The sequence below is a fragment of the Somniosus microcephalus genome, unplaced genomic scaffold (assembly GCF_052327205.1).
Source record: "Somniosus microcephalus isolate GS21.2 unplaced genomic scaffold, FLI_Smic_1.0 unresolved_chr2, whole genome shotgun sequence".
Lineage (NCBI taxonomy): Eukaryota > Metazoa > Chordata > Chondrichthyes > Squaliformes > Somniosidae > Somniosus > Somniosus microcephalus.
This window is the reverse complement of record NW_028225180.1, coordinates 22,540,185-22,612,273: the sequence shown is the minus strand read 5'-3', so window position 1 is coordinate 22,612,273 and position 72,089 is coordinate 22,540,185.

Below are 72,089 nucleotides of genomic sequence, written 5' to 3'. Positions count from 1 at the left end.
TTCGGCAACAGCCAGCTATGACTCGAACCATAGAAGGGAACTCAGACATGTAATCGATCAATCATGCAGAAGCTACTTGGACCTGCCCATCTCGACCTGGACTCGAATTCTCTTACAGCTGCTAAGGTATGGAAACACTGGTATCGTACCTTTAGCAACTACCTTGAGGAGTGTGGTGAGATTTTTCCTAATAAGTTACGAATGCTTGCTAATTATGTATCCCCTCATGTGTTTGATTATATCGAAGACTGTCTAGACTTTAACGCCACTATCCAAGTAATACAGCAGCTATATGAACAAGTCCCCAAACGAAATTTTTGCTTGGCATATACTGGCCATAACTCGCCAGCAACCCGGGGAATCACTTGACGAATTCCTTCGGAAAATTCTCAGGCTCAGCAACGATTGTATCTTAAAGCTGTTACAGCTGAGTACCAGGAGGAGTTAATTCGTGATTCCTTTATTAATGGGATTGCGTCTTGCTTAATACGTCAGCATCAGTGGAGAATAAAATGCTCAAGTTGCAGGCTGCTTATGACCAGGCATGTTCTCTGGACTTAGCAAAGAGGAATGCAGATACCTATCTTTCACCATGTGCACGGGCTGCTGCTATCACTTTTAGTGACTGCTTCAATAGGCCTCGGGTGGAAGCCCTCACGGATGACGACCATACCTAGAAAACTTCACTGATGACGACACCGCCCTAGTGGCATCTTGGCAATCTGGAAGGAAGTGTTTCTTCTGTGGAGGTGCATTCCACTATAAGAAATGTTTCCTGCTCGTAATGCAACCTGCAAACATTGCAGCAAGAAAGGTCACTTTTCTAAGGTATGCCAGTCAAGAGCTGCTGCTAGTAAGAACGGCCACTTTCTAAGGTATACCGGTCGAGCGCTCCAGTTAGTTTTGCAGCTACTATCTATAAAACTGCTGCTCCCCAAAAAGCCACTACTAAAGGTAGAGCCCCTATCTATGAAACTGCTCCTCAACCAACAACCACCAATAAGTTTACAGCTCTCAAGGGTTAAACTGCCCCTCCTCCCATCACAGCTGTTTTTCCCCAAAGTCTGTCCCATGTAGCCACGAAGGTTTCGGTAAATGGACACATTTTGAGTGCACCAATCGTCTCAAGCAGCTCTGACAGCTTCATTAGTGAACAGGCTGTCAGTAAGTTAAAACTGCATAGTTACCGCTCAGACAGGGAAATTGCAATGGCTCTGACGACACTGACCACCAATTCTTCTGGCTTTTGTCTTGCCGACCTTGTTCTCATTGGCCACACTTATTTCTGCACCCAGCTCGGGGTGCTCAAAAATCTATGCAGTGATGTGCTCCTGGGACAGGATTTCCAGAAATAACACAAAAGACTCACTTTCGAGTTTGGAGGGTCAAAGCCAGAGCTTACTATTTCCAATGTAACATTTTGTGCGCTTTCGGTGGCTTCACTCGACGAGCCCTCCTTGTTTGCAAATCCTTCCCCCCGATGTAAGCCGATAGTCACTAAATCACGACGTTTCAGCCAAGATGATCGAACCTTTATCGAGGCAGAAATCTCTCGCCTTCTAGCTGACGGTATAATTGAGCCATGTTCATCTTCCTGGCGGGCTCAAGTCGTCGTTGTTGATAATCCTCTGAAGCAACACAAGAAATGTTTTTGCATCGATTACTCGCAAACTATTAACCAGTATACCGACCTGGATGCCTACCTACTACTACGCAGCGATGACATGGAGAATAACCTTGCCAACTACAAGGTATTTTCAACTTTTGATTTAAAGAGCACATATCATCAAGTACTGTTGAAGGATTCTGACAAAAGGTATACGGCCTTTGAGGCCAATGGTCGGCTTTACCAGTTTCGTCGCCTTCCATTTGGAGTCACTAATGGGGTGGCCATCTTTCAATAGGCAATGGATAGACGAGTCAAACAGGTGAACTTAACGGACACTTTTCCATATCTGGATAATATCACCATTGCTGGTCATGACCAGAAGGAGCATGATGCAAATCTCCAGAAATTTTTTGACGTTCTCCGTCGTCGCAACATAACCTTAAATGAGTCCAAATCTGTGAAATCAGTACCATCAGTCAACGTCCTTGGCTACTGGTTGTCATCAAACCGGTTCCGGAGTGACTTCATCCATTCAGGAGCTCCAGCCCCCTACTAATCTTGGCTCTCTTCGTCGAGCACTCGGCATGTTCGCCTATTATGCAAAATGGATACCCCACTTCCCCGACAAGATCCAACACCAGCTTCACGCAAAGTCATTTCCATTGGAGGCAATGGCTGTTTCAGCTTTCAACCTCCTCAAGCGACAACTGGAAAAAGCCACACTTCATTCCATTGAATATTATCTTCCTTTTGTGATCGAGTGCGATGCATCAGATGTGGCGCTCTCTGCTACCTTGAATCAATGTGTTCGACCTGTTGCATTTCTGTCCAGAACTTTGCTGGGTAGCGAGCTGCATTATCCGCAGCACGGTGGCATAGTGGTTAGCACTGTTGCCTCACAGCGCCAGAGACCCGGGTTCTAATCCGGCCTCGGGCGACTGTCTGTGTGGAGTTTGCACATTCTCCCCGTGTTTGCGTGGGTTTTCTCCGGGTGCTCCGGTTTCCTCCCACAGTTCAAAGATGTGCGGGTTAGGTTGATTGGCTATGATAAATTGACCCTTAGTGTTAGGGGGATTAAATACGTAGGGTTACAGGGATAGGGTGGGATATGTGTTGGTGTAGGGGTTACGGGGATCGGGTGGGATATGTGTCGGTGCAGGCTCGATGGGCCGAAATGGCCTCTATTTGCACTGTGGGGTTTCTGTGATTTCTGTGATCCTCCTGTCCAGAAGGAGGCTATGGCCATCATCGAAGTTGTACTTAAATGGAGTCATTTTCTCACTCGTCGCCATTTCATAGTTGTAAGCGATCACCATTCCATGGACTTTATGCTGGATAACCGGAAACGCACTAAGATCAAGAATAACAAAATACATCTCTGGAGGATGGAATTGGCCGCCTTTGGATACACCATACATTTTCGACCCGGCAAAGAGAATGTGGCCCCAAATACCCTCACACGGGCATTCTGCTCTTCTATGTCAACTTCGACTCTTCCAGATCTTCATACTGACTTATGCCATTCTGGCGTTACCCATATGTTGCAATTTGTGCGATCTAAAATCTCCCATTTTCTACGGAAGATGTGAAAAGAACATGCTCCTCCTGCAGAATTGGTGCGGAACTAAAACCGCAATTCTTCCATCCATCAGATCGCCGCTCATATAAGCTATGTAGCCTAGGCAGCGACTCAGCATTGACTTTAAAGGGCAATTGCCTTCCTCAATGCGAAACATCTACTTACTATGGTGGAAGAATATTCATGCTTTCACTTTGCATTCCCCTGTCCCAATATGCTTACTTCCACAGTGATCAAATCCCTTGATCAAGTCTATTCCCTTTGTGGTACGGCCAAATTCATCCACTCTGATTGGGGTCACTCCTTCATGTCCAACGAACTCAAAATTTATTTCCCAATGGGGAATCAACACAAGTAAAATGACTCTGTAGCATCGCATCGGTAACGGACTGGTTGAGAGATACAACACTATCATTTGGAATGCTGTACATCTTGCACTGAGGTCACCCAACCTACCAGAACAGCCGTGGGAAACTATGCTCCCTGACGTGTTGCATCCCATCAGGTTTCTTCTATCTACGTCCACCAATGTCACACCTCACGAGCGATTCTTCAGCTTCCAGCGTCACTCCACTCATGGGACGTCCCTACTGTCATGGTTGGCAGCTCCCGGCCCCGTGCTGCTCCGAATATTTGTCCGACTTTCAAAAACAATCCCCTCGTCGATGAGGTAGAACTCACAGACCTTAACCACATGTATGTGCACGTATGGTACCCTGATGGCCGGGAGGCCACCGTTTCACTCCGGGACCTGGCTCCCTGTCCAGCTGGTTGCACGGACCCAACTGATAGAGGGACCCACGGTGATGATGCCGACACTCGGCGCTCCCTTGAAGATGACGCCATACCTGGAACATCACGAGATCTGCCAGCTGACCCATCAGATCCACTCGGGGAGCTGAGCGCTCCCCGTGGGATGGCCACCCAATGTCAGGGCACAGGTCAATCCCCGGCTATCAAATAGGATGAAGCCAGCTCTGCGCCTGTATGGACCTGCACCCAGAGTCACGATCTCCCCAGCCTCCCGCGGTTCAATCAGGGCAACATGGGCCCTGTCGATCCACTGGTACGTATCAAGTGGCCCAGGGACCAAGACACAGTCCGCAGAGATGTGCCTTCCAGCCGTAAACAAACATCTAAAAGACTGCGGCTATTCATGGTCCGCCTAAACCTTTAGGAGGAAATCATCCGACTTCCGAATCGTTTAGGCAGGAAGAATGTTATAAATCTCATCATTATAAAGAATCTGCTGATGTAGTAAAACTGGATGGCCAGCTGGTGGCGCAGTCCAAGGAGTATAAATACTCGGGCTTATAGGGACATTTTGTAAGACAGGAACTAGTGAAGTACAACTAGACCTCCATGTTCTGAAACAAGTTGATTGAAGCCTTGCTTTATACTCAAACCAAGTGCGTAGTGAGTTTTATAAAGTCAGTGACCAAGCTCTAACATTAAAAGTGATGACCCAACATTTACATTACTGGCAGTGATCCTACTCTAACACTACTGGTGGTGACGCTACTCTAACATTGCTGGTCGTGACTCTACGCTTACATTACTGGTGTTGACCCTGCTCTAAGATTTCTGGTTGTGATCCTACACTTACATTTCTGGTGGTGACCCTACTCGAACATTACTGGTGTTGATTCTACACTATCATTAATGCTGGTGTCCCTGCTCTAACATTAATGGTGGTGACACTACTCTAACATTAATGCTGGTGACCCTACTCTAACATTATTGGTGGTGACCTTACTCTTACGTTACTGGTGGTGACCATACTCTAATGTTAATGATGGTTAACCTATTCTAACATTACTTGCGGTGACCCTACTCTAACATTAATTGGCGATGAACCTACTCTAGCATTAATAGAAGTGACCCTACTCTGACATGACTGTTACCCTACTCTAACATTAAAGCTGTGACACTATACTAACATTACTGCTGGTGACTCTTCTGTACCATTACAGTTGGTGACCCTACTCAATCATTATTGGTGGTGACCGTACTCTAACATTTCTGGTGGTGACTCTACTCTAACATTGTTGGTGGTGAATCTACTCTAACGTTAGTCGTGGTGACCCGACGCTAATGTTACTGGTGGTGATTCTACTCTAAAATTATTTGTGGTGCCCCTACTCTAACATTACTGGTGGTGACACTATTCTAACATTACTAGTGTTGGCTCTACTCTAACATTATTGGTGTGGGCGTACTCTATCATTACTGGTGGGGACCCTGCTATAACAATAATGCTGGAGACACTACTCTAACATTAATGTTGGTGACTCCACTCTAACATTACTGCTGGTGGTACTACTGTAACATTTCTGTTGGTTTATCTACTCTAACATTACTGGTGGTGACTCTGCTCTATCATTACTGATGGTGACTCTACTCTAACATTACTGGTGGTGAATCTACACTAACATTATTGTTGATGACCCTACTCTAACATTAATAGTGGTGGCTCTTCTCTAACATTACTGGTGGTGAATCTACACTAACATTACTGGTGAGGAACCTACTCTAGAATGAAAGGCGATGCCCCCGCTCTAACATTACTGGTGGTGACATTACTCTAACATCACTGGTGATGACCCTATTCGAACATTACTGGTTGTGACCTTACTCTAACATTACTGTTGTTGACCATACTCTACCATTAGTCATGGTGACACTAATCTAACATTACTGGTGTTGGATCTAATCTAACATTACTGGTGGTGCCCCTACCCTAACATTACTGGTGGTGTCTCTACTCTGACCTTAATGGTGTTGGCTCTATTCCATCATTATTGTTGGAGATCCTGCCCTAACATTAATGGTGGTGACACTATTCTAACCTTACTGTTGGTGACTCTACTGTAACATTACTGGTGTTGACCTACTCTATCATTCCTGGTGGTGATCCTGCTATTACAATAATTGTGGAGACCCTACTGTAACATTACTGGTGGTAGCCCTACTCTAACATTACTGGTGATGAACCTAATCTAACATTACTGGTGATGAACCTAATCTAACATTACTGGCCGTGACAATGCTCTAACATTACTCTTGTGACTCTACTCTATCATTTCTGCTGGTGCCACTTCTGTTACACTTCTGGTGATTATTCTACTCTAACCTCACTGGTGGTGACTCTACTCTAACATTAACATTAATGGTGATGAACCTACTCTAGCATTAATGGAAGTGACCCTACTCTAACATGACTGTTTGTTACCCTACTCTAAATTTAATGCTTTGAAACTACTCTAACATTACTGCTAGTAACTCTTCTGTACCATTACAGTTGGTGACCCTACTCAATCATTATTGGTGGTGACCCTAATCTAACATTTCTGGTGGTGACTCTACTCTAACATTGTTGGTGGTGAATCTACTCTAACATTAGTCGTGGTGACCCTACGCTTACGTTACTGGTGGTGACTCTACTTTAACATTATTTGTGGTGCCCCTACTCTAACATTGCTGGTGGTGACACTATTCTAACATTACTAGTGTTGGCTCTACTCTAACATTATTGGTGAGGGTGTACTCTATCATTACTGGTGGGGACCCTGCTATAACAATAATGCTGGAGATGCTACTCTAACATTAATTGTGGTGACTCTACTCTAACATTACTGGTGGTGAATCTACTCTAGAATGAAAGGCGGTGCCCCCACTCTAACATTACTGGAAGTGACATTACTCTAACATCACTGGGGATGACCCTATTCGAACATTACTGGTTGTGACCCTACTCTAACATCACTGTTGTTGACCGTATTCTACCATTAGTCATGGTGACACTAATCTAACATTACTGGTGCTGGCTCTACTCTGACTTTAATGGTGCTGGCTCTATTCCATCATTATTGTTGGTGACCCTGCCCTAACATTAATGGTGCTGACACTACTCTAACCTTACTGTTGGTGACTCTACTCTAACATTACTGGTGTTGGCCTACTCGATCATTACTGCTGGTGATCCTGCTATTACAATAATTGTGGAGACCCTACTGTAACATTACTGGTGGTAGCCCTACTCTAACATTATTGGTGGTGACTCTACTCTAACATTATTGGAAGTGACACTATTCTAACAATACTGGTGGTGGCCCTACTCTAACATTACTGGCCGTGACCATACACTAACATTACTGTTGGAGACTCCTCTCTAACATTACTGCTGGTGATACTACTGTAACATTTCTGGTGGTTTATCTACTCTAACCTTACTGGTGGTGACTCTGCTCTATCATTACTGATGGTGACTCTACTCTAACATTAATGGTGGTGAATCTACACTAACATTATTGTTGATAACCCTACTCTAACATTACTGGTGGTGGCACTACTCTAACATTACTGGTGATGACCCTAGTCTAACATTACTGGCCGTGACAATGCTCTAACCTTGCTGTTGTGACTCGACTCTGTAACGTTACGGTAGTGTCACCACCAGTAAAGTTAGTGTGGAGTAACCAGCAGTATTGTTAGTGTAGGGTCACCAACGTTAATGTTAGAGTAGAGTCACCTCCATTAATGTTAGAATTGCTTCACCACCAGTAATAATACGGTATGGTCACCACCAGTAATATTAGTGTAGGGTCACCTCCAGTAATGTTAGAGCAGGGTCACCACAAGTAATGTTAGAGTAGGTTCACAACCACTACTTTTCTAGTAGGATCACCACCAGTGATGTTAGAGTATGGTCACCAAGAGTAATTTTAGAGTAGGGGCACCACCAGTAAGGTTAGATTAGGGTCACCACTAGTAATGTTAATGTAGATTCACCAACAATAATGTTAGAGTATAGTCACCACCAGTATGGTTAGTGTAGGGTCACCCCCAATAACGTTAGTGCAGATTCACCACCAGTTATGTTACAGTAATGCCACCAGCAGTCATGACAGAGTGGAGTCACCAACATTAATGTTAGAGTATCTTCACGACGAGTAATGTTAAACTAGGTTGATCACCAGTAATGTTATAGTAATGTCACCACCAGTAATGTTAGAGTACGGTCACCACCAATAATGATAGAACAGAGCCAACACCGCCAATGTCAGAGTACAGTCACCACCAGTAATGTTAGAGCAGGATCACCACTTGTGATGTCAGGTTAGGGTCATAACCAGTAATGTTCGTAAAGGGTCAGCACCAATGATGTTAAATTAAGGTCACCACCAGTAATGTTAGAGCGGGGGCTTCGCCATTCATGCTAGAGTATGTTCGTCACCAGTAATGTTAGTGTAGTGACACCACATGTAATGTTAGCTTAGAATCACCACCAGTAACGTTAGTGTAGGGTCACCATTATCAATGTTAGAGTAGAATCACCACCAATAATGTTAGAGTAGCGTCACCACGAGAAATGTTAGAGTAGGGTCACCACCAGTAATGTTAGAGTAGGGTCACTTCCATTAATGTTAGAGTAGGTTCATCACCATTAATGTTAGAGTAGGTTCACCACCAGTAATGTTAGAGTAGGTTAACCACCATTAGCGTTAGTGTATGGTCACCACCAATATTGTAAGAGTAGGGTTTCCACTTGTACTGTTAGTGTAGGGTCACAAAACGTTATATTCACAGAGGGTCACAAACATTAATTTTGGAGTAGGGACACCGCCATTAATGTTAGAGTAGTTTCACCATCAGTAATGTTAGTGTAAGTTCACAACCATTAATATTAAAGTAGAGTCACCACCAGTTAGGGTGGAGTTGTAAAACCACCAGAAATGTTACAGTAGTGTCACCAGCATTAATGTTAGAGTGGAGTCACCAACAATAATGTTAATGTACGGTCACCACCATTAATGTTAGATTGTGGTCACTAACAGTAATGTTAGAGAAGTGTCACCACTAGTAATGTTAGATTAGGGGCCCCAACACTAATGTTAGATTAGGGTCTCCACCAGTAAGGTTAGAGTGGGGTCACCACCAATAACGTTAGTGCAGATTCACCAGCAGTAATGCTACAGGAGATGTACCACCATTAATGTTAGAGTAGAGTCATCACCAGTAAGGTTAGAGTAGATAAACAACCAGAAATGTAACAATAGTGTCTCCAGCAGTAATGATAGAGTGGAGTCAACAACAATAATGTTAGAGTAGGGTCACGGCCAATAATGTTAGTCTAGGGTCATCACCAGTAATGTTAGAGTAGTGTCACCACCAGTAATGTTAGAGTACGGTCACCAACAGTAATGTTAGATTAGTATCACCACCATTAATGTTAGAGCAAGTTCACCACCAATAATGATAGAATAGCGGCAACACCACTAATATCAGAGTAGACTCACCACTAGTAATGTTAGTGTAGGGGCACCACCATTAATGTTAGCGTAGAGCCAACACCAGTAATGATAGAATAGCGCCAACACCACTAATGTCAGAGTAGGGTCATCAACAATAATGTTAGTGTAGATTCACCACCAGTAATGTTAGAGTAGAGTCACCACCAGTAATGTTATATTAGGGTCACCACCAGTAATGTTAGATTAGTGTCTCCACCATAATTGTTATAGCAGGGTAACCACCAGTAATGATAGAGTAGGCCAACACCAGTAATGTTAGAGTAGGGGCACCACAAGTAATGTTAGAGTAGTGTCACCACCAGTAACGTTAGTGTAGGGTAACCATTATTAATGACAGAGTAGATTCATCAACAATAATGTTAGAGTAGAGTCACCACCGGAAATGTTAGAGTAGGGTCACCGCCATTAATGTTAGAGTAGGTTCACAAACATTCATGTTAGAGTAGGGTCAATTCCATTAATGAAAGAGTACGTTCATCACCAATAATGTTAGAGTACTTAAGGAAGTGGCCCTGGAGATAGTAAATGCATTGCTGGTCATCTTCCAGAACTCGATAGACTCTGGAACAGTACCCATGGATTGGAGGGTAGCTAATGTTACCCTATTATTCAAAAAAGGTGGTAGAGAAAAAGCTGGGAATTATAGACCGGTAAACCTGACATCAGTAGTGGGGCAAATGCAAGTGTCCTTTATAAAAGATGTAATAGCAGAGCACTTGGAAAGCAGTGACAGGATCAGAAAAAGTCAACATGGATTTACAAAAGGTAAATCGTGCTTGTCTAATGAACTGGAATTTTTTGAGAATGTAACTGGTAAAATTGATAAGGGAGAACGAGTGGATGTGGTGTATTTGGACTTTCAGAAGGCTTTCGATATGGTCCCACATAAGAGATGAGCTTTTAAAATTAAGGCACATGGGATTGGGGGCAAGGTATTGACTTGGATAGAGAACTGTTTGGCAGATAGAAAGCAAAGAGTTGGAATAAATGGATCATTTTCCGAGTGGCAGGCTGTGACTAGTGGGGTACCAGAAGGATCGATCCTAGGTCCCCAGCTGTTCACAATATATATTAATGATCTGGGCGAGGGAATTGGATGTAGTATCTCCAAATTTGCAGACAACACAAAGCTGGGTGGGAGGGTATGCTGTAAGGAGGATGTCCTAAAACTCCAGTATGATTTGGACAGGTTGGGTGATTGGGCAAAAACATAGCAAATGTACTATAATGTGGATAAATGTGAGATTATCCACTTTGGTGGCAAAAACAGGAAGGCAGATTATTATTTGAATTTCAATAGATTGGGAGAAGGGGAAGTGCAAAGAGACCTGGGTGTTCTTGTGCACCAGTCGATGAAGGTAAGCATGCAGGTGCAGCAGGCGGTTAAGAAGGCAAATGGTATGTTGGCCTTCTTAGCAAGAGGGTTCAAGTACAGGAACAAGGATGTCTTGCTGCAGTTTTACAGGGCCTTGATGAGACCGCACCTTGAGTATTGTGTGCAGTTTTGTTCGCCTTATCTGAGGAAGGATATTCTTGCCATGGAAGGAGTGCAGCGAAGATTCACCAGGCTGATACCTGGGATGGCAGGAATGACGTACGAGGAGAGTTTGGGTCAATTGGGCTTGTACTCACTGGAGTTTAGAAGATTGAGAGGGGATCTCATCGAAATCTATACAATTCTGTCAGGCCTGGACAGACTAGATGCAGGAAGGATGTTCCCGATGGCCGGGGTGTCCAGAACTAGGGGTCATAGTGTAAGGATAAGGGGTAAGCCATTTAGGACTGAGATGAGGAGGAATTTCTTCACCCAGAGAGTGGTGAACCTGTGGAATGCTCTGCCACGGAGGGCAGTGGAGGCCAATTCATTAAATATATTCAAGAAGGAGTTAGATACATTACTTAAGGCTAAATGGATCAAGGGATATGGGGAGAAGGCAGGGACAGTGTACAGGATTTGGATGATCAGCCATGATCTCATTAAATGGCCTACTCTTGCTGCTATCTTCTATGTTTCTATGTTTCTAGTAGGGTCACCACCAGTAATGTTAGAGTAGGTTAACCATCATTAGCGTTAGAGTATGTTCACCAACAATAATGTAAGAGTAGGGTCTCCACTTGTAATGTTAGAGTAGGGTCACAAAAAGTTATATTCAAAGTGAGTGACAACCAGTAATGTTGGAGTTGGGCCACCACCAGTAATGTTAGTGTAGAGACACCACCAGTAATTTTAGAGTAGGGTCACCACCAATAATGTTAGCTTAAATTCACCACCAATATTGTTAATGTAGAGTCACCACCAGTTAGGGTAGAGTTGAAAAACCACCAGAAATAAATGTTACAGTAGTGTCACCAGCATTAATGCTAGATTGGAGTCACCAAGAGTAATATTAGTGTATGGTCACCACCATTAATGTTGGAGTATGGTCACTACCATTAATGTAAGGGTAATGTCACCACCAGTAATGTTAGTGTAGGGTCGCCACCAGTAACGTTAGAATAGGGTCACTTCTATTAGTGGTAGTGTAGGTTCACCACAAGAATTGTTAGAATAGATAAACTAGCAGAAATGTTACAGGAGTGTAACCACCAGTAATGTTAGTGTGGAGTCACCAACAGAAATGTTAGTGTAGGTTAACCAACAGGAATGTTAGAGTATATTCACCTCCAGTAATGATAGAGTTGCTTCACCTCTAGTAATATTACGGTATGGTCACCACCAGTAATGAGAGTGTAGGGTCACCTCCATTAATGTTAGAGTAGGATCACAACAAATAATGTTTTTCTAGGTTCTCAACCAGTAATGCTCTAGTAGGATCACCACCAGTAATGTTAGAGTAGAGTCACCACCAATAAGGTTAGAGTTGGGTCACCACCAATAACGTTAGTGCAGAATCATCAGCAGTAATGCTACAGTAGATTAACCAGCATTAATGTTAGAGTAGAGTCACCGCCAGTAAGGTTAGAGTAGAAAAATCACCAGAAATGTAACAGTAGTGTCACCAGCAGTAATGATAGAGTCGAGTCACAACAGCAAGGTTAGAGCATTGTCACGGCCAGTAATGTTAGACTAGGGTCATCAACAATAATGTTAGTGTAGATTCACCACCATTAATGCTAGAGTAGAGTCACCATCAGTAATGATAGAGCAGAGTCACCACCAGTAAGGTTAGAGTAGATAAACCACCAGAAATGTTACAGTAGTATCACCAGCAGTAATGTTAGAGAGGAGTCTCCAACAGTAATGTTAGTGTATGGTCACGGCCAGTAATGTTAGAGTAGGGCCACCACCAGTATTGTTAGAGTAGTGTCACCTTCAGTAATGTTAGAGTAGAGCCACCACCAATAATGTTAGAGTAGGGCTACCACCAGTAATGTTACAGTAGGGTCTCCACAATTATTGTAATAGCAGGATCACCAGCAGTAATGATAGAGTAGGCCAACACCAGTAATGTTACAGTAGAGTCACCAACAGTAAGATTAGAGTAGTGTCAGCACCATTAATGTTAGGGCAGGGTCACCAACAATAATGATGGAATAGAGCCAACACCATTAAAGTCAGAGTAGAGTCACCACCAGTAATGTTAGGGTAGGGGCACCACCAGTAATGTTAGAGTAGAGCCAGCACCAGTAATGTTAGATTAGTGTCACCATGACTAATGGTAGAGTACGGTCAACAACAGTGATGTTAGAGTAGGGTCACAGCCAGTAATGTTCGAATAGGATCATCCCCAGTGATGTTAGAGTAATGTCACTTCCAGTAATGTTAGAGTGGGGGCACCGCCTTTCATTCTAGAGTAGATTCATCACCAGTAATGTTAGTGTAGATTCACCACCAGTAATGTTAGAGTAGAGCCACCACCATTAATGTTAGAGTAGTATCTCCAGCATTATTGTTATAGCAGGGTCCCCACCAGTACTGATAGAGAACGCCCACACCAATAATGTTAGAGTAGAGCCAACACTAGTAATGTTAGAATAGTGTCACCACCAGTAATGTTAGAGTAGGGGCACCACAAATAATGTTAGAGTAGAGTCACCACCAGTAAAGTTAGCGTAGGGTCACCATGACTAATGTTAGAGTAGATTCACCACCAACAATGTTAGAGTAGAGTCACCACCAGAAATGTTAGATTAGGGTCACCACCAATAATGATTGAGTAGGGTCACCAACAGTAATGGTACAGAAGAGTTACTAGCAGTAATGTTAGTGTAGTGTCACAGCATTAATGTTAGAGTAGGTTAACAAACAGTCATGTTAGAGTAGGGTCACTTCCATTAATGCTAGAGTAGGTTCATCACCATTAATATTAGAGTAGAGTCACCGCCAGTAATGTCAGAGTAGAATAATCACCAGAAGTGTAACAGAAGTGTCACCAGCAGAAATGATAGAGTAGAGCTACAACAGTAATGTTAGAGTAGTGCCACCACCAGTAATGTTAGAGTAGGGTCATCAACAATAATGTTAGTGTAGATTCACCACCATTAATGTTAGAGTAGAGTCACCATCAGTAATGATAGAGCAGAGTCACCACCAGTAAGGTTAGAGTAGATAAACCACCAGAAATGTTACAGTAGTATCACCAGCAGTAATGTTAGAATGGAGTCTCCAACAGTAATGTTAGTGTATGGTCACGGCCAGTAATGTTAGAGTAGGGCCACCACCAGTATTGTTAGAATAGTGTCACCACCAGTAATGTTAGAGTAGAGTCACCACCAATAATGTTAGAGTAGGGCTACCACCAGTAATGTTACAGTAGGGTCTCCACAATTATTGTAATAGCAGGATCACCAGCAGTAATGATAGAGTAGGCCAACACCAGTAATGTTACAGCAGAGTCACCAACAGTAAGGTTAGAATAGTGTCACCACCATTAATGTTAGGGCAGGGTCTCCAACAATAATGATGGAATAGAGCCAACACCACTAAGGTCAGAGTAGAGACACCACCAGTAATATTAAGATAGGGGCACCACCAGTAATGTTAGAGTAGGTCCAACACCAGTAATGTTAGATTAGTGTCACCATGACTAATGGTAGAGTATGGTCAACAACAGTAATGTTAGAGTAAGGTCACAACCAGTACTGTTCGAATAGGGTCATCACCAGTGATGTTAGAGTAATGTCACCACCAGTAATGTTAATTGTGATGAAGCTACTCTACTTTAACATTAATGGTGCTGAACTGACACTAACATTATTGGTAGAGACCCTACTCTAACATTTCTGGTTGTTTCCCTACTCTAACATTACTGGTGGTGATCCTACTGCAACATTAATGGTTGTGACCCTCTTCGAATATAACTTGTTGTGACACTACTCTAACATTACAAGTGGAGACCCTACTCTTACATTATTGGTGGTGAACATACTCTAACGTTAATGGTGATGAAGCTACTCTAACAGTAATGGAAGTGACCCTACTCAAACATGAATAGCGGTGACCCTACTATAGCATTATTGGTGGTGACCATTCTGTACAATCACTGGTGGTGACCCTACTCTAACATTTCTGGTGGTGACTCTACTCTAACATTATTGGCGGTGAATCTACTCTAACATTATTGGTGGTGACATGACTCTAACATTACCCGTGGTGACTCTACTCTAACATTACTGGTGTTGGCCTACTCTATCATTACTGGTGGTGAGCCTGCTATAACTTTAATGGCGGTGACCCTACGCCAACATTACAGGTGGTGACCCTACTCTAAAATTACTGGTGGTGACTCTACTCTAACATTACTGTTGGTGACCCTAATCTAACATTACTGGCCGTGACCATAAACTAACATTACTGTTGGTGACCCCACACTATGATTACTACTTGTGATACTACTGTAACTTTTCTGGTGGTTTAACTAATCTAATCTTACTGGCGGTGACTCCACTCTAACATTACTGGTGGTGAATTTACATTAACATTATTGTTGGTGACCCTACTCTAACATTACTGGCGGTGACCCTAATGTAGCATTACTGGTGGTGACCGTATTCTAACATTAATGGCGAAGAACCTACTCTAACTTTAATGGAAGTGACGCAACTCTAACATGACTGATTGTGACCCTACTGCAACATTGTTGGCGGTGACCCTACTGTAACATCACTGGTGGTGAACTTACTGTAACATTACTGGTGGTGACCCAACTCTAGCATTACTGGTGGTGCCCCTCCTCTAACATTACTGGTGGTGAACCTAATCTAACATTACTGGTGGTGAATCTACACTAACATCACTAATGTTGACCTACAATATCGTTACTGGTGGTGACTCTTCTCTAACATTACGGGTGGTGAATCTACATAACAATACTGGTTACCCTACCCTTACATAACTGGTCGTGACCACATTCAAACTTTAGCGTTGGTGACTGCACTCTAACATTACTGCTGGTGACATTACTGTAACATTTCTGGTGGTTGATCCACTCTATACTTACTGGTGGTGACTCTACTCTAACATTACTGGTGGTGCACCTATTCTAGGATGAATGGCGGTGCCCCCGCGCTAACATTACTGGTGATGACACTACTCTAACATCACTGGTGGTGACCCTATTCGAATATTACTGGCGGTGGCCCTACTCTGACATTACTGTTGGTGATCGTACTCTAACATTACTGGTGGTGACCCTACTCTAACATTACTGGTGGTGAACCTACTCTATCATTACAAGTGGTGACACTACTCTAACATTACGGGTTGTGCCCCTACTCTAACATTAATTGTGGTGACCCTACTCTAACATTACTGGTGGTGACCCTACCCTAACATTACTGGTCGTGACCATACTCAACCTTTATTGTTGGTGACTTCACTCTAAAATTACTGCAGGCGACACTACTGTAACATTTCCGGTGGTTGATCTACTCAATCCTTACTGGTGGCGACTCTACTATAACACTAATGATGGTGCCACAACTCTAACATTTCTGGTGGCGAATCTACACTAACAGTATTGGTGGTGACCCCACTCAAAAATTAATGGTGGTGCCCCTAATCTAACATTACTGGTGGTGATCCTGCCCTAACATCACTGCTGGTAACCCTGCTCGAACAATACTGGTGGTGACACTACTCTAACATTACTGGTGGTGACCTTGCTGCAACATTAATTGTGATGTCACTACTCGAAAATTACTGGTGGTGACACTACTGTAGCATTACTGGTCGTGAACATAATCTAACATTACTGGTCGTGACCGTACTCAATTATTACTGTTGATGACACTATTGTAACATTTCTGGCGGCTTATCTACTCTAACCTTACTCCTGGTGACCCTATTCTAACGTTACTGCTGGTGAGCATACTCTAATATTACTTGTGGTGATCCAAATCTAACATTACTTGTGGTGAATCAACTCTACCATTAATGGGGGTGATGCTAACATTGCAGGTGGTTACTCTACTCCAACATTATTGCTGGTGACACTACAATAACATTACTGCTGGCGACTCCACTCTAACATTACTGGTGGCGACCCTACTCTAACATTACTGGTGGTGACACTACTATAAATTTTCTTGTGGTTTATCTACTCTAACCTTACTAGTGCTGACTCTAGTCAAACATTAATGGCGGTATATCTACTCGAAAATAACTGGTGGTGCACATGCACTAACATTATTGGTGGTGACCCTGCTCTAGCCTTATTGGTGGTGACTCTATTTTTGCATTAATGTTGGTGAATCTACAATAACATAACTGTTGTTGACCCTAATCTATCATTAATGGCGGTGCCCCTACACTAACATAACTGTTGGTGACCCTACTCTAACATCACTGGCGGTGATCCTACTGGAACATTACTGGTGGTGACTCTACTCTAACCTTATTGTGGTGACCCTATTCTAACATTACTGGAGGTGACCCGACTGTAACATTACTGTTGGTGACCATACCCTAATATTACTGGTTGTGAACTAGAATCTATTCTAGCATTACTGGTGGTGATCCTACTCTAACGTTAATGGTGGTGACCCTACTGTAACATTACTGGTGGTGACTCTACTCTAACATTACTAGTGGCGACACTACTCTAACATTACTGGTGGTGACCCTACTGTAACATTACTGGTGGTGACTCTACTCTAACATTACTAGTGGCGACACTACTCTAACATTAAAGGTGGTGACCCTACTGTAACATTACTGGTGGTGACTCTACTCTAACATTACTGGTGGCGACACCACTCTAACATTACGGGTGGTGGCACTACTGTAACATACCTGGAGGTTTATCTACTTTATCATTACTGTTGGCGACTCCACTCTAACATTACTGGTGGGGACACTACTCGAACATTACTGCTGGTGACCATACTATAATATTACTTGTGGTGAACCAGCTCTAACATTACTGGTGGTGAAACTACTCTAGCATAAATGGGGGTGACCTAAGCTAACATTAATGTGGTTGACCCTTCTGTAACATAACTGGTGGTGACTCTACTCTAACATTACAGGTGGTGACTCTTATCTAACTTTACTCTTTGTGACCCTACATTAATATTAATGTTGGCGAGTCCACTCTAACATTACTGGTGGTGAATCTACTCTAACATTACAGGTGCTGACTCTTATCTAACTTTACTGTTTTGTGACCCTACACTAACATTACTGTTGGCGAGACCACTCTAACATTACTGGTGGTGACCCTACGCTAACCTTACTGGTGGTGACTCTACTCTAACATTACTGTTGGTGAATCTACACTAACATAGCTGGTGTTGACCCTAATCTAACGTTAATGGCAGTGCCCCTACTCTAACATTACTGTTGGTGACCCTACTCTAACATCACTGGTGGTGATCCTACTAGAACATTACTGGTTGTGAACCTACTGTAACATTATTTGTGGTGTCCCCACTCTAACATTACTGGTGGTGAACCTACCCTAATATCACTGCTGGTGAACCAAATCTAAAATTAATGCTGGTGACACTACTCTAATATTACTGATGGTGACACTACTGTAATATATCTAGACGTTTATCTACTCTAACATTACTGTTGGTGACTGCACACTAACATTACTGGTGGCGACCCTACTCTAACCTCTACTGGCGGTGACCCTATTCTATCATTACTGGTGGTGACCCTAGTCTAACATACTGGCAGTGACCCTACTCTAACATTACTTGTGGTGACTTTACTCCAACATTACTGGTGGTGACTCTACTCTAACATTACTGGTGGTGACCCTAATCTAACATTACTGGTGCTGACTCTACTCTAATATTACTGGTGATGGCACTACTCTAACATTATTGATGGTGACCCTACTAGAACATTACTGGTTGTGACCCTACTCTAACAATACTGGTAGTGACGATATTCTAACATTATTGATGATGACCCTACTCTAACTTAACTGGCGTTGACCCTACTATTACATTATTGGTGGTGACCCTATTCTAATAATAATGGTGCTGAACCTACTCTAACATTACTGGTGCTTACCCTACTCTACCATTTCTGGTGGTGACCCTACACTAACATTACTGTCGGTGACGCTACCCAAACATTAAAGGTGGTGACTCTACTCTAACATAAATAGGTCTGAGCCTACACTAACATTACTTGTGGTGACACGACTCTAACATTACTGGTATTGGCTCTAGTCTAACATTACTGGTGGAGACGCTACAATATCATTACTTGTGATGACAGTGCCCTAACGTTAATGGTGATGACCCTCCTCTAACATTAATGGCGGTGACCCTACTGTAACATTACTGGTGCTGACCCTACTCTAACATTACTGGTGGTGAATCTACTCTCACATTACTGGGGGTGACCCTACCATAACATTCGTGGTGTTGACCCTGCTGTATAACTAATGGTGGTGACCCTATTCTAAAATTACCTGTGGTGACCCTACTTTAACATTACTGGTGCTGACTCTACACTAAGTTTACTGGTGGTGAACCTATTCTTACATTATTGGTGGTGACCCTACTCTAATATAAATGGTGGCGACCCTACTATTACATTACTCGTGGTGACTCTACTCTAACATTACTGGTCGTGGCAGTGCTCTAACATTACTGGTGCTGAGCCTAATCTAATATTACTGGTGGTGAAACAATTCTAACATTACTGGTGCTGAGCCTACTGTAACATTACTGTTGGTGACACAATTCTAACCTTACTGGTGTTGGCTCTACTCTAACAATACTGGTGGTGACGCTGCAATATCATTACTGGTTGTGACCCTGCAATAACGTTAATGGTGGTGACGCTACTAAAATATTACTGGTGGTGACCCTACTCTAGAATTACTGATTGTAACCCTATTCTATCATTACAAGTGTTGACCCTACTCGAACATTAATGGTTGTGACCCTACTCTAACATTACTGGTGGGGATTCTAGCATAACATTACTGGTGGTGAATCTACTCTAACATTACTAATGGTGACCTTACACCAACGTACTGGTGGCGACTCTACTCTAACATTACTGGTGCAGAATCTACCCTAATATAACTGGTGGTGCGCCTAACCTAACATTACTGGTTGTCACTCTACAATATCATTACTTGTGGTGCCCCTGTCCTAACGTTAATGGTGGTGACGCTACTCTAACATTATGGTGGTGACCCGACTCCAACATTACTGGTGGTGACTCTACTCTAACATTAATGGTGGAGAATCTACTCCAATATTATTGGTGGTGATTCTACTCTAAAATTTCTGGTGGTGCCCCTACTCTAACATTACTGGTGTTGACTCTATTCTAGCATTACCTGTGGTGACTCTACTCTAACATTACTGGTGGAGAATCTACTCGAATATTATTGGTGGTGACTCTACTCTAACATTACTGGTGTTGACAGTACTCTAACATTACTGGTGGTGACTCCTCTCTAACATTACTGGTGGTGAAACTACATTAACATTACTTGTGTTGAAACTACTCTAACATTACGGGTGGTGGCACTACTGTAACATACCTGGAGGTTTATCTATTCTAACATTACTGTTGACGACTCCAATCTAACATTACTGGTGGTGACTCCTCTCTAACATTACTGGTGGTGAAACTACATTAACATTACTTGTGTTGAAACTACTCTAACATTATGGGTGGTGGCACTACTGTAACATACCTGGAGGTTTATCTATTCTAACATTATTGTTGGCGATTCCAATCTAACATTACTGGTGGAGACCCTACTCAAACATTAATGCTGGTGACCATACTCTATTATTACTGGTGGTGAACCTACTCTAGCGTTAATGGGGGTGACCCTATACTAACATTAATGAGGGTGACCCTTCTGTGACATTATTGGTGGTGACTCTACTCTAACATTACAGGTGGTGACTCTTACCTAACTTTACTGTTTGTGACCCTACACTAACATTACTGTTGGCGAGTCCACTCTAACATTACTGGTGGTTTATCTACTCTAACCTTACTGGCGGTGATTCAACACAAACATTAACGTGTGGTATATCTACATTAACATTACTGGGGGGGAATCTGCACTAACATTATTGGTGGTGACCCTACTCTAATCTTACTGGTGGTGACTCTACTCTAACATTACTGTTGGTGAATCTGCACTAACATAACTAGTGGTGACACTAATCTAACGTTAATGGCGGTGCCACTACTCTAACAATACTGTTGGTGACCCTAATCTAACATCACTGGTGGTGACCCTACACTAATATTACTGGTGGTGACCCTACACTAATATTACTGGTGGTGAAACAACTCTAAAATTAATGCTGGTGACACTACTCTAATATTACTGGTGGTGACACTACTGTAATATATCTGGACGTTTATCTACTCTAACGTTACTGTTGGTGACTGCACTCTAACATTACTGGTGGCGACACTACTCTAACTTTACTGGCGGTGACCCTATTCTATCATTACTGGTGGTGAACCTAGTCTAACATACTGGCGGTGATCCTACTGTAACATTACTGGTGGTGACTTCACTGCAACAATACTGGTGGTGACTCTACTCTAACATTACTGGTGGTGGCCCTTCTAACATTACTGGTGGTGACCCTTCACTAATATTAATTGTGGTGACCCTACTCTAACGTTACTAGTGCTGACTCTACTCTAACATTACTGGTGATGGCACTACTCTAGCATTATTGGTGGTGACCCTATACTAATATTAATGTTGCTGACCCTACTCTAACGTTACTAGTGCTTACCCTACTCTAACATTTCTGGTGTGACCCTACACTAACATTACTGTCGGTGACTCTACTCTAACAGTTCTGGTGGTGACTACTCTAACGTTACTGCTGTTTGCTCAACCATAACATTACTGACATTGGCGCTACTATAACATGCCTGGTGGTGCCGCTACAATACCATTAATGGTGGTGGCCCTGCTCCAACATTAATGGAGGTCACCCTACTCTAACCTTAATATCGGCGCATCTACTCTAACATTACTGGTGGTGACCCTACATTTATATTAATGGTGGTGACCTTACTCTAACATTACTGGTGCTGAATCTACACTAACAATACTGGTGGTGACTCTACTCTAACATTACTGGTGGTGACTCTACTCTAACATTACTGGTGGTGACTCTACCCAAACATTAATGGTGGTGACTCTACTGTAACATAAATAGGGCTGAACCTACACTAACATTAATTGTGATGAAACAACTCTAACATTACTGATATTGGCTCTAGTCTAACATTACTGGCGGTGACACTACTCTAACCTTACTGGTGCTGACCCTACTCTAACATTTCTGGTGGTGACCCTACACAAGCATAACTGGTGGTGACTCCACTCTAACATTAATTGTGTTGACCCTACTCTAAAACTTCTGGTGATGACTCTCCCCTAACATTATTGGTGATGACTCTACTCTAACATTACTGGTGGTGACCCTACTCTAACACCACTGATGGTGAATCTACTCTAACATTACTGGTGGTCACCCTACTGTAACATTAATGGCGGTGACCTTACTCCAATATTATTGCTCCTGGCCCTACTTTAAAATTACGGGTGGTGACTCTACTCTAACATTAGTGGAGCTGACACTACTCTAACATAACTGGTGGTGCACCTACCCGAACCTTACTGGTGGTGACACTACACTAACATTACTGATGGTAACTCTACTCTAACATTACTGGTGGTGATCCTACTCTAACATTACTGGTGCTGACTCATCTTGAACATTGCTGGTCTTGGAACTACTCAGCATTACTGGTGGTGATGCTACAATATCATTATTTGTTATGAGTCTACTCGAACGTTACTGGTTGCGACCCTACTCTAACATTACAAGGGGTGACCCTTCTCTAACATTACTGGTGGTGACCCAACTCTAACATTAATAGTGTTGACCCTACTCTAAAACTTCTGCTGATGACTCTCCCCTAACATTACTGGTGGTGAATCGACACTAACATTTCTGGTGGTGACGCTACACTAACATTACTGGTGTTGACTCTACTCTAACATTACTGGTGGTGATACTAATCTAACTTTACTTGTGTTGACCTTACTCTAACATTACTGGTCGTGACCATACTTTAACATTACGGCTGTTGAAACACCTGCACTATTTCTGGTGGTTTGTCAACACTAACCTTACTGGTGGTGACTCTACTCTAACATTAATGGTGTTGAACCTGCACTAACATTATTGGTGGCAATGCTACGCTAACATTACTGATGGTGAATCTGCACTAACATTGTTGGTGGTGACCCTACTCTATCATTAAGGGCAGTGCGCCTACTCCAACATTATTGATGATGACCCTATTCTAACATTACTGGGGTGAACCTACTATATCATAATTGGTGTAGACCATACTCTAACATTACTGGAGGTGACCCTACTCTACCATTACGTGTGGTGACCCTATTCTAATATTAATTCTGCTGTCCCTACTCTAACATTACTGGTGGTGCACCTACTATAACAATACTGGTGGTTGCTCAACTCTAACATTACTGGTCTTGGTTCTACTCTAACATTAATGGCGGTGCCTCTACTCTAAAATTAATGGTGGTGAACCTACAATTACGTTATTGGTTGTGACCCTACGCTAACAATACTGGTGGTGACTATTCTCTAACCTTACTGGTGGTGAATCTACACTAACATTACTGGTGGTGATCCTAATCTAACACTAACTGTGGTAAGGACCAGACTGTGTGAGATTGTGTTTATATTAACTGGTTGTCTGATACTGTACATTAATATTAGTATCAGTAATAGCGTTATTAATAAACACTAGGGGTTTACACTGATTCCTGTTATTTCTCTCTCTGATCCCCAGTCTATGGGGTGTCGCCCTCACAGATTGTTGTGCTGAGGATTGCATCTCCACTCTCAGTACAAACATGTCACTGACGGTTCTGGACCTGTTTAAAAATAAACTAGGGGATTCAGGAGTGAAACTACTGTCTGCAGCACTGAGGAACCCAGAATGTAAAGTAGAGAAACTGAAGTAAGTACCAGACTGTGTGAGATTGTGTTTATAAAAACTGGATGTCGAAAACTGTTAATTATTATCAGTATCAGTAATATTGTTAATAATAAACACTGTACATTATTATCAGTATCAGTAATATTGTTAATAATAAACACTGCACATTATTATCAGTATCAGTAATACTGTTAATAAAAAACACTGTACATTATTATCAGTATCAGTAATATTGTTAATAATAAACACAGTACATTATTAGTATCAGTAATATTGTTAATAATAAACACTGTACATTGTTATCAGTATCAGTAATATTGTTAATAATAAACACTGTACATTATTATCAGTATCAGTAATAGTATTTTTAATAAACACTGTACATTATTATCAGTATCAGTAATAGTGTTTTTAATAAACACTGCACATTATTATCAGTATCAATAATAGTGTTATTAATAAACACTGTACATCATTATCAGTATCAGTAATAGTGTTGTTAATAAACACTGTACATTATTATCAGTATCAGTAATAGTGTTGTTAATAAACCCTTTACATTATTAGCAGTATCAGTAATAGTGTTATTAATAAACACTGTACATTATTATCAATATCAGTAATAGTGTTATTAATAAACTCTATACCTCATTATCAGTATCAGTAATAGTGTTATTAATAAACACTGGGGGTTTGCTCTGATTTCTGTTATTTCTCTCTCTGATCCCCAGGCTGGAGGCTGTCGGCCTCACAGATTCTTGTGCCGAGGATCTCGCCTCCACTCTCAGTACAAACCGCTCACTGATGGTTCAACCTGGGATCAAACTGCTTCACAGACCGATCTGTCCCCGATCTCCACCGCCTCATAGTGACCTGCAGGAGTCTGGAGTGGATTTGGTGAGTGTTTTTGTTAATGTTTAATGTAATAATTATAACATAAATAGAATTCAGTCACTTTTATGGGTAATATTTCTCTGTAATTATTATAAAAATATTAACCCCAGTCTCCCTGTTATTTTCTCTGTTATTCAATCTGTTTATTTCCTGCTTAATCTTTAATCTGTTTCAGGCGGTGGAAGAATCAGTTCAGTTTAAATGGAAAGAATCAGCTGGAGTCTCTGCGGGGAAGAAGACACGGACAGAGGGTGGATGCATGAACATTTCAATTGATGACGTCACTGCTCTCATTAAATGACCATTTTGGCCGATGATTTGATTTTAATTTAATTTAATGGTTTCCAGCTCGAGCTGAGCGAGCGTTATCTCCCATTGTGAGGTCAGAGGCCCAGCCAGAGTGTCCTGAGACTCAGCCGCCCGGCCCCACATCGCTGCATCTGCAGGATATCCGGGGCTGAATGTTCCCCAATGGGCCACTGAGGAAATGCACAGACAGGAAGGGCCCAGGGTAGGGCTCAGTCTGGGCTGCAGTGGGAAAATGACAATTGCAATCTGTATTCCTGGGTGTCTCTCCCAGTGAGGAGTCTGATTCTGTAACAAGTTTCCCTGTGTAAAGTGTGTGTCTGCCCCAGTGAGGAGTCGGACTCTGTAACAAGTGTCCCTGTGTACAATGTCTTCCTCTCACAGTGAGGAGTCAGACCCTGTAACAAGTGTCCCTGTGTACAGTGTGTGTCTCTCCCAGTGAGGAGTCAGACTCTGAAACAAGTGTCCCTGCGTACAGTGTGTGTCTCTCCTGGTGTGAAGTTATGCTCTGTAACAAGTGTCCCTGTGTTCAGTGTGTGTCTCTCCTGGTGTGAAGTTACACTCTAACAAGTGTCCCTGCAACCCTTCGAGATCTCACCACTCCTCTGACATGTTGCACATCCTCGATTTTCATTGCTCCACATTGGCGCCATGGCTTCAGCTGCCAAGGTTATAAACTCTGGTATTTCCTCCCTAAGCTTCTTCGCAGCTCTACCTCACTCTCCTCCTCCTTTAAGCGCTTTTTAAAATCTACCAGTTTCACCGAGTTTTGTGCTATCTCTCCTAAACTCTCTTTACGTGGCTGAGTGTCAAATTTTGTCTGCTAATTGCCTTGTGACGATTCATTACATTAAAGCCACAATATATATGCAAATTAATGTTGTCCCTGTTTTTTGTTAATAAAACTCCACCGCTTACTTCAGCTTATGCCTGGCCTCCTCGACATTTTCAATAACTGCTTCATTGTTTTAATATAGTAAATAAAGGTTTCTCTAAAGTATATCCCACCTGCTCCCCCTCTTGCAGAGTTCTCGGTCAGTCCCCTTTGGATGAGGTCTCGATTGGTTCCCTCTGGAGGAGGCCTTGGTAGGTCCCCTCTGGAGAAGGCTGTGGTAGGTCCCCTCTGGAGGAGGCCTCAGTCGGACCCTCTGGAGGAAGACTCAGTCGTTTACCTCGGGAGGAGGCCTCGGTCGGTCCCTTCTGGAGGAGGCCTCGATCGGTCCCCTCTGGAGGAGGTCTCGGTCGGTCCCCTCTGGAGGAAGCCTCAGTCAGTCCCCTCAGGAGGAGGCCTTGGTCGGTCCCCTCTGAAGGAGGCCTCGGTCGGTCCCTTCGGGAGGAGGCCTTGGTTGGTCCAATCAGGAGGAGGCCTCGGTCGGTCCCCTCGGGAGTAGGCCTCAGTTGGTCACTTCGGGAGGAGGCCTTGGTCGGTCCCCTCTGGAGGAGGCCTCGGTCGGTCCCCTCAGGAGGAGGCCTTGGTTGGTCCAATCAGGAGGAAGCCATGGTCGGTCCCCTCTGGAGGAGGCCTCGGTTAGTCCACTCAGGAAGAGGTCTTGGTTGGTCCCCTCGGGAGGAAGCCACGGTCGGCCCCCTCTGGAGGAGGCTTCGGTCGGTCCTCTCTGGAGGAGGGCTCCGTTGTTCCCCTCGAGAGGAGGCCGCAGTCGGTCCCCTCGGGAGGAGGCCTCGGTCGGTCCCCTCTGGAGGAAGCCTTGATCGGTCCCCTCGGGAGGAAGCCACGGTCGGTCCCCTCTGGAGGAGGCCTCGGTCCGTCCCTTCGGGAGGTGGCCCTGGTCAGTCACCTCAGGAGGAGGCCTCGGTCGGTCCCCTCGGGAGTATGCCTCGGTCAGTCCCTTCTGGAGGAGGCCTCGGTCGGTCCTCTCGGGAGGAGGCCCCGGTCGGTCACCTCAGGAGGAGGCATTGGTCGGTCCCCTCTGGAGGAGGCTGCAGTCGGTACCCTCGGGAGTAGGCCTCAGTCAGTCCCCTCGGGAGGAGGTCTTTGTTGGCCCCTCGGGAGTTGGCCTCGGTCAGTCCCCTCTGGAGGAGGCCTCAGTCAGTTCCCTCTGGAGGAGGCCTCGGTCGGTCCCCTCGGGAGGAGGCCCTGGTCGTTCCCCTCTGGAGGGGGCCTCGGTCGGTCCCCTCGGGAGGAGGACTCAGTCGGTTCCCTCTGGAGGAGTCCTCGGTCAGTCCCTCGGGACGAGGCCTCAGTCAGTCCCCTCTGAAGGGGGTCTGACAATAAAATCTACTCTGGGATCTTTGTTTCCTTCTAATTCCCCTCTACTCAAATCAGGACCAGTCAGGCAGGCAGGCAGTGAGCGAGGCAGGTGAATTCAAGAAAGCATGCTGAATAGAAATTAAAACAGAAAATGCTGGAGATACTCACCATGCCAGGCAGCACCTGTGGAGGGAGAAACAGTGTTAACATTTCAGGTCGATGACCTTTCGTCAGAACCTAGACCGAATCTGACGAATGGTAATCAAGATTAAATGTTAACTCTGTTTCTCTCTCTCCACAGATGCTGTTGAGCTGCTGAGTATTTCCAGCATTTTCTGTTTGTACTCCCATTTCCAGCATCAGCGGTAATTTGCTTTTGATGCAGAACAGAAGCCTGTATCTGTAAGCTGCAAAATGAAAAGGTAAGATACTGAAAAGTGTCTTTTTGCTTTTAAACTGCCAAACACAGCAGAGCAATGTGAGAAATCAACTTTCTTCCATTGCTGATAGTGCTGTGAGGTAATTTTGCAGGCAGGCCTGAGTGTGTGTGTGAGAGAGGCAACAAAAGCTGGTGTGTGTGCAGGGCCTGACTGGGCTCAACTTACCTGCTGTGTGCAATGGTATTGCATCTCATGTCTGAATAAAAACAGAAAGTATACACCATTAGATAAGAGTGATTTAATTCAAGACTGCAATTTTGTGGAATCTTACTTTGCCTTTCTTTCAAGACTTTTGTAAAAAAAACTAAGCTACATATATACCTTAAGACAATCAATTTTTTCTGGACTGGACTTTGTCACGGAATGTTTGTGGGATATTTCAGAGTATATCCTGTGGAGGGATCTTGCTTTACCATTAAGCCCAACCCAACCAAACCAAGTTAAGACTTTTGTAAAAACAAAGTATATATGTTATATTATTTTAAAAATATTTTCAGAGTAATCCATTTGAATTTTTTCGGGACTGGGCTTTATTGGGTCTGTGCTTGGGGTGTTTTCAGAGCAAAAGCTGCTGTGGGATCTTTCCATTCATTTTATTCAATTCCATGCAAATCACAGAGAGGCAGACATTTAGTTAACTAGAGCAAATTATATATATTATTATTTATCCTTGATTGTATTTACTTCTTTTCACTCTCCCGATCTTTCATTTCATTGTGGGGACTTGGATTTCTGTGGCCTTCACTTCCCCTCTTCCTGTTGTATTGCCCTCATCAAACATGGCCGCAGAGCGAGGAAGGGACATCATCAAAAATAGATACTCCCAGGCTGCACCTCTTTCAAAATGGATGTGTGTGTGTGAGTGTGAGCTTCTGAAAATTGCAGAGTCTGTGTGAGTGTGTCCGTATGTGCGTGGGAGTCTGTTTTTCTGCAAGTTGCAGAATCTGTGTGAGTCTGTGTGTCATGTTACTGTAAATTTTAGTTCAATGTGGGTGGGAGGGAGACTGTGTGAGTGACAGACAGACAGACAGTGAGAGCGAGAAAACATGAAATGAAAAGGCAAGTTGCAGGATAGAAAGCCTGTTTCTGTAGGCCACAAAGTGAAAAGAAAATATATTGAAAAGTGTCTTTTTGGTTTTAATCTTCCAACACGGCAGTCATCCCTCTGCAGTTTGGCCAGGCTGTGAGTGTGTATGTGAGAGAGAGAGGGGGGGGGGAAGCTGGTGTTTGTGTGAGATGTGGTCTGCTGTCTTATTTCCTGCTGCTGTAGTAAACTACTATTGATTTCATTCTGGCCTGGTCCACATTTAATGCTGTTGTGTATCACTTTACTGCACTTTATTTCATTTCACTTCACTTCAAGACAGACACTCATTCAGTGAGATACTGAAAAATGTATTTGTGCACTGTATAAACATAAAAGCTGCTCTGCAATCTTTGCATTCATTTTATTCAACACTACTGAAATCATGACGAGGCAGGCAGGCTGGCAGGCTGTGAGAGAGAAACATGAAATCAAGGCAACAAGCAGAATAGAAATAAAAACAGAAAATGCTGGAAATTCTCAGTAGGTTAGGCAGCATCAGTGGAGATATAGTTAAACAGAGTAAATGTTTCATCTCGATGACCTTTCATCAGAAACTTGCCAGAATCTGACATAAGGTAATCGAGCTGAAACATTGGGCCCGATTTTGTGGCTTGTGTGGGAAATAGTCGGATTCCCCTGAATGTGCAGTTCTGACACACAAAAAAATGTGTCAGCCAGCTCCACGCAATTTTCCCTCAAGTGGCCAATTAATTCCCAGCATGTGGGCAGCCTTGCTAATTGTCCATTTCTAGTCAGAAAGCCCCACAGTATGGTGTCATCATTCGTGGTGCTTTCAAGGTCCATAGCAAGCACTGCATGCTCTGATGGCTTCCAAATGAACCATACAGGATGGCAGAGGTGCCTACAGCAGCTGTGGCCAGTGCCAGACCCTGAGCTGCCTCCAAATTCGACGAGGCTTCACTGCAGGCATTATTGGATGGGGTTAGGGCCCACACGGTGGTCATCTTCCCTAGGTCAGGGAGGAAGAGGCCTCCCACTGAGACCAATGCTGCATGGATGCAGGTGTCAGCAGATGCCAACTCGCTGGGAGTCACCTGAAGAACCTTGGCATTACATCTCTAACTCCTTCCTTTACCCCCCCACAGTACCATCCAGAGCCCCCGTCTTCACTGTGGAGGAGGAAGAGGCTGTGCAGCCAGACACCTCGGAGGAAGCTCCAACCTCTGAGGGTGCAGCGTCAGCAGAAGTAAGCACACCCAGCACCAGCGCAGACATTCACATCTTGGGGGGACCTTCGGGATATGGAGTAGTGTTGTCACCTGGTGTTTCACAGCTCACGAGTGAGCCTCAGCAGATTCTGGAGACAGGGACAGCAGTGGAGAGTCCTCGTCGGAGGGCGCAGGACTCTGCCAGCTCAGCTCAGCTGCGCTGCATGTCGACCCTCTGCCTTTGGGACCATCCGCAAGAGAAGAGGTGATGGATCTCCATGCACAGATGCAGGAGTCTCTGGCAGGTTTTGTCTGCAGGGTCGCTGTGAGTGTGGAGCAAATGTAGGAGTCCATAGCGCATGACCGCATCACGATGGAGAGGTTGGCAACCTCCATGGAGGAGATAACTCGCCAGCGTACGGAAAACATGGTGAGTGCTAAAAATAAGAGAATGACATCTCTTGAGGAGCGATGGCCATCTATTGCACAGAGAAACCAGATCTTCATGGAAGTCCTTCTGAGTAGGACTGCCAGTGCAGAAACGGGTCCCCATGGCCCCCTGAAGCGCAGCAAGGTGCTCTCAAGCCACTTCCAAGCGCTGGCGCCTTCTGGCCTGTGCAGCTTCAGGTGAGTGAGCAGCAGCCTGGTGCTCCTGGTGATCATCATGCTTTTCCTGGTTCTGCTGCTGCCGCCTCTGCTGCTGGAGATCCTCTAATGGCAAGAAGAGAAGGAAAAAAAGGCATCCCATGCTTCTCGCAGATGCCTCCGCTGAGGAAGCGCTGAGTGAGGGTGGCGAGAGAGGCTTCCCAGGAGATCACATTGGAGAAGTGTGTGAGGCTCCAACCTTCCACAGCTCTGCCTAAGCCTTGAAGAGGTAGCCCGAAGCCTGCAGCAACAAGGTCCTTCAACATACAAATGCTGGCCCTTTAAATCGCAGCATTTCCAAATGACGTGCAGCTGACAGCAACCAAGCCGGCAAGCTTCACGCCAGGTTTCAACAGCGGGGTTCCCCGCAGGCGTGATTGATGTGGGGAAAGCCCCAAAATCGCAACGGCCCCTGAAAATCGACTTAAACAAGGTAATAATTGATCATTAATGTTCCGACGGCCAGTCCCGACAGCGGCGGGCGGGACTGATGCAGATCGCGGAAAAACGGCGGTCCGAAAGTCGGACGGGGCGGGGAATCAGGCGGGGGGGATTGCGACCCTCTTTTTCGGCGATTTTCGGCCCCCAGCCACCTGAAATGCCGCCCGATGACTGGCAGAAAATCGGGGCCATGATTCTATGATCATTGTTCCCTAAATGATGCCCTACAGACACTTGCTCCACTTGACCCATCTGATTCCCCAGAGCCAGATCAAGCAGTGCCTCCTTCCCTGTTGGGCCAGAAACATATTGATCACAAAGTTTTCCTGGATACACTTCAGAAATCCTTCCCCCTCTCTGCCCTTTACACAATTACTATCCCAGTCAATATTAGGATATTTGAAGTCCCATTTTTCTGTCCTCTATTTCTAATTAAAAAGTTAGTGTTCCCCTTTCTTCCGCTGTTGTCTATTGCTAATTAAACAGTTGCAGTATTCACCATAATTCCCCATGTTCCACTATTGCCAGTAATGCCAACCCAGAGCTCATCTTGTCCATGAAACCCAGCTCCAACCCTCTCGACCCTCTCCCTACTAAATTGCAGAAAATCCACTTCCCTCCCTAGCTGGCTGATATTGTGTATGGTTCCCTCTGCTCCAGTACTGTTCCACACCCTTCGAAATCTACCATTCTCAAGCCCTCCTAACAAATCCACACTGACCTCTATATCTTTTCAAACTGCCATGCCATCTCCAATCTCCGATTCCTATCCAAAGTCCTTGAACGTAATTCCCTCTCCCAAATCCGTGCCCATCTTTCCAGCAACTCCATGTGTGAACCTCTCCAATCTGGTTCCCGCCTCTGCCACAGCACTGAAATGACCATTATCAAAGTCACAAATGATATCCTATGTGACTGTGACCGTGGCGCACTATCCCTCCTCGTTCTTCTCCGTTGACATGGTTGGTCACACCATCCACCTCCAACGCCTCTCCTCCATTTTCCAGCTCTGTGGGACTGCCCTCGCCTGAGTCCACTCTTACTTCCGCAGTCAGAACCAGAGAATATGCTGCAACATCTTCGCTTCCCAATCCAGCACTGTTACCTCTGAAATCGCCCAGGGAACTAGCCTTGCCCCTCTCCTTCTTTTCATTTATATGCTTCACTTGGTGACATCATCTGAAAAGAAAATGTCAGATTTCACATGTAAGCTGATGTCACATAACTCTACCTCACCACCACCTCTCTCAATCAGTCCATTGCGTCTGTATTGTCAAACCAGGTGTCTGATATCCAGTCCTGGATGAACAAAAATATCCTCCAATTAAACATTGGGCAGACTGTAACCATTGACTATGATCCCAGCACAAACACCATTCATTAGCCACTGTATCCATCCCCCCTCTCTGGCCATTGTCTCAGGTTGAACCAGACTGTTGTCCACCTCGCTATCCTGTTGGACCCTGAGCTGAGCTTCTGACCCCAGATCATGTCCGTTTCAAAGGCTGTGTCACATCGACCAGCTCCGCTACATCTGCCACAAAATCCTCATCCATATCTTTGTCACCTCCAGACGTGTCTTTACCAAAGCTCTCCTGAACTGCCTCACATCTTCCACTCTCCATAGACATGAGCACATCCAAAACAATGCTGCCTGTAACCGAACTTGCAATAACACAGAATCACGGGGCAAACTTGTGCTCACTGATCTACACCTGCTCCTGGTCGAGACGTGTATCGACTTGAAAATTCTCCATCATTGCCTCGCCCCTCCCTATCTTTGTAACCTCCGCCAGCTCTACAAGTCCTATAATGTGCAGTTACTGCTTTGCAAAAGAAGAGATGGCTTGGCTTGCTTTTTAATGTCTCTGAGAAAGCTGCGTTGCTCCTAATCCGGCCTCTTGTGCATCCATCACATTCTTCGGCCTTCCATTCGTGGCCGTGCCTTCAGCTGTCTAGTCCGTAAACTCTGGCATTGCCTCAATAAAGCACCCCATCTTTCCTCCTTTAAGACGCTCCTTAAAGTCTGCCGGTTTGATCAAGGTTTTCTCATCTGTCCTAAATTGAGGCCTGGATTTTGCAATCAGCAGTGAACTAACGGTGCTCGCCATTCATTACACTTCCACTTGTCCACAGATTTTCTCCGGGCTTTCGCTCTGGAAGTTGCGCTGATTAGAAATCCATGACAGCACGGCACGGGTGAACAGAGCAAGCAACTATGCACAAGATCAACCAGGTCTCGTTGCACTTCCGCTTTTCCCAATATATTGCCGTTAAGATAAGAATCTGCCTTCCTGTTTTTACCACCAAAGTGGATAACCTCGCATTTATCCACATAATACTGCGTCCGCCGTGCATCTGCCCAATCACCCAACCTGTTCAAATCATGCTGGAGTTTCTTGGTATCCTGCGCACAGCACACACACCCACCCAGCTTTGTGTTGTCTGCAAACTTAGAGATATTACATCTAATTCCCTCGTTTATATCATTAATAAATATTGTGAATAGCTGGCATCCTAGGTCCAATCCCTGCGGTACCCCACTAGTCACTGCCTGCCACTCGGAAAAAGACCTGTTTATTCCAAATCTTTGCTTCCTGTCTGTCAACCAGTTCTCCATCCATGTCAGTACATTGCCCCCAATCCCATGCGCATTAACTTTACACACTAATCTCTTATGCGGGACATTGTCGAAAGCCTTCTGAAAGTCCAAATACACCACATCCACTGATTCTCCGACTTTGGAACTATAAAGCATAGATCAGAGTACTTTCTAAATGGTGAAAAGCTAGAAACAGTGGAGGTCCAAATAAACTTACGGGTCCTTGTATATAGATCATTAAAATACCATTACAGGCACAGAAAGTAATCAAAAAGGCTAACGGAATGCTTGGAGTTATATCTAGCCAACTAGATTATAAGAGGTAGAAGTTTTGCTACAGCTATACAAAGCGCTGGTTAAACCATACCAGGAATACTGTGTTCAGTCCTGGGTTCTGCACCTTAGGAAGGATATGTTGGCCTTGGAGGGAGTTCACCCTACGTTTACCAAAATTATACATAGACTCCAAGGGTTATATTATGAGGAGAGATTACACAAACTAGCGCTAGATGTCAGGAATTTGGAATGTTATGGGGTGATTTGAACGAAGTTTTCAAGATGTTAAAGTGAACTGGTAGAGTAGAGAGAGAGAAATATTTCCGATGGTTGGGGAGGCTAGTTTTGGGGAACATTTCTATATGAAAATGGTGGTAGACATTTGGACCTCTCTTCCACAAACGGCAGTTGATGCTAGGTAAATTGTTAATTTAATATCTGAAGTTGATGAATTTTTGTTAACCAATAGCATTCTGGGGACAAAGGCTGTTATATTGATCTCGGTCACAGTTCAGCCATGATCTCAGTGAATGGCAGAACAGGCCCGGGGTGCTGAATTACCTATTCCTGTTCCTATTTTCTGTCACTGCACGACTCTGAAGATTAGAATCGTGATATTAACGAACACCTGACCAGGAACTTTAACCCGTGGTCCTTTAGATTATAAAGTCTGATGCTCTACTGACTGAGCAATCCAGGCTCTGGATCTCAGGCTCTCAAAGCGACCTTCACTGGATGACGTGCATCATTACACCCTCTTTATTTTCCATTTGCTTCTCCAGTGATCCATTCTGTACAGCACATTTTTCTCACACACCTACACTGACAGCCTCACACAGGCTTCACTTGAGGAATATTCTCCCTCCCACAAGCGACACGCTCTTTAGCAGCGGCTTCAGATGTGAGAAGTGCTGTTCCCCAGATAACTGTATTGGATCTTCAACTTTTCACCATGTTTCTTATTGACTTGGGCGGGGCAACAGGGTGTTACAGATCCATGTTTGAAGATCGCAGTAAGTTAGGAATCACGGTAGTAGTGCAAATGGGAGCGGGACTTAACCAAAGGGACAGAGACAGATGAAGTGAGTGGGCAAATCAAGACAATTTGAATTCATTGTGCGCAAGTGTGAGCTCATCCAATTTGGAACCAAGTAAGATAATCAGTTTATTTTCTAAATGATTGAGGAGAAAAGAGATGTGTGAGTCCCAGTTCACAAACCATTAAACACTAGTAGACATGTACAGACATCAGTCAGAAGCCTAGTGTAATCCTGCCCTTTATCTCAAGGGGCCTGGACATGGAGGAGGAGGTTATGCGTCAGTTGTATGGACCCTTGTTCAGTGACATCAGAATTACTGCATTCAGATACTGCCTGACCTGCTGAGTATTTTCAGCATTTTCTGTTTTTATTTCAGATTTCCAGTAGCTGCAGTATTTTGCTCTTGTAATAGAAATCTGGAACCCTGTACTCAAAGCGGCTGTGGATTTTTGGACAACTGGAGGTTTTAAGAAAAACATCCGGCTTCCATGCAAATTTTCGAATTATATCAATCAGTTTTGCTGAAGTTCACACAACGACCTTCACTGGCTGACGTGCTTCAATACACCCTCTATATTTTGCATTTCCTTCTCCAGTAATATCGCCTGTACAGCGCATTGCTCTCATACACCCAGACTGATTGCCTCCCACAGGCTCCACTTCAGAAATAGTCTCCCTCCAACAAACGACACGCTCTTTAGCAGAGCGTCAAATGTGAGTAGTGCTGTTCCCTAGATACCTGTATTGGATCGTCATCTCTTCACCATATTTGTTAATGAATTGGATGGAGCAGCATAATGCGGCAGCTCCAAGTTCGCACTAAGGTCGGAGTCGCTGTAGCAGTAAGCGACAGAGACAGATGACGTGAGTGGGCAAAATTATGGTAAATCGAGTTCATTGTACAAAAGATCATCCACTTTGGAACCATTTAAGATAACTCAGAGTATTTTCTAAATGATGGGAAACAACTAACTTGAGCAGCAAAGAGGTTTGTGAGTCCCAGTTCACAAATCATTAAAAACTAGCATACATGGGCAAAAATGCATTCGGTAAAGTCCCGCATAAGGGAAAGTTAGCTAAAGTTGAAGCTCGTAAAGTGAAGGCAAATCATTGTCATGGTTAGGAAACTGGTTGAGCGACAGGATAAAGAGTATACAGGTAATGGGCAGCTACTTCAGTTGGCAGGACGTGACTAGTGGTGTCCAGAGAGTTCTGCGTTGGGGCATAAAAATAAAACAAAAAAGGTGACTCAACCGTGCCTAACAAGGGAAATTAGGGATAGCATATGATCCAAGGAGAGGACATATAAATTGGGCAGAAAAGGCAGTAAACCTGAGGATTGGGAGCCATTTAGGATTCAACAAAGGAGGACAAAGGGATTAATTAAGAAGGGGAAAATAGAATATGAAAGTGAGCTTGCAGGGAACATAAAAACTGACTGTAACAGCTTTTATAGATATCTGAAGAGAAAAAGATTGGTGAAGTCAAGCGTAGGTCCCTTGCAGTCAGAATCAGGGGAATTTATAATGGGGAACAAAGAAATGGCGGACCAATTGAATACATATTTTGGTTCTGTCTTCACAAAGGAGGGCAAAAATAACCTCCCAGAGACGTCGGGGAACATAGGGTCTGATTAAAGGGAGGAACTGAAAGAAATCAGTATTTGTAGGGAAATGGTGTTAGGGAAATTGATGGGATTGAAAGCCGTTAAATCCCCAGGGCCTGATAATCTCCATCCTAGCGTACTTAAGGAAGTGGCCCTATAAATAGTAGATGCTTTGCTGATCATCTTCCAACATTCGATGGAATCTGGAACAGTACCCATGGATTGGAGGGTAGCTAATGTTACCCCACTATTCAAAAAAGGTGGTAGAGAGAAAATGGGGAATTACAGACTGGTAAGCCTGACATCGGTAGTGGGAAAAATGCTAGAGTCCATTATAAAAGATGTAATAGCAGAGCACTTGGAAAAAAGTGACCGGATCGGACAAAGTCAACCTGGATTTACAAAAGGTAAATCGTGCTTGACTAATCTACTGGAATTTTTTGAGGATGTAACTAGTAAAATAGATAAGGGAGAACCAGTGGATGTGGTGTATTTGGACTTTCAGAAGGCATTCGATAAGGTCCCGCATAAGAGATTAGCGTGAAAAGTTAAGGCACATGGGATTGGGTGCAAGGTATTGACTTGGATAGAGAACTGGTTGGCAGACAGAAAGCAAAGAGTTGGAATAAACGGTTTTTTTTCTGAGTGGCAGGCAGTGACTAGTGGGGTACCGCAGGGATCGGTCCTTGGACCCCAGCTATTCACAATATATATTAATGATCTAGACAAGGGAACTAGATGTAGTATCTCCAAATTTGCAGACAACACAAAGCTGGGTGGGCGTGTGTGCTGTGAGGAGGATGCCGAGAAAATCCAGGATGATTTGGACAGGTTGGGTGATTGGGCAGAAGCATGGCAGATGCAATATAACGTGGATAAATGTGAGGTTATCCACTTTTGTGGCAAAAACGGTAAGGCAGGTTATTATCTGAATGGCAATAGATTGGGAGAATGGGAAGTGCAACGAGACCTGGGCGTCCTTGTGCACCAGTCGTTGAAGGTAATCATGCAGGTGCAGCAGGCAGTGAAGAAGGCAAATGGTGTGTTGGCCTTCGTAGCGAGAGGGTTTGAGTACAGGGACAAGGATGTCTTGCAACAGTTGTACAGGGCCTTGGTGAGACCACACCTTGAGTATTGTGTGCAGTTTTGGTAGCCTTATCTGAGGAGCGATGCTCTTGCCATGGAGGGAGTGCAGCCAAGATTCACCAGACTGATACCTGGGATGGCAGGAATGACGTATGAGGAGAGATTGGGTCGATTGGGCTTATACTCGCTGGAGTTTAGAAGAATGAGAGGGGATCTCATTGAAACTTATAAAATCCTAACAGGACTAGACAGACTAGATGCAGGAAGGATGTTCCCGATGGCGGAGGGGTCCAGAACTAGGGGTCACAGTCTAATGATAAGGGGTAAGCCATTTAGGACGGAGATGAGGAGGAATTTCTTCACCCAGAGAGTGGTGCACCTGTGGAATTCTCTACCACAGAAGGCAGTTGAGGTCAATTCATTAAATTTATTCAAGAAGGAGTTAGATATATTTCTTAAAACTAAAGGGATCAAGGGATATGAGGAGATGGCAGGGACAGCGTACTGAGTTTGAATGATTAGCCATGATCTCATTGAATGGCGGAGCAGGCTCGAGGGACCGAATGGCCTACTCCTGCTCCTACCTTCTATGTTTCTATGTTTCTATCTCACATTTGCCTATGTTAAAATCCATGTGCCGCAGTTTTGTCTAGTCACTTAATCTATTAATATCTCTGTGAAATGTTATGCTTCCATCTACATTGCTTACGATGCCACCTATATCGGCAAACTTGGATATCTGGTTTGGATATGCAGGTTGTTACGAAGATGGAAACCCATGGAAAGTGGTGGATGGCTACGAAATTGGCCCAGTGATAGGAAGCAAATGGTGATAGTGGATGGATGCTTTTCAGGCTGGGAGGTTGTTTGCTGTGTTGTTTCCCAAGGGTCATTTTTGGGTCCATTACTCATTACATTTTTTTATATAAACAAACGAGGGTGTAGCATTACAAAGTTTGCAGATGACACAACACTTGGAAAAGAATTAGATAATGATGAGGATGTAGGTGTTCGGGGTCACCTATGTAGGTACTGGACGAATTCCTCCTCAATAATCGAGTTCGACTTCAGGAGAACAACAAAAAGGTTTTTAATGCAGGAACAGATGAAATACAACAGACAACAGAGGTCAATGCAGGAGAGCCGTGGAACAGGTTTTTCCCCAGCGGGGACACCACGAGGACTGACTAGGCAGTCCGGAGGTTTGTGCGCTGACGTCACCGAGTTAGTGTCGTGACGTCATCGCGTTGCTCAGGTTTCCCGTGCTTGGGGCGTCACGTGACTTGCGACGTGATGTCATCGCGTTTGCTCGTGCTTGTGCAGTCACGTGCCTCGGATGATGACATTATCATGTTTACCCAGCACCCGGCATTGGAGCTGGCAATTGCGGCTGAAGTCACGGGAGCGGGAGGCCAAGCTAGGCGGGCGATTGCCGCGGGAGCGGGAGAACGAGCTGGGCCGGCGATTGCCGCAGGAGCGGGCGGCCGAGCTAGACCGGCGATTGTCGCAGGAGCGGGAGGCTTAGCTGGGCCGGCTCGCATTTGGGTGAGTCACGTGATGCGCGACGTCACATCATTGCATTAGGCCGCGTTCTTAAAGGGGCAACGGCCCGAACAGGTAAACTATACATATATATCGTTAAGTTAAAGGGAATTATGTATAATAGTTAAGGGACACTCGGTGGTACCGCTACATGCGCCACCCCAGAATTCACTTTAATGAATGAATTAAAGATGAGCTGATCTGACGAGACTTTCCAAATGACTCCTGCAGTCTCGAGACGGAGACTGCTGGGTGGCTGGCGGTCTGGTGGGCAATCGTGCCTGGTCTGCCATAACGACGATGGTTGTCTGATGGTCTCGGCGGTCGTGCTGTCTCAACTTGGCGGGCGAGGTATAAAGGTGCTGGTTGGGCGCATATCGTTGCGTGCATCATGGCGAATAATACATATTCAGCCATGCGAAGGACCGTGGCATCATGGCGAATAAAACGTTTTCAACCATGCGAAGTATCATGGAGACGTGTGACCTCTGCAGCCCGTGGTTCGAAGCGGGCACTGGGGTGAAACATCTGGCAGGTTGGGCAGACGCGGACCATGGCTCTGTCATTGGTGGAAGAATGTCCCCAGTCTGACGAAATCTGCAGGAACGCTGAATGGCCGATCCAGGAGGAAAGAAACGTCGGTTCTGGCAGGTCGGTGAACTCGCTGACAGGCGAGCGAACTCTTCGACAGTCGGGAACGCATGGAACGGTGCGTGCCATAGTGCAACGACGGTAACACAAAAGAGAGTGAACCGTTGCTGCGTTGATCAGCGATCGGTGATGACACCAACTTTCGCTTGGCTGATTGCAGCCGCGGGATGCCCGTTGGACCCGTCCTCGATGTTTGCAGCATCAGTAAATGTTTCCTTTTGTTGTGGGGAACACTGTCGAGAGGGCGGCAATGCTTCATGTTGTTATTTTAGGGGAAAAACTGCTGGAAGGGCGGCAACGCTTCTAGTTATAGTTGATTGAGAGGGAAAACTGCTGGGAGGGTGGCAACGCTTCGCTTTCGCGCTGAAAAGCGTGGTAGAAAACACAACCAGCAGGCTGATGGGCTCGTGCATCGTCGGCGGGGCATGATTCTTCATGTTTCACGAGGGATGGTTCCTCGTGGTTTGCGTGGGATGGGTCCTCGTGGTTCACGAGGGATTGGTTCTCATGGCGTCCATCAAAACCTATATTGGTGACCCAACGACATGAGGACGGGAATTAATCAATACCTACATTGGTGACCCAATGACGTGAGGATGGGAATTCATCAAAACCTAGAATTGGTGACCCCTTTTTCCGCAAACATTTTTCACGGAAGCAGCGCACTGCCTGAAGCCCATCTCTGTGAACGATTTCGCAGAGGAAGAGCACGGCGAACAACATCTGACAAGCAACAACTGACGAACACCAATTCCTACATTGGCAACCCTGCCTTTGCGAACGTATTCGCAAAGGAAGCACAGCCTGGATGTGATCCCGTTTTTCACGAATGAAACGCAGCCGGACCCCGATTTTTGTGAATGAATTTCACAAAAGAAGCACGCCATGGAAGCATCAGCCATTTTGCTCTCGATACCACAATTCAGGGAGCAGCAACCACCCTCGTGATTTCTTCAGGTAGAAGCACCGTTCACCAAGAACATCGATGCGGCACAGACCAATGAGGTCTCCGCATTCATCAGCTCTACCGCCTTACGAATCATCCGCCTCCACAAGAGCTCCCAACACAGCAGCAAGTATGAATCCCTGCAAGCGCGGGTTCCGCAGGTTTTCGGGCCCACAAGAATGGAGCGCGCCCCCACGGAGATGCCACGAGGACTCGCTCATCATGAACCACGAGGACCCATCCCTCTCGAGACACGAGGACACATCCCTCATGAACCAGGAGGACCAATCCCTCATGAACCACAAGGACGCATCCCTTGCAAACCACGAGGACCCATCCCTTGTGAAACATGAAGACTAATGCCCCGCCGACGACAAACCAGCCCGTCAGCCTGCTGGTTGTGTTTTCGAACGCGCTTTTCAACATGAAAGCGAAGCGTTGCCACCCTCCTGGCAGTTTTCCCTCTCAGTCAACTATAACTAGAAGCGTTGCCACCCTCCCGGCAGTTTTTCCCCTAAAACAACAACTTGAAGTGTTGCCGCCCTCTCTACAGTGTTCCCCTCAACAAAAGCAAGCATCTACTGACGCTGCAAACATCGAGGACAGGTCCAAAGGGCATCCCGCGGCCGCGATCGGCCACGCGAAATTTGCTGTCATCACTGATCACTGATCAACGCAGCAACGGTTCACTCTCTTTTGTGTTACTGTCGTAGCATTATGGCACGCAAAGTTCCGTGCGTTCCCGACTGCCGAAGAGTTCGCTCGCCTATTGGCGAGTTCACTGACCTACTAGGACCCACGTTTATTTCCTCCTGGATTGCTCGTTCAGCATTCCTGCAGATTTCATCAGACTGAGGACCTTCTTCCAAAACTGACAGAGCCATGGTCTGCATCTGCCCAAACTGCCAGTCACTATGATGCAGCCAGCTGTTTCGGCCCAGCGCCCGCTTTGAACCACGGGCTGCAGCGGTCACACATCTCCACGGTCCTTCGCATGGCTGAATACATTTTATTCGCCATGAAGCCAGGGTCCTTCACACAGCTGGATACGTATTATTTGCCATGATGCACACAAGGATCCGTTCCCGACCAGCACCTTTGGACCTCATCCGCCAAGTTGAGACAGCATGACCGCCGATCCCATCGGGCAACCATCATCATTACGGCAGACCAGGCACGATCACCCACCAGAACGCCAGCCACCCAGCAGTCTCCGTCTCGAGACTGCAGGAGTCGTTTGGACAGGCTCGTCAGACCACCTCATTTTTGTCGTTCATTAAAGCGAATTCTCGAGTGGCGCATTTAGCGTTACTACCGAGTGTCCCTTACTTATTATACATAATTCCCTTTAACTTAACGATGTATATATATAGTTTACCTGGTTGGGCTGCTGCCCCTTTAAGAATGCGACCTAATGAAATGATGTCACGTCGCGCATCGCATGACTCACCCAAGCACGAGCCGGCCCAGCTCGGCCTACCGCTCCTGCGACAATCGCCAGCCTAGCTCTGCCTCCCGCTGCTGCAGCAATCACCAGCCTAGCTCAGCCTCCTGCTCCCGCTACTTCAGCCAGCTCCAATGCTGCGTGCCAGGTAAATGTGATAACATCATCACGCGAGGCATGTGACCGCCCCAAGTGTGGGCAAATGCAATGATGTCATGTCGCAAGTCACGTGATGCCCCAAGCACGGGAAATGCAAGCAACACGATGACGTCATGACACAAATGCATTGACTTCATCGCACAAACCTCCGGACTGCCTAGTCAGTCCTCATGGCATCCCCGCTGGGGAAAGACTGATATACCTATCAATTCATTCCATGAAAAGCGACGAGTTAAGATTGTAACTATAGCTTTTTATTGGCTAAATTACAGAGCCCACCCTCATGGGCGATCGGTTCCAACAAGGGAGAATACTAGCCAAGCGGTCATCTTTATACCTGGGCAAGCAGGCGGAGCCATGGGCAGAGTCAGCTGAGGTAAGCCCAGGTATAGCAGTGTGCGTGGCAAGAGGTAACCTTGTGTAGCGATAACAACAGTGTAACAATAGTGAACGTTTGTGAACGGTAACAGTGGTTTACCACATTCACCCCTTGTTTAAAATTGAGTCCGGCGGGGTGAAGTGTACTACCAGTTCGTGTATGTCAGTCGCTCAGGAGGCCTCGTAAGCCTTTCTGATCGGCGCAGCAGCGGCGGCGGTGTTGCAGTATCCGATGGTAATGCTGGTGTCAGCGTGGTCGACGAAGGCTCCTGGGGTTCCGGCATGCCGTCTACAGGAGCTGGATTTGGGGGAGTGGTGGGGGTAACGGTGGTATCTCGGGGGTGCCCGAGGGTGCGAGGTCTCGCAAGGAGACAGTGTCCTCCCGCCCGTCTGCGTAGGCCACATAGGCGTACTGGGGGTTGGCGTGCAGGAGGTCCACCCTCTCGACCAGGGGGTCCGTTTTATGGGCCCTCACATGCTTCTGCAGCAAGACGGGCCCCGGAGAAGTCAGCCATTTTGGTAGCGAGGTTCCCGTAGTCGACTTCCTGGGGAAAACAAACATTCGTTCATGGGGGGTGGCGTTAATGGCAGTGCAAAGCAGTGAGCGGATGGAATGGAGTGCTGCCGGGAGGACTTCCAGCCAGAGAGAGATTGGGAGGCCCTTAGACTTCAGGGCTAAGAGGACGGCCTTCCAAACTGTCGCATTTTCTCTTTCCACCTGGCCTTTCCCCCGGGGGTTGTAGCTGGTGGTCCTGCTCGCAGCAATACCTCTCGCGAGCAGGAACTGGCGAAGTTCCTCGCTCATGAAGGATGCACCCCGGTCGCTATGTATATAGTTCGGGAACCCGAACAAGGCGAAGAGGTCGTTCAGGCATTTGATGACCGTGGTACTGGTCATGTCTGGGCAGGGGATGGTGTGGTAAACCACTGTTTGTATTCCTGTTTGTATTCCACTGTGTACATGCCTGGACATGCCTCGGCTGACTCCTCCCACAGGTCCTAGTATAAAGGTGACTGCTCCCCAGCCCTTTGTATCCTGGACCGGTCGACCACGTGAGGCAGACCTCCATTCTGTTGTTAATAAAAGCCTTTAGTTACTCTTCTAACTCTCAGTCTTTTATGAGTAATTGATAGCGCATCAATTTTATTAACAACATTTTTATAATGGAGAAGATCCTCACACCAGCATGCCTGGACTTAGATCATCGGGAGGCGGACTCATCCACCAAGTTTACTCACTGGCTTAAGTGTTTCGAAAAATTCCTGACCGCCTCCGAAGCAATCAAATCGGAAGAGGACAAACTGGATGTCCTGACCTCCAAAGTGAACCACCGAGTGTACTCGGTCATCCAAGACGCGACCTCGTACGCGGACGCTAACAAGCTCCTCAAGGACCAGTACACGCACCCAGTGAACGAAGTGTACGCCAGGTACCTCCTGGGGAGTCGTAAACAACAACCTGGGGAATCGACCGTGGAATACCTTCAGGCACTGTCTGTGCTTGGCCGGGCCTGTGGTTGTAAGGATGTAAAGGCCGCCGTGTACACAGAGGAACTTATCCGGGACGCTTTTGTAGCGGGCCACAGATCCAATTACACCCGACAGCGACTGTTGGAGCAGAGTAACCTCGACCTCAACAAGGCCTCTAAACTCGCACTATCGTTGGATGCAGCCTACCAGGGCATGGATGCCTACTCCTCTGCACCGTGGACGCCGCGGGGAATGACAGCCTGGGACACGGTAGGACCGCCTCATAGCGCCGTGCCACCCCAGCCACACCCCAACAACGGCCCAACTACCGCAGCAGTGTCCCAAGGCCAGATAGCAGTGCCCCAAGGCCAGAAATGCTGCTTCTGTGGCCAGGCAAAACAGCCAAAGCGCGCTGCCCGGCGAAAAACGCGATCTGCTCGGGCTGCGGGAAGAAGGGACACTACGCTGGCATCTGCAGGGCCAAAGCCACCCCGAACCCCAGCAGCGCCGCGTGTGGGCCATGCGGGCCGCCATCTTGGACCTCCCTGGCCATGTGCGAATCACCGGTACAGCAGCCATTTTGGACGCCTCCAGCCACATGGGGATCATGGATGCCGCCATCTTGGACGACAGCCGGGACGCAGCAGGCCCCCAACACCGCCTCATCTGATACCCACAGCGACACACCGACCCCTACGCTGGCATCCATTACACTGGACCAAGCGAGAGCGCACCAACTGGCCAGTTCCACAATGGACATTAAGGTAAATGGTCACGATACAATCTGCCTTTTTGACTCTGGGAGCACGGAGAGCTTCATCCACCCCGACACGGTGCGGCGTTGCTCTCTCCCAGTCCTGCCTGTGCAACAGCGGATTTCTATGGCCTCCGAGTCCCAGTCGGCGGACAGCGGCGGCTACTGCGTGGTGACACTCGTAGTAGATGGGACCGTGTACGATCATTTTAAACTTCTGGTTCTGCCTGACCTCTGCGCTGCCGTCCTGCTGGGGTTAGATTTTCAGTGCCACCTTAAAAGTGTTACGATGGCGTATGGTGGACCCCTAACCCCACTCACAGTCCGCAGCCAGCAGCTTCCAAATTGCCCGCCGCGCACCAGGTGCAACCTCTCCACACTCAGAGTCACCCCCCCACCACTGTTTGCTAACCTCACCCCCGACTGTAAGCCCATCGCCACAAAGAGCAGGCGATACAGTGCCGGGGACAGGGTTTTCATTAAAACCGACGTGGAGCGGCTCCTGAAAGAAGGGATTATTGAGGGCAGCACCAGCCCCTGGCGAGCCCAGGTTCTGGTTGTTAAGACCGGCGAGAAGCAGCGCCTGGTCATCGACTACAGCCAGACAATAAATCGCTACACCCTGCTGGACGCCTACCCACTCCCCCGTATAGCTGATATGGTCAACCAGATCGCGCAGTACCGCGTCTTCTCGACCATTGACCTGAAATCAGCGTACCACCAGCTCCCCATCCGCCCTGAGGACCGCCAGTACACTGCCTTTGAGGCAAACGGCCGCCTCTATCACTTCCTTAGGGTTCCCTTTGGCGTCACCAACGGGGTCTCCGTCTTCCAATGGGAGATGGACCGGATGGTAGATCAAAATGCGTTGCAGGCCACTTTCCCATATCTGGACAATGTGAACATCTGCGGCCGTGACTTGCAGGACCATGACGCAAACCTCGAAAAATTCCTCCGCAGCGCCCAACTCCTAAACCTGACATATAACAAGGAGAAGTGCATATTCCGCACAAACCGCCTCACCATCCTTGGCTGTGTTGTGGAACACGGAGTCATCGGCCCCGACCCCGACCGGATGCGTCCCCTTATGGAACTTCCACTGCCCCACTGCCTCAAGGCCCTGAAGAGGTGCCTAGGGTTTTTCTCCTATTACGCCCAGTGGGTCCCCTACTATGCGGACAAGGCCCGTCAGCTGATCAAGTTCACCTCTTTTCCCTTGATGGCAGAGGCCCGCTTAGCCTTCCACCGTATCAAGGAGGACATTGCCAAAGCCACCATGCACGCAGTGGACGAATCCATCCCCTTCCAGGTGGAAAGCAACGCGTCCGACTTTGCCCTGACCGCTACCCTCAATCAGGCGGGGAGACCCGTGGCCTTCTTTTCACGAATCCTCCAAGGCCCGGAGACCAGACACTCCGCTGTTGAGAAGGAGGCCCAGGCAATTGTGGAGGCTGTGCGTCATTGGAGGCACTACCTGGCCAGAAAACGATTTACCCTGCTCACTGACCAGCTTTCAGTTGCTTTTATGTTTAACAACAAGCAGAGCGGCAAAATCAAAAATGACAAGATCTTGAGGTGGAGAATCAAACTTTCCACCTACAACTACGAGATCTTGTACCGGCCCGGGAAGCTAAATGAGCCCCCGGGTGCGCTATCGCATGGCACCTGCGCCAGCGCGCAGATCGATAGACTGCGGGCCCTCCACAATGACCTCTGCCACCCGGGGGTCACCAGGTTCTTCCACCTCATCAAGGCCCGCAACCTGCCTTACTCTATTGAGGAGGTCAGGACCATGACCAGGAACTGCCAAGTCTGCGCTGAGTGCAAACCGCACTTTTATAGACCAGACAGGGCCCACCTGATAAAAGCCACTCGCCTCTTCGAGCGCCTGAGCGTTGATTTTAAAGGGCCTCTCCCCTCCTCCGACCGCAATGTGTACTTCCTCAATATTATTGATGAGTACTCACGTTTCCCGTTCGCCTTCCCCTGCCCGGACATGACCAGTGCCACGGTCATTAAATGTCTGAACAACATCTTCACCCTGTTCGGCTTCCCCAGCTATCTCCATAGCGACCGGGGCTCATCGTTTATGAGCGACGAACTCCGTCAGTACCTGCTAACTAGGGGTATTGCCACAAGCAGGACCACCAGTTACAGCCCCCGGGGGAACGGACAGGTGGAAAGAGAAAATGCGACAGTTTGGAAGGCCGTCCTGCTAGCCTTAAAGTCTAGGGGCCTTCCAACCTCCCGCTGGCAGGATGTGCTCCCCGATGCGCTCCACTCTATTCGGTCACTGCTCTGCACTGCCACTAACTCCACCCCTCATGAGAAAATGTTTGTCTTCCCAAGGAAGTCCACATCGGGGACATCGCTACCGCCATGGCTGACGTCCCCAGGGCCGGTCCTACTGAGAAGACACGTGAGGACCCTAAAAATGGACCCCCTGGTCGAGAGGGTCGACCTCCTCCACGCCAACCCCCAGTATGCTTACATCACATACCCGGACGGGCGGGAGGACACCGTCTCCATAAGAGACCTTGCACCCTCGGGGGCCGCAGTAACCCACTACCCACTACCACCCCCCCCCACGATCCGATATCCAGCCCCAGCAGACGGCAGGCCTGGGCCCCGCGACCCGCTCGACATCTACGAGGATGACACGCCTGTGCCACAGCCTACGCTGGTCTCGACGCCGGAAGCTTCACTACCCCTGCCGTCACCACGCCGATCACAGCGGCAGACAAGACATCCGGAGAGACTCCAATACACTAACTTTTAGTACACTTCACCCCGCCGGACTCAATTTTAAATAAGGGGTGACTGTGGTAAACCACTGTTTGTATTCCTGTTTGTATTCCACTGTGTACATGCCTGGACATGCCTCGGCTGACTCCTCCCACAGGTCCTAGTATAAAGGTGACTGCTCCCCAGCCCTTTGTATCCTGGACCGGTCGACCACGCGAGGCAGACCTCCATTCTGTTGTTAATAAAAGCCTTTAGTTACTCTTCTAACTCTCAGTCTTTTATGAGTAATTGATAGCGCATCAGATGGCAAAGGTGAAACGGGAGTACACGTCAATAATGTTGAGGAAGTGCACATTACGGCCGGAGGACGGGAGGGGCACCTTAAAATCGATGCTCAAGCGCTCGAAGGGGCGGGTGGCCTTGATCAGGCTTGCTCTGTCTGGCCTATAGAAATGTGGTTTGCATTCGGCACAGGTTTGGCAGTTCCTGGTCATGGTCCTGACCTCCTCGATGGAGTAGGGCAGGTTGCGGGCCTTAATGAAGTGATAAAGTCTGGTGACCCCGGGGTGGCAGAGGTCATTGTGGAGGGTCCGTAGCCTATCAACTTGCGCATTTGCGCAAGTACTTCGTGACAGAGCATCCGGGGTGTCGTTGAGTTTACCAGGCCGGTACAAGATATCATAATCGTAGGTCGAGAGCTCAATTCTCCACCTCAAGAACTTGTCGTTCTTGATTTTGCCCTTCAGCTGGTTATTAATCATAAAAGCAACCGAACGCTGGTCGGTGAGAAGGGTAAATCGTTTGCCTGCCAGGTAATGCCTCCAGCGTCGTACCGCCTCCACAATCGCCTGGGCCTCCTTCTCGACAGAAGAGTGTCGGATCTCAGGGCCCTGGAGCGTCCTTGAGAAGAAGGCCACAGGTCTCCCCACCTGGTTAAGGGTTGCCACTAGGGCGAAGTCGGAGGCATCGCTCTCCACTTGGAAAGGGATGGACTCATCCACTGTGTGCATTGTGGCCTTCGCAATGTCTCCTTTTATGAGGGAGAAGGCTGCGCCTGCTTCTGCTGTCAGGGGGAAGGAGGTGGACTTCATGAGGGGTCTGGCTTTGTCCGCATAATTCGGCACCCATTGGGCATAGTAAGCGAAGAGCCCCAGGGTTCTCTTCAGCGCCTTTGGACAGTGGGGGAGGGGGAGCCCCATGAGGGGGTGCATTCTTTCGGGGTCGGGGCCGATGACTCCGTTCTCTACTACGCAGCCGAGGATGTCAAGGCGCGAGGTATTAAACACACATTTATCCTTATTGTAAGTGAGATTCAGCCGTTGGGCCATACGGAGGAATTTCTCCAGATTAACATCATGGTCCTGCTGGTCGCGGCCGCAGATGGTGACGTTATCTAGAAAAGGGAACGTGGCCTGAAGCGTGTTCTGGTCGACCATCTGGTCCATCTCCCTTTGGAAGACCGAGACTCCGTTGGTGACGCCGAAGGGAACCCTAAGGAAGTGGCAGAGGCGGCCGTTCGCCTCGAAGGCGGTATACTGGCGGTCCTCAGGGCGGATAGGGAGTTGGTGATAGGCTGACTTGAGGTCGATGGTGGAGAATACCCGATACTGTGCAATCTGGTTGACCATATCAGATATGCGGGGGAGGGGGTTTGCGTCCAGCTGGGTGTACCGGTTTATGGTTTGGCTGTAGTCGATGACCAGGTGGTGTTTATCGCCGGCCTTAACGACTACGTCCTGGGCACGCCAGGGGCTGTTGCTCCTCTCGATGATGCCCTCCTTCAGGAGTCGCTGCACCTCAGAGCTAATAAAAGCTCTGTCCCCGGCGCTGTACGGCCTGCTCTTGGTAGCGACGGGTTTACAGTCATGGGTGAGATTAGCGAACAAGGAGGTGGGCGGGACTTTGAGGGTGGAGAGGCTGCAGGTGGTAAGCGGTGGGCGGTTTAAAATTTGCTGGTTGTAGACTGTGAGTGGGGGGAGGGGTCCACCGTAAGCCAAAGTGACCCTTTGAAGGTGGCATTGGAAATCCAGCCAGAGTAGGACAACAGCGCATAGCTGGGGCAGGACGAGAAGTTTAAAATTTTTATATTCCGTGCCCCTAACCAACACGGTCACTACACAGTAGCCACTAATGTCTGTTGAATGGGACTTCGCCGCCATCGAGATCCGATGGCGCACTGGCCGGACAGTGAGGGAGTAGCAGCTCACCGTGTCTGGATGAATAAAACTCGCCGTGCTTCCGCTGTCGAACAGGCAGGACGTGGCGTGGCCGTTTACTTCGATGTCCATCATGGACTTGGACAGATGATGTGGGAGAGCTTGGTCAAGCGTGACGGAGGCCAGTGTATGGCTGAGCGAGCTGCTGTAGTCTGCAGGCGAGGCGGTGGTCGGGTCTGGAGACAAAACGGCGGCCGAGTGCGGCAAACAAAATGGCGGCGCCCATGACGCGGGTCCCCACGAAGTTGGACAAAATGGCAGAGAAGATGGCCGCCCCCACAACTCACATGAGGCACTGCTGGCGTCTGTGGCCTTGATCAAAGATGGCTGCCCCCACGACTCACCTGAGGCAATGCTGACGTCTGTGGCCTTGATCAAAAATGGCCGCCCCCACAACTCACATGAGGCAATGCTGGCATCTGTGGCTTTCCCCCTGCAGGCGTTTACAAAGTGGCCTTTCTTTTTGCAGCCGGAGCAGGTCGCATTCCTTGCAGGGCAGCGTGCCCTTTGATGTCTCGCCTGGCCACAGAAGAAGCAGCTGGCGGCCCGATTGCGGAGGTCCGCTGCCACAGCGGGTCGCTGGGGGGGGGTCCTGATCAGTATACTGGCGGTCCCGATCGATTCCGGGACACCGACGCCGTGGTGGGTCCCAGGGGCGGCGGTGCGAGGGGAATTGCGGCCGGAGTCGGGCCCGAGTCCCAAGGTCGCGCAGCACAGTACCTGGAGTACGCCTCGAGGTCCCAATGGGCCACTTCCAGGGAGCGAGTGAGGGTTGCAGTTGTATTCAAGTCGAGGTCCTTTGATTCGAGCAGTCTTTGCCGTGAGTAGTCGGACCGAAGGCCTTTTACGAAGGCATCGCGGATATTTCCTTCAGTATTTTCAGCAGCCGTTACAGCTTTAAAGTCACAGTCCCTGCCGAGTGATTGTAGCGCCCGTAAAAATTCATCTACTGACTCTCCTGGCTTTTGCGAGCGGGATCTTAGGAGATGTCTGGCATACATAGAATTTACAGGGCTCCGGTACTGCTCTTTTAGCAGGTTGAGGGCGTCCTCGTATGTAGCAAGGTCCCGGATGAATGCAAATACTTTAGAGCTCACCTGTGCGGTCAGAACTCTTAGTTTGGATCCTGGAGGCACGCCGGATTCTCCCAGGTAGGATTCGAAACAGCTCAGACAGTGTTCAAAGTCGAGGGCTGAGTTCGCTGCCTGTGGGATTTGATCCAGGTACGGCGGTCAGAGGGCTCGCAGCCAGGCCGGCTGCTGTGGCTGTTGTAGTTGGTCGTTTGCCATTTCAAAATTTAGCCAATAAAATTGATATACCTATCAATTCATTCCATGAAAAGTGACGAGTTAAGATTGTAACTATAGGTTTTTATTGGCTAAATAACAGAGCCCACCCTCATGGGCGATCGGTTCCAACAAGGGAGAATACTAGCCAAGCGGTCATCTTTATACCTGGGCAAGCAGGCGGAGCCATGGGCAGAGTCAGCTAAGGTAAGCCCAGGTATAGCAGTGTGCGTGGCAAGAGGTAACCTTGTGTAGCGATAACAACAGTGTAAACAATGATAACAACAGTGTAACAATAGTGAACGGTTGTGAACGGTAACAGTGGTTTACCACAAAGACCTGTTCCACAACTCTGCTGCATTGATCTACGTTGTTTGCTGTATTTCATCTAATTCAACATTAAAATCCTGTTTGTTGTTCTTCCGAGTCAAGCTCCGTTATTTGTTAGGAATTGCCTATTCCTATAGGGTTTGATGAATTCCCGTCCTCACGTCATTGGGTCACCAATGTAGGTATTCGGGGTCACCTATGTAGGGACTGGACGAATTCCTACTCAATAATCGAGTTCGACTTCAGGAGAACAACAAAAAGGTTTTTAAAGCAGGAACAGAGGAAATACAACAGGCAAAGGAGATCAATGCAGGAGAGCCGTGGAACAGGTCTTTCCCCAGCGGGGACACCACGAGAACTGATTAGGCAATCTGGAAGTTTGTGTGGTGACGTCATCGCATTTGCGTCGTGAAGTCATCGCGTTGCTCGCATTTCCCGCGCTTGAAGCATCACATGAATTGCAACGTGACGTCATCACATTTGCCCGCGCTTGGGGCGGTCACGTGCCTCACATGATGACGTTATCATGTTTATCCGACACCCGGCATTGGAGCTGGCCGTTGCGGCCAAAGTCGTGGGAGCGGGAGGCCGAGCAAGGCCGGCGATTGCCGTAGGAGCGGAAGTCCGAGCTGGGCCGGCGATTGCCGCAGGAGCGGGCGTCTGAACTAGGTCGGCGATTGTCACGGGAGCGGGAGGCCGAGCTGGGCCAGCTCACGTTTGGGTGAGTCACGTGATGCGCGACATGACTTCATTGCATTAGGTTGTGTTCTTAAAGGGGCAACGGCCCGAACAGGTAAACTATATATATACATCGTTACGTTAAAAGGAACTATGTATAATAAGTAAGGGACACTCGGTGGTACCGCTACAAGGATATTTATAGGCTTCAGGATGACATTGCAAGGATGGTGCAATGGGAAGAAGCATGGCAGAGAAGTGTGGAGAAGTGTAAGTGATGCACGTTGGGAGGACTAAAATGGAAAGTCAGTGTGCTATAAATGGCATAATTTTGAAACGTTTAAATGATCAGAGTAACTTAGATGTCCATTTAACAAATCCTTAAAGGTGGCAGGGCAGTGGTTAAAAAGTGATTTGGATTACTTTGGTTTTAAATAGAGGAATAGAATATAAAAGAGAAGAGATCATGCTAGAAATTTATAAATCACTGGAGTATTGTTGACAATTCTGAGCACCACACTTCAGGAAAGATGTAAATGCCTTAGAAAGGGAACAGAGTAGGTTTACCAGGATGTCACCAGGGATGAGGGTCGTCAGTTATGAGACGAGGTGGGAAACGTTAAGACTGTTCTCTTTCCAACAAAGATATTAAGAGGAGGCCTCATAGAGTTTTTCAGGATGATGTGAGGTTTGTTAGAGTAGATACAGAAAAACTATTCCTTCTGGCGAGTGGGTCAAGCACTAGAGATATTGGCTACCAGTGAATCTGCAGTCAATTTGCTGCATCAAAGGCTGAGTTTTATGCCAGATGCTAAACTTCTCCCAAATGCGTGTTAGATTCTCACCTCAGCAAAATCATCAACTGAAGAGATTCTCAGTAAACCTCCTCACATTTCCAATTATTGTTGAAGCTTCCCGTTTCCGGTCTTCATCACTGGGGGTCTTGGTCACAACAGATCTTCTCTATGAACCTAGCGATCTTCCCCCAGTCCCAGTTAGTGTAGTGATGATTCGGCTTCTCTCTCTCCACCTTCCTGGCATACTGCTTACTCAAATTTTTTTATATAAACATGATTCATCTTTATTAAAGAACATGCTACAGGAAAACAATGGGACTATTTTTGTGACTATTAAAAGTTTAATATGAAAATATTTACAATCCGTTTGAATTGCTTACTTTAATATTAAATTGTTCTTTTCTTTCCTTGTCCCTATATATAGGGACTATACTCACTCAATGTCACCAAGCAGCTGGAGCTCCGCCCCTTCGATGTGTTCCAGGGTCACATGACCGTGCTCTGCTCCTGGTCCGTAGTCTCACTGGGCATGTGCGCAGTTTGTACAATCAGTCCTGTCTCCGACCCCACCCCCATTTACTGAGGCTGGCGACAGGGAGCACAGTCTCGCTAAATTACCTCTTACACATTTACCCTCACATCATCAAAATGCGAAGTTCACTATTTAATGGGCCCCATGTCCACCACTTGTTTATAAATTCTAAAGTACCCCTTCTCTATATACCAGGCAACGTGTCTCCCTCCAGTTTTAGCAGTGACAGGCACTCTGAGTTGAGAGTGCTGAGATGAGGCAGGGATATTACAACCACCTCTCTCAACTATGAATAGTCTATTCCCTTTAACAAGAAGGAGCATCAGAGGCAATAAGTGAAGGGATCATCAGTGGTATCAAGTGGTTGAATCATCAGTTTCGGAGCAGCACAGGTAAGATATAGGGAAAAATGCCCTCAGAACTGTACCACCAGACACTCCCGGGCACGGCATGGGTTAGATAGGGAGTAAAGCTCCATCTACACCGTGCAATCAAAACATTCATGGGCACGTGCAGCATGGGTTAGAAATAGAGTAAAGCTCAATCTGCAGTCTCCCCTCAAGCACTCCAGTTGCAGGTACAGGACATTTTTAGATACAGAATAAAGCTCAATCTACACTGCCCTATCAAACACTCCCAGGGCAGGTGCAGCACGGGTTAGATACAGAGTGAAGCTCAATCTACACTGCCCCATCAAACACTCCTAGGGCAGGTACAGCACGGGTTAGACACAAAGTAATGGTCCCTCGACACTCTCCCATCAAACACTCCCAGGGCAGGTGCAGCATGGGTTAGATAAAGAGTAAAGCTCCCTCTACACTGTCCCATCAAACACTCCCAGGGCAGGTACAGCACGGGTAAGATACAAAGTAAAGCTCCCTCTACACTGTCCCATCAAACAATGCCCGGGCAGATACAGCACGGGTAATATACAAAGTAAAGCTCCCTCTAAACTGTCCCATCAAACACTCCCAGGATAGGAACAGCACGGGCTAGATACAGTGTAAATCTCCCTCTATACTGTCACATGCAGCACTTCCAGGGCAGGCAGTCAGATACACAGTAAAGCTTACTGTATTATTGTTCATCAAGCACAGTGAACTCAGATACAGCATCTGGCCAATGCAGCGTACAGCTCCTCTGACTCTATGCAATGAAGATCACCATCTCACGTACAGCATGGTATGAATAAGGGCAGAAATCCCTGTACATGTAAGCATCATGCACTCCCAGGGCAGGTATGGGGGAGCTTTACATACGAGTGAATCTCCACTCAAATTGCCGCAACAAATCCTGAGCCTTTTGCCAGAAATTAAATGGCATCCAACTTTCACCTTGAAAAAATCCTGTCCTGATGGGATTGATTCTCAATGGAGCTCGTCGCCTTTCCAATCATTCATGATGCTTCCTGATTAATCCCGTCTTGTTCAATGAGAGTGTTGATCCCATCAGACCTGCTCTGTGAAAGCAGCGACCTTTCGCGAGTCGCAATTAGTGTGGTGCTCATTCGACATTGCTGTCTCCACCTTCCTGAGATAATGCTCACTCCGAGAATCATTTAATATCAAAATGACTCTTTAATTCTGGAATCTATGACTCAAAAACAATCGGACTAATTTTGCGAAAATCAATATTTTTAATTTGAATATATTTATCATTAATGACATTTGGTTGAAGTATTACTTTAATATTAAATTGCTCTTATATTTCCTTACCCTTATTTATTGGGACTGAACTCACTCACATTACCTGCTGCCAACTCCAGCTCTGCCCACAGTAACTCACCACTAATAGGGCATAACCAGGGGCGAAGACCTGTCTCCAGGTGACATTACAATGGAGCCAGGAGCCAATCACACAGCAGTCAGTAACAATGTTACAACGCAGCCGGAGCTCCGCCCAGTCGAGGTGTCACAGGGTCACATGACCATGCTCTGCTCCTGGTGCGCAGTCTCACTGGGATGAACATATGTTGTATATTCAGTCCTGTCTCCGACCCCGTTCTCATGTACTGCAGAGAACCATCACCACACGGACTGCAGCGGTTCACAACCAACTTCTCAAGGGCCATTAGGGATGTGCGATAATACTGGCCTTGCCAACGACGCCCACATCCCATGTAGGGAAAAATGATAGGCAGGGAGGGCAACCTTGCAAAATTGCCCCTTATGAATTCTCCCTCCCATTCTCCAAATATGAGGACCCACTGTTCAATGGCCAAAATGTCCACCTTTTGGGTTATACACCCTAAAGCTTCCCTACATAATATCAGGCAGTTTGTCTCCTCCTGCTTTGGCAGTGAAAGGCAGTTTGTGGTAATGGGGTTTGGATGAGGATGTAACAAAAACCTCGGTGTTCCAAAACCAGTCTATTCCATGTAACAGGAAGGGGCGGCAGAGAGATATTGAAGGGAGCATTAGGGCTATTAATGGGTGGGGTAACTGGAGCCATAATTGGACTGGAAATCATGGGCAACAGTACTTAGAGCTTCTTCTACATTGTCACATCAAACACACCCAGGTCAGGTACAACATGGGTTAGATACAATGTAAAGCATATTTAAACTGTCCATCAAAAACTCGCAGATCATGTACAGCACGGGGTAAATACTATGTGAAGCTCCTTCTACACGATCCCATGAAATGTACCCAGGTTAGGTAGAGAAGTGGTTAATTACAGTGGAAAGGTCCGTTTACAAAGTCCCATCATACACCCCCAGGGCAAGCAGAGCACGGGTTAGAGACAGAGTAAACTCCCTCAGCACTGGCCCATCAAAACCTCCGAGGGCAGGTAGACAGGCGTTAGATACCGTGTAAAACTCACTGTATTATCGTTCATCAACCAGAGTGAACACAGATACAGCATGTGGCCAATGCAGCGTACTGCTCCTCTTACACAACCCAATGAAATTCACCATCTCACGTACAGCATGGTATGAATAAAAGACAGAGGTCCCTGTACATGTAAGCATCACGCACTCCCAAGTGAATTATGGACTAGCTTTACATCCCAGAAAATCCCCAGTCAAATTATCGCATCAAAGGCCGAGCCGTTTGCTAGAAATTAAACAGCACCCAATAGCTTGTTAGACTCTCACTTGTAAAAATCATTTACTGATGGGATTCTCAGCCTTTCCAAGCATTGATGAAACTTACTGTTTTATCCCGTCTTGGCCAATGGGAGTGTTGGCTCCACCAGATCTGCTCTGTGAAACCAGCGACCTTTCTCCATTCCCAGTTAGTGTGGTGTTGATTCGATTCTGCTTTCCCCAGCATCCTGAGATAACGCTCACTCCAACAATATTTAAACATAAAAGGAGTGATATTAATTCCAGAATCTGTTAGTCGAAAGGAATGGGACTGATTTTGCGAGTGTGAATAATTTTATATTGAACCTATTTATAATTAATTACATTTGATTGAAGTACTCTTTTTGTGGACTGACTTCACTCACAATGTATGCTACCAGCTTCAGCTCCTCCCACAATAATAACCCACTGAGGCTGTTTAACCAGGGCTGAAAACCTGTCTCCAGGTGACATTACAAATGTGCCAGGAGCCAATCACAGAGTAGCCAAGGGAAATTTCACACAGAAGCTCGATCCCCTCCCACTCGAGGTTGTACTTCTTGCAATATGGTAAATTGTATTCGCTGCTCACGATGCGGTCTCCTCTACACTGGGGAGACCAAAGGCAGATTGGGTGATCACTTTGTGGAACACCTCTGTTCAGTCCGTAAACATGACCCTGAGCTTCTGGTCGCCAGTCACTTTAATTCTCCGCTCCACTCCTATCCTGATCTCTCTGTCCTCAGCCTCTTACACTTTTGCAATGAAGCTCAACGTAAGCTCTGGGAACAGCACCTCATCTTTCGATTAGACCCTTTACAGCCTTCTGGACTCAACATCGAGTTCAACAATTTCAGGCGTTAAACTCGGACCCAATTTTTATTTCTCTCTCACATGGTAGCTGTTGATGATTCTGCCATTGACATTTACATCACATCTAAACTCATCTTTTGTTATTTAACTTTTCCCATTACCATCTCCTTGAATCGCACCATCATCCCATTTACTTTTTTAAAATCTCTTGCCTTTCATCTATCACAGACCTTCCCTTTTGTTCTTTCCTCCCCTCCCCCTTTCCCTGCCCTACACTTGCTTATAAATCTGTTAAATCACTAACATTTTCCAGTTCTGACGAAGTGTCATCGACCAGAAACGTTAACACTGCGTCTCTCTCCACAGATGCTGCCTGACCTGCTGAGTGTTTCCAGCATTTTCTGTTTATATTTCAGATTTCCAGCATCCGCAGTGTTTTGCTTTTGTATCAAAATAGTGGAAAAATCCGCTCCTCACCGAGGGAGGTCATTCGTGTGAGACTCTAGTAGCAGCCACCTGGAGTCCCAAGTGCAGGGATGACCTGTTGTAGATCCAGGACCTTTTAGCAACTCAATTAGAATCAATTTAAATGTAATTCGAGATGAGGTCGCTATTGACTGTATAACAACGGATGATTCCAGTTCTATCGCTGCAGACAGCCCGAGTGATTAATCATTCAAATGAAATTGCAGAACTCTGGGATTGGAAATGCTTTCCCCGTTTACAATGTGTTTATTTTGCAAGGGCTTATCAAGGTTGAGTTGGAATCAGTTCAGCGGAGATGCAAAGAAATATCTGAGCTTGCTGCCTGAATCCAGCCCCGGGCTGGCCGTGCTCGTCTGGTTCCAGACTGAAGGAGCGCTCCAGTGATGCGATTAGCATTGAGCGTACAAACTCTGTGCTTTGTATTGGGAGTCAGTGAGAGTTAGCCAGCGCTTGCACAATAACTTGATACAGGAAAGTTGTTTGCTTTAATTTCACTGCAAAGTGACTCAGCAGGACTGTAGTACTTGTGTTCACGGTGAGTAGACGAACTATCTACGGCCAAATTGGTTGTAAATATAGCAGAAATTTGTGAATTTGTTTTTCTAATGAGATGCTTTGCAATTAGTTTTTCACACTATTCTCAATACAATAGAAATGCTGCCTGGAGGAGTTCGTGTTCCATGGTTATATAGAATGTGAGAGGTTGCAGCCCCTCTTCCATTATTTGAAGGGCCTGCTGCTCGATTTTTGGCTGCACTTCAGCTGGGCCTGGCCAAAGTGGCCATTAACTGGTCCAGGCAGCGGGCAGTCGAGGGAGTCGTTTCACCCGGCTGCCTGCCTCTCTTCCACGGCCACGTTTGTGCCCGGGTGGCCCTGGAGATGGAGCACGCAGTGTCCGCCGGCACGCACGAGGCTTTCCGCGACCGGTGGACACCGCAGGGACTGGAGTGCATCATCACCCCTGGCAACAGCAGTTTAAGTTAAGTTGTTAAGTTTCCTTTAATGTTTCTTGTTAAGTTATAGTTTATGTGTTTACTGCTTCCACCAAAAGAGCTACAATAGAAATGCTGCCCTTTTATGATTTATTATTTGCACCAAATAGGCACGGTCTCTAAACTGTCAGACAGTTTGTTCGACATCCAGTACTGCATGAACAGAAATTTCCTGCAACTAACTATTGGGAAGAGAGAAACCGTTTTAAACCTTCTAAGTAAACTGCTATTGGACTTATTTCATTAATCAGCATTTGTTTTTTTCATCAAACTCACAATTTATTGGTCCCTATGTACACAATTTCCAGTTTTGATGCTCACTAAAGGACTAACAATATTTTATACCTCCTACAATTAATGTGGCTGAAATTCCGAAAGAGATTCCCAGCCATATATTCGATGTTAATTTTCAGTATTAAAATATATCATTTATAGAGTTAATAGAGAAAAATCTTTTCCTTGTTATTGTTGCATTATATTGTTTGTTATCTTGTTCATTTTTTAGTTCAAGGTATAGAATTGGTCACTGAAATCTGACAGATGTTCACTTTATTAAATATCTCATTCAACTTCCCAAGTAATTAACATGAAACTCGGTCGACGTAAAAACGTCTCCTCCACCTAAACCTGCACAATGTAGATCTGCTATTAATAAGTCAGCCTCAACCCGTCTAAACGTTTGTGTGCTGGATTCTTTGTTCTAAAAAGCTTTATTCATCATAGAAACCTCACAGGAGGAATGAGATTATTGTCCTCTGTATCTGCATCAAATCAATTCAAACAACTCTGCAGTCACCTACTTTTAAGGGAGCAGTCTGTTTGCCACATTTTCTCCACCACTATTCATGACCCTTTTTTATTGCAAAGGAGAGATCATTTCTCACTATTTTTTCCTAAAATTGTTTTGTAGCATTGTTCAGAAGACATGTAAGGGCGAACAAATAATTTTCCAATAAAAATTAGTTGAGCAGATTGCAAACGGAGCTATCCTTTGTTTGTCTTGTTATCGGGGAAATGAAAATGTTGTTTTTTCCACTGCAGATCTTCTTTTACGATGTGAAACAGGCTCCTTCACTTGCTTTCACCAACCAGGATAATCACCTCCGTTATTGCTCGGTATTGGTGGGCAAACCGCCCAACTCTCCGCAACAATTGGTTTTTTCACAGGCGGTGCAGAGGATCTGTCAATGCAAGAACACTAGATCAGGATGTAGCGCAAGTGCAGAAACACGAACTTGTAGCATGCTTGAGGTGGGTATGACGGTGTCCCCTGATGATGTAGTCTCAGATTAAACAGTCATACCCACCTCAAAATCCGGGCCCATGTGACAGGACTTTCAGCATCAGCAGCCAATGGAATGTCCCTCGAATAAAAATCTCTCTGGTTGCTTTGTAGCAGTTACTGTTTAATTATTGATGATGCTAAAGTCTATAATTTATTGTATGGTTAATTTTGATGTGCAATAATTTTTCATTGCGTTCAAGGGAATTTGATGGTTACAGTCTGACGGCAAACAGTTTACACAGCATGAAATAGAAATCTAGCTCTTGTGTGTCAGGCTCTACCTTTAAATTGGCTGGTGTGGTGCGTAAGCCCCGCATCCCACCAAACACGCAGATCTGTGGCCTTGCCTATCAGTTTGGTGCCCTCCCCTAATTCAACACCCTTTATCTTCTCGAGTAATCTACCATGTGGTACCTTGGCAAAGACTGATGTAAAGTTTATGGGAATATAACATTCCATCCACAATAAGAACATAAGAAAAAGGAGCAGGAGTAGGACATTTGGCCCTTCCAGCCTGCTCCGCCATTCAATAAGATGATTGCTGATCTTCTACCTCATTTGCACTTTCCTGCACTATCCCCATATCCCTTGATTTCCTTAATATTTAAAAATTTATCGACCTCTGCCTTAAATATTCTCAACGACTGAGCCTCCACAGCCCTCTGGGGTAGAGCATTCCAAAGATACACCACTCCCTGACTGAAGAAATTTCTCCTCATCTCAGTCCGAAATGGCTGATTCCTTATCCTGAGACTGCGACACATGGTTCTAGACTCCCAGCCAGGGAAACATGCTCTCTGCATCTACCCTGTAAGAATTGTGTATGTTTCAATGAGATCACCACTCATTCTTCTAAACTCTAGAGAATCTAAGCCTAGACTCAATCTCTCCTTATAGGACAATCACTCTATCCCAGGAACCAGTCTGGTGAACCTTTGTTGCACTCCCTCTTTTGCATGTATATCCTTCCTTAGGTAAGGAGACCAAAACTGTTCACAATACTCCAGGTGTGGACACACCAGGGCCCTATATAATTGCGGTAAGACTTATTTTATCTTATCCTCAAATTCCCATGTCTGTTAGATCGTCAAAGAATTCACTGAGCTTTGTCAAGCGTGATCGTCCCTTTTGAATTCAGCGCAGGCTACTTCTAACTAACTAACTCTTCATCTAGATATATGGTAATTTCATTCCTAATTAGAGACTCTTAAAGTTATCCCATCTCAGATGTTCAGCTTATGGGTCTGTAGTTACCTAGGTTAGTTTTATTTCCATGTATTATTATGGGCACTACATTGACTGCACACCAGTCCACTGGCACACACCCACACTCAGTATAACTTCTATCCCCTTTGCAATTTCTTTAGACAAATCCGCCATTATTGTAGGATATTTCCCGTCGGGCCCTGGCTCTTTGTCTGAATTTTCTTTAATTATCTAAAATATTTATTTTACCCATCATAATATCACTCATCTCGCACTCAAGTACAACATAATTCGTCTCCTCTCTGATGCCCTTCGCTTTATCGAATCAATTCGAAGTACTTGTTAAACCCCTCTAATATTGATCATCCTAAACAAATTAAACAGCTTCTCCTCTGAGGGGTCTCACCTGACTTTTAACAATTGCTTGTTCGCTGATATATTTAGTGATATAAACTAGAAGGAGCGAGGGGCTGAAGGTCCTGGTGAGGCTTGAGGTGAGCACCTTTGGACCCTTCAATGTGGAAACGTTGTGAGGTGTGGTTGTTCTAGCTGCAAGAAAATCTGAAACTTTACTGAAGTTTTTATCAGAATTTTTACATCAGTTTTGCTGAAAAGGTTGTGGGTTCCATCGGACACTGGTTTCTCACACTTGCTGCTTCATTTGTTCCCTTTGATGTCGCATTCATGAGTTGGTTTAGCATATTTCTAAAGAAGCTGGATGGATAAACAGAATGAGGGTGAATTTGGTGCTCCTAATGTCACCCCATATTACTTTTATTCTTGCACCCTATGTTTGTTTCATGTGATTAATGAACATAAAACACCGTGGCAATGTACTCAGTGCAGCAGTCTGCCGGGCGCCCTAGTCATGGTTTGGGGTTATAGCCATGTCGTGGCTCCCTGCAATTGTTCACAAGAAGACTATGTAAATGCTGGAAATCAGTACTGTCACAGGGTCAAAACGCGAAACATCAACTTGGTGGACAAGCCTTCTGACAGCACAGTGCCAGTGGTGAGGTCAAGAGAGGTATTGTAGAGATGGAGCTGAGTATCGTTGGCTTACATGTAGAAGGTGAACCATGTCTGCGGATGTTGTCGCCAAAGGGCACACAGGGATTAGGAATCGATTCAAAAGGTGCTTGGTGTGATCAGATAAAACATTGCAGGATGCGCTCTGGCTGCAATCGGATAGGTTCAGAATGTTCCACACAGGGAAGTACCATGAGCTGGACAAGTGAGGAGAGGTTTTGAAGGAGAGTGATTTTGTCGAGTGTGTTGAAGACTGCAGAGTGATGGAGGGAGAAAAGGACGGATAATGCTTTATGGTCAGTCACAGAGGCTGTCCTTTGTGAATTTGATTTGGGCCATTTGGGTCTTGTGCCAGACATGGAAAGCTGATTGGAGAGAGTCAAAAATGGAGTTTCAGGAATGATGAGAAATGATTTGAGAAGCGACAGGGTGTTCAAGGACTTTGGAGGGGAAAGGAATTTTGGAGATAGGGCAGTAATGTGCTGGGACAGCGGGATCAAGGGCATTTATTTTAAGGAGGGTAGAAAATGGCGGCTTTGAAAGGGCCTGGAAGAAATGCACCTGAGGAGATGGAACCACTTACAATGACAGCTTACTTGCGATGCAGGAAAGGAAGTTAAATCGTCAGCCATTTCGTGGGAATGGCATCAACGGAGCAGGAGATGGCTCTCATGGACAAGATGCTCTCATAAAGGACTGAGAGCAAATAGGACAGAAACAAGAAACACCCGGTTTCCCAGCTGTGACAAAGGGAGCCTGAGGAAAGGTTTGGCTTGTTGGGTAAGGGAGCTAGGTTTAAGGAGATGGGTGGTAGTGGTGAAGAAAGCTTTGTGATAATAATAATAATAATAATAATGATAATAATAATAATCAACTTTATTGTCATTGTTAGTGCACAAGTGCAGTACAACGAAATGTAGGCTTGCGGCTCCCGAGAGAGTACATTGAGATTAAGACAATTAAACATTCAACATCCATTTGGCTTGTAATGCATTAACATAAACATAACCATAATAAAGTGCATTGGCAGATGTGCAGGCTTTAGAGTTTATTTGTGGAGTTCAGTAGGATGACAGCCCTGGGAAAGAAGCTGTTCCTAAATCTGGTCATACGGGTGCGAATGCATCTGTAGTGTCTCCCAGCTGGCAGGAGGGCAAACAGACTGTGGCTGGGATGGGTAGGGTCTTTGATGATGGACAGTGATTTCCGTAAACAGTGTTTCTGATATATGTGCTCTATGGTCGGTAGCCAGGTGCCGGTAATGCGTTGGGCAGTTTTGACTACCCGCTGCAGGGCTTTCCGGTCATACTAGCTACAGCTGCCATACCATACTGTGATACAGTTCGTCAGGATGCCCTCTATTGTGCAGCGGTAAAAGTTAGAGAGGATCAGGGGTGACAGGTTACATCCCTTCAGCCTCCTTAGGAAATATAGGCGCTGCTGGGCCTTCTTCACCAGAGAGGAGGTATTGAGGGACCAGGAGAGGTCTTCCGTGATGTCGACTCCGAGGAACTTAAAGCTGTCCGCCCTTTCCACCACAGCCCCATTGATGTAGATGGAGGGGGGTGACTTCCGCCTTTAGACTTCCTGAAGTCCACAATAATTTCTTTGGCTTTCTTGATGTTAAGGGCCAGGTTGTTATTGGCGCACCACTTCATGAGATGCTGGACCTCCTCCCTGTAGGCTGACTCATCGTTGTTGGTGATCTGGCCTACTACCGTGGTATCATCCGCAAACTCGATGATGGTGTTGGAACCATGAACAGCCACACAGTCGTGGGTGAAGAGGGAGTAGAGGAGGGGACTCAGCACACATCCTTGTGGGGCCCACGTGTTCAGGGTCAGGGGGGTGGAGGTGTGGTTACATAATTTGACAGACTGGGGCCTGTTTGTTAGGAAGTCCAGGGTCCAGTTGCAGAGGGAAGTGTTCAGGCCAAGAGTGTGGAGTTTGGTGGCCAGCTTGTTGGGGACGATAGTGTTGAATGCTGAGCTATAGTCTATGAACAGCATTCTGATGTAGGTCTCTTTACCATCTAAGTGATTCAGTGCAGAGTGTAGAGCAGTTGTGATTGCATCCTCCATTGATCTGTTTGCATGATAGGCAAACTGGTGTTGGTCAAGAGAGGCGGGAACACTGGCTTTGATGTGAGCCAGGACCAGTCTCTCGAAACACTTCATTATTGACCTCCAAGATGATTCTGTACCATTTTTGGGTGTTAGCAGAGGAGAGTGAGGCCGAATAGCAGTTGAAGTGGCCCAACCCGTTCTGGCGATGGATGGATAAGCCAGTTCTGTGCCAGATGTTATCAAATCTGCGATCCTTAGACTAGCAGAAATGTATACGGAATCCCTAGCAGGGGGATTTGTGAGAGAAATGCGCTGTTCAAGCTGGATTACTGGAAAGAACTTAGAATTTGTAGAGGGTGCAATGACGTACGGCAGCCAGTGAAAGTTCTTTTGTAAACCCGGATATCTCAGTCGGTAGAGCATCAGACTTTTAGTCTACGTGTTCAGGGGTTAGGTCCCTGTTTGAGCGCTGCTTTTAAATTGCAATTCTCATTACCACATTCGTGCTCTGATCATTTAACAATGAGAATAGTAACAGGAGTAGGCCATTTAACACCTGGAGCCTTTCTGATATTCAATGAGATCTGTGACCTAACTCTGTTTGATCCAGATTCCTTAATACCTTTGGTTAGCAAAAAAATATCAATCTCAGGTTTAATATTGACAATTGACCCACCATTAACTGCTGTTTGTGGAAGTGAGTTACAAATTTCTACCATCCAATTCCATGTTTAAGTCTTTCCTAACTTCACTCATGAAAGGCTTGCATCTAATGTTTAGGCTGTGTCCCCTAGTCCTAGACTCGACAATTATCGTGAATAGCTTCTCTCTATCTACCCTATCAGTTCCCCTTAATATAGTGAATACTTCAATCGAATCACCCCTTAAGTTTCTAAATTCCAGTGATTACAATCTTCTCTTTTAATTTATCCCTTGTATCATTCTGGTAAATCTACACTTCACACTTTAAACGTAATACTACCTTCCTAAGGTGTGCTGTCCAGAATTGTGCACCATACTCCAACTGTTGTCTAACCAGTGCTTTGTATAGCTGTAGCTTAATTTCTCCCCCGTATATTGTAATCCTGTAGATATAAATACCATCATTCAGTTAGCCTTTTTGAATCCTTTCTGTACCTGCCCATGACAATTTAATGATAAATGTACAAGACAATTTATTCTCAATGGACAGCCACTGGTTCCAGCTCTTCACCGTTTAGAATGTATTCTGATCTCTCCTTTTCAGTGCCGAAGTGGATGACCTCATGCTTGCTAATATTTAATGAACTTGCCACCGTTTTGCCCATTCACTTAATCTATTAATATCTGTTCTAACTTTTTGCTTGCATCTAAACTGCTTATAATGCCGCCTATCTTCGTGACATCGTCAAAGCTGGATATGTGTCTCTCAATCCCACTAATTAAGTCTTTAATAAAAATGGTGAACAGTTGAGACCCCAAAATAGATCTCTCAGGGACACCACTAGTCATATCCTGCAAATTAACGTACCTGCCCATTATCCGTACACTGTGTCTCCTGTCGCTCAACAAATTTCCTAACCAGGACAATAATATACCTTCAATTCCACGAGCTTCAACTTTACCTAACAGTCCCTTATGTGGGACTTCATCAATGTCTGTTGCTCCATGTTTACTAGCTGATAATGATTTGTGAACTGGGATTCACAAACCTCTTTGCTCCTCGACAGCTAATAGCTTCCCATTATTTAGAAAATACTCCGAACTATCTTATTTGGTTCCAAAGTGGATGGTGTCATACTTGCACTCAGTGAACTTGATTTGACATAATGTTGTCCCCTTACTTAGTCTGTCTCTATCCCTTTGGTTACGTCCCGTTCCCATTTGCTCTATTACCGTGCCTCCTAACTTAGTGCGATCTTACAACTTGGATCTACAGCGATCTCCATCAAGGTCAATAATAAATATGGTGAAAAGTTTCAGATCCAATACAGATATCTGGTGGACCGCACTTCTCACATCTGACACCACTGCTAAAGAGCGTGTCATTTGTGGGAGGGAGAATATTTCTGAAATGAAGCCGGTTTGAGGCAGTCCATCTGGATTTGTGAGAGAAATGCGCAGTCCAGGCTGGATTACTGGAAAAGAAAATTGAATTTGTAAAGAGTGCAATGCTGCACGGCAGCCACTGAAAGTCCTCTTATGACCTTTTGCCAACCAAAGCCCGGAGAGCTCAGTCGGGTAGAGCATCAGACTTTAATTATGAGGGTCCAGGCGACAAGTCCCTGCTCGGGCGCTGCTTTAAAATCGCGATTCTCTTCTCCACATTCGCCCTCTGACTATTTGACAATGAGAATAGTTACAGGGGCAGGCCATTTAACTCCACGAGCCTGTCTGACATTCAATGAGCTCTGCGACCTAACTCCTTTGGCATCCCGTTGCTCCAGGTCCTTTAATAACAAAAATCTCAGATTTAAAGTATCTACAGGTCACAAGTTAGGATTAGGATGGAATAATCTCCACTTGATTGGATGAGCGCAGCTCCAATACCATTCAAGAAGCTCTGCACAATCCGGAAAAAGCAGCCCCCTTGATTGGCAGCCCATCCACCACCACGAACAATCACTCTCTCCACCACCGGCGTAGCATGGCTGCAGGGTGTGCCATCTACAAGAAGCACTGCAGCAACTCACCAAGGCTTCTTCGGCAGCACCTGTTTTTACCAGGCGTAAGAATTGTAAGGGATTTCTGCAGGCGGAGGGTCTCCAAGAAGCGGAACTATCTGCCTGCAGAGGCCCTTCTCCAGGGCAGCAGGAGGATTTGTCAAGACCATTCTTGACAGACCTTAAATACCGGTTTTCAGCGCATGCGCTGTGCATGCCTGAAACCAGCATTTCTGATGCCCCAACGAGTGGGAACACAGCATGTACCCACTCGTAGGGACCGGAATATCCGGGCCAATATCCGGCCCAATATATTTCCAAAAACGATATACCAGTGTTGCAGGGCGTGAATGATTCCACATGTATGCTAACGGCACACCATTCTACCTCACCACCAGCTATCTCGAACCCTCCACTGCCTCTGTGGTGTCAAACCGCTTGTCTGACCTGCAGTCATGGATGAGCCCTGAATTAAACATTGGGCAGACGGAATCCATTCACCTTGTTCCCAGCGACAAATTCCGTTCTCTCGCCACTGATTCAATTTACTTCCATGGCCAATGTCTCAGGCTGAACCAGCGTGTCGCAAACTCGGCGCCCCAGCTCAGCTTCTGATAACCTTAAAGACTGTGTAACAACCTCAGCTTCGGCCGCCAGAACATTCAATGCTTTTGCCACCTCCAGACTTGACTATCCAACATCATCCTGTCTGGCCTCCCATCTCCCACCCTCCATAAACATAATCTTACCCAAATCTCTGCTGCCCATATCCAACTCTGGCCACTTGTACACCGCTTACTTTCTTCTCCCCACTTTTGGCAGCGATGCCTTCGGCTGTCTAGGCCCTAATCTCTGGAATTCGCTCCCTTAACCTTTCCACCTATCTCTCCTAAAAAAAAACCTTAAACCCTATGTCTTTGACCAAACTTTTGGTCACCTGTCCTAAAATCTCCTTCTTTGGCTCGGTATCCTGTTTTGTCTGACTCTGCAAACTTCAAGCACCTTGGGCGTTTTACTAAGTTAAATGCAATATGTAAATGAGGGTTATTGTTGTTGCAATGAGCATCCTTGCCAATCCTCTTTGCCACATGTAAATACATCTGCGGTCCATGTATAATGATCAGTGGGATCGGGCTGCAGCGATCAATCTATTGTAATAATCAATACACCCTGGCCAGTCCCATGACCCACATGTACCAAGGTGGTTCGGCCCATTTACAATGATCAGTGGGGTTGGGTTGGACTGAATCCATTAATTGTGCTGAATCGCTGATCATCACAGTCTACTGGTTCAGAACAGGAAAGGAATTCAATCCCGATTCACAACGTGTTCACCTATAATCAGTAATGGGGCAGAGCGCTTGACAGCTCAGTGACTGTTCGCAACAAATGGATCCAAATCTGCTCCCTACAGAGTTCGCCATGTCAGGCCAGATTTTGTCTGTGCTGTAAGGATGTCGGTATTTGATGGCTCCGAAAAGGTTTGCGGTAATGCTAAAAACGAGAGGGGGAAATGAGACTTCTCACTTTAATATTCAACTGTGCATTTATCTACTTTGCTGGAAGAGAATAACCTCCTGATTGACCACTTTAGCAATGCGAGTCCTGACCACAAACGGGAGCGTGATGGGAAGGATGCAGATGTGGAGAACACTCCAGCCTTTCGATGAGGCCAGCTCCAGCTCGAACTGTTATGCTGAATATCCGACTGTTCTGTATAAAGAGCGCATGCGCTTCACCGGCCAGGGGGATAGAAAGAGTTTACACTGAAACCCCGCCTGGTGGTTAACATCCGAGTCCACGTTTATTGATCAATCACATTTGGAGATGTAACGTTCCCAATTCAGTCATTAGAACCCAGTCCATTGGCAGTGGATCCATAAAACTCATCGTAGTATTTCCAGTAGTCCAAGGAATACAATGACATGGGCATTTAGTCGGCGGCCTTCGGGCTGGGAGGATGTGGTGAGCGGACTAAATAAAGGCTCTCAACTACCAATCTTACAATATATACTGGGGCAGAAGCAGCTGTCAGAGGGCCACACCTGCCCGAGTCAGGTAAACAGACCCACCGGCAGGGAAGGACCCCGAGGGCGGATGAGTCCTCATAGCGCTGGGGAGTAACGGATCGCCTGTACGGTGCACAGAGAGAAAAATGAATGGAGGGAACTTTGCACGAGTTTTCTTGCTCCATGTGAATCCTCCTCGCCCTGTTTTGATCTGTGCGCTCTGTGTAGTCGCCACTTTAATCCCAAGCGCGTAAAGGCAAACATCTGTCCTGGGGACTGGATTTCATTCCCTGGCTCATAAACATCCCAAGTGCACTGCGACCGGAAATTACACCAATCTGAGTGACCCCGCCATGAACCCGGCAGAGCTTTCCCCGGTTTTCCCAATCAAATAGCCAGCGGAGGCATACAGCCCATTTACCGCCCGATATTAGGATCCCGGCTCGGGTTGGGGCGGAACATGAAATATGGTGCCGAACTCGCTGCAGCAATGGGATGGGAAATGTGGGCTTTAGTTTGTGAAACTATCTGGATCGCAGCAGAGACTCGGGATGCTGGTTCCTCACATACTGTGCACTCACACTCACAGACTATTCAGCTTGTTCTTACTGTGTGAAATACAACAGTGGACCATCCCGCTTCATTATCGTGAGGGCATGAGGCCTGCATAGGGTACGGTCCCAGCCCAGTGGGTGCAGGTTGAACTTGGCAGTGAGTGTCACCTCCAGCAATCACTGCTTGGCTACTGAAAGGCGGAGGAATTTCAGTGAACTCTTTGGAGCAACCAAGGTAACATGATTCAGTGCCTCATGTAACAGTGTGCTATAATAACCATGTGCACCATTGCCAGTCCGCGGGCCTCATTGCATTGATCACCTGAAGAGCTGGATAGCAAAGTGCAGGAGGGGCCTCAATACCCTTCACCTCACCCCATCCTTTCCCAACAGGCCTTCATTTAATCCGACATGTCGGAAATCAGTGGGAGACTCACATGACGCTTATTGTCTGCTTTCTGCCCCTGTAAACATCCACATTAAGGACCGCTTTTTGGCCGCTGGATTACATTCCAGATAAAGCCAGGCAGAGCGGCTTCACTTTCTGCAATTTTTTATGAAATGGGAAACAACCTGCCGCCAAATCTAAGGAACTGCTGCCTCTGTCCCAGAAGAAACCTGCTGGACAGCATCAGTCAATCAGGCCAGAACCACCTGGTGCAGGAAAGGGTTTATTTGTATGATTTAGTAAAACATATTTCTATAACTATAATATGTGATATTGTATGTTAAAAGCCTAAAAGCCTTTACAAAATGGCGAATGGCTGAGAAAAAAGCAGGATGGGAAATTGCGGTAACCTGACTGAAACTCGCTCTGTTTGCAATTACTGAAGTAATGGAATGTAATGCTAATTTATGGAGACTTTCAGGGAGTTGGTATTCAGTAATGTGATAGAAAAGAGGAAAGAGTTGGAGAAGAGAGAGAGATAAGAGAAGCACCCCTCAGTAATAACGACTATAAAATGAACGAATTGTTTTTACAACATCTTGGGAAATGGTTTTTGGAAAGTGAATATCTAAATTTAAAAGGGCCCTTTGGTATGCACAAAGCGAGTCCGAGTTGGATCAACAAGGTTGTAAAACATGTACCAGGTGTCGGATCGCTGTTTGCACTCAAGTAGGAAGAGGGAAAAAAGGTGTATAAAGATACGGATTTTGACACTGAAGGCAGCGCGAACCAGACTTGAAGAAGTTTCAGTCGACAGAACACAGCAAGAAACCAGAGAAGGATCTTCAGTCGAGAGAAAATAGCAAGAGAAGAAAGAGACCGCACCACAGTCACTCGGAAGCAACGCCGAGGCTGAAACAAACAAGACTGTGACTTTCTCCTTGTTAGCATTGCTTCTTTGTACTGGATGTTTAATGATTAATACACCTGTTTTACTTATACACAATATAGCTGTACCCAAAGTGGTTTGTGCAGTCAAGGACAAACTATTATAAGAGCTTTTGGAAGCTACAGTTTGGCGCCAACGTGAGGCTGTGATTATTAACTGAAACCAGATCTATTGTGCATAAAACAGCGTTTGGATTTTCGCTTCGATTTTCCTCTGATCAACGAATATCCTCGTGGAAAGTTAGCTTTTCTAACAGATAGTGTCTCTTTAACGTATGTTGAGTGAGAATTTTCTTCTAGATTATAAAGCAAAGTTAATGAAGAAGTGCGATGAGGCACAGTTACAGTTGTTAGAAGAATGTCTAACAAAGGATGGGAAGGTACTTTTCGAGGATGTTGTGGCGTTCATTGACAGCCAAGTTAAGGAAAGTAATGGAAGCCGGATAGGGCAGCGCAGCTAATGGTCTATGCCGCAGTGTATTGTGTAGAACAAGCTAAAGAAACCTTCCTAGAGATGGAAGATGAACAGGTTAAATTAGAAAAAGACAAACTATGGCTTAGAGAAGAGAATCTAACGTTACAGGGTGAAAAATTAAAATGGGAAAAAGAAGCTGTAGAATTAAACAATAAACAAGAAGTCCTTCAAGGACAAATCCGTGCTGCAACAGCAATCATACAACAGCAGAGTATTAATGCCGTTCATGCCGGCGCTACAATACAGAATTTTGAGGAGGCTAAAAGCCAGTAATTCTTCGAAACAAAAGATAATGACAGTCTGATCAGCCAACTATATGATTCACGAGGGAACCTGAGAGAGGCTCTTCAGCGCCCCCACAGGGAGTTAGACTTCAAGCAATGTCAGAATACTATACAAAAGTTTGAAATCAGTTGGCTAAACAACGGGCTGTAATAGCGGCAACCACG